Here is a 72,089-nt window from a genome sequence, read left to right on the forward strand (position 1 = left end):
ATGGCTGCATCTAACCTTTGTGTTAGACTGCCTACGTACCCTAAATAGGGGTTAAGCCATTCGTAGTTCACCTGTTGTTAAACTCTAAACGTTTCTGAATATACTTCCTAGCAGAACACATAGAGTACCACATTATATAACAACTATATACTAACCGAGATTTGTCATATCGGCATTCACTTATATCACATGCTTTTCCAACACCAATCCACAAACATGTCCATTAATCAATTCATGAATCAAAGATGCACGATGTTATCATTTAACTATGTTAATCAATCAATGAGATATCATATCATTTCAAGAGTTTAATAAAGGAACTCCACATAATTTGCTACTTGGATTATAAGAAATAACATGGTAAATCTAATTCATACTCACAATGTCTACTATTGGTAATTCCCATTCACTCGAATCTAGGGTTCTGTACTAACCTTATGGCAATAAGCAAGAGTAGGGATTCCGGACCACTCAACGGAATCCAACTAAAATACGATCACCAATCGTAATGTACCAAGTACAACTAATTCTCATAACCCTAAGTAGGCAGTGATAGCATAATCACCCCTATAATGCGTATGGTCCCCCATTGTAGATATACCAAGCAAAACCATATGCATACTCTAAGCGTGCAGGCAGTGATCACCCATCGCAGATAGACCATGATCACCCCTGAAATATGCATGGTCCCCCATCGCGGATATACCAAGCAGGACCACATCCTAACTCTAGGTAATGATCATCTATCGTGAATATACCAAGCATGATCACTCCTAGTCCTAGAATGCGTATGGTCCCCCAGTGCAGATAAACCAAGCAGAACCATATGCATAGTTTAATAATGTAGGCAGTGATTACCCATCACAGATATACCAAGCATGACCACTCCTAACATATGTACAATCCTTCATCACGGATATACCAAGTAGGACTGTATCCTATAGCTCTAGGTAGTGATCACCTATCGTGGATATACTAAGCATGATCACTCCTAAAATGCGCATGGTCTCCCATTGCAGATATATCAAGCAGAACCATATGCATAGTCTAATCGTGCAGGCGATGATCACCCATCGTGAATATACCAAGCATGATCACCCCTGTAATACGCATGGCCCCTTATCGCGTATATACCAAGTAGGACCATCCATGTACCACGGTTACATGGTGCAATTTGTTCAACACGCAACCTACCCCTACCTCAACCCCTATGATTTACAACGTAAGCACCTACACTATCAACTTCTCATGGTCACTAACTATATTGTCATACAAGCATATAAGTTCTACATAATACTTATAATAAGATTTCAGGCTCGCATTTCTACATTAGCAATCATATATTTCATTCATATTATCTAAAAGTTCAATAAACATGTATAACACAATAAGGTGCCACTTGCACGTAAATCAAGGTGCACATCACCTGGGATAACTCGCTAGGCTCCATTAGGTCTATAGTAATGCTACTTTTAGTACTGAAGAACGCTTCAGAACATCTTGACCAAAGTCAACCCTTGTAATCCAATCAGGAATATCCGTCTACCGGATTTCCAATTCATAAGTTCCTAAAGTTCTTAAATATTACATACAAGAACATACTAAAGTTTGGTGACAATCCAATGGCCGGATCATCATTCGCTACAATGGTCAGGTGGTCTTCCTTACTAAAACTAGGTTCAAATGACAGAATTTCACTAATCGGGTGTCAAATATGGAACTGAGGTATCAAATGTAGCCTAGAAGGATCAAGTGGCTCCTCGAGCCATGTGCCGCCGCACGCGGCAGCAGGCTGCCCCGACTCGTCGGAAAATTCACCAAACTCCAAAAATTCCCAAATTATACCAAAATGAAGATCACGAAGAGATGAGTAAGTTTTATACATGCGCTGAGTTCCAACTCAACCTGGAAGTGCCCTGAAATTCCCACGAACCGTCGGAAACCCTAAAATTGGTGAACCTCGATTCATCCTCTCTGGTGCTCCGCCACCCTTAAACTTGTTTAGGGTTTGTTCCTGGCCTCAAGAGGAGTGGTTTAATGGTGATGGTGGTCGACTTAGCTTTCAAGATCGGCAGATCTCTGCTGGGGCACCCTCGGAACCGACGGGTTTTTTCTTCGCGAATTCAGGGTTAAACCTAGTGAAATTTGGTTGGAAATGGAAGATGGGAAGACGATGGTTAGTTTGTAGGTGGTGGCGAAGTTTGGGTCATTGGAAAATTGACAGAAAAACGTCGAAAAAGTAGCGCAACAGGTTGGGTCGTGCGGGTTCAATGGAGGAAAACGAATCAGCCGATTCCCCTCTCTCATCCTCTCTCCTTTCCCATCCTTTCCCTATTTCTAATTGGTCACTCTTTCTCCCTCATTTTTCTCATTTTCTCCCTCTCTCCCACTGCCATTTGGCAAATTCTAGTATTTCTCTATTTTATTTTTATTTTAATTTTTTAAATGCCTATAATTTCTTCATTTCAACTTCGATTCGAGAACGGTTTTCGCCTACGCTCTCGTAGGATCGAACTTTGTACAATTGTACTTAGTGTGACCTTGTAAGGTTTACGGATTTTTAACGATTACTGACCTAAATTCAAACTTCATAATTAGTGTAATTAAAATCTAAATTTAATAAAACTCACATAAATTCCTAAAAATGATATAAAATCTCGCTAATACATAATACAAAATTTACAATAGTGAAATCCAGGAGCAGGATTTTACATCAAGTGTCCAATTGCAGAAATTTATAAAAAAAAAATTATATAATGTACATGTGGTGTGCATGGCTACATCTTAATATGAGAAGTGATAATGCTCACTAGTTATGATGCATGTATGTTGTGCCCCATAATTTAACGAGTATGACCATAACCTAGTTGGCATCGGAGAAAAACAAAATTATAAAAAACAAAAAAACTCGAAAGACGTTAAGGGTCATGAATGTCCATGAAATAACAACGAGTATCATGTTTTCCACGTGCACGGTTAAGTAGTGGTTAATATAAGTAATAAGACTTTTCAAACTATCATTGTAACCTTATATACGTAACAATTATGTTTTAATCGTATCCATTATACCAATATGTTGTCGTTAAAGTTTCTCCCGCTCTATGCATATCATGTGCAAGTACTTTACATATTATGTGCATGTGGTGTGCATATAGTGTATATGGTGCATATTTACATCTTTGATACTCTTCGTATTGACGTAGTTTACTATTTTTTCCTTTGATTCAGAGGCAGACCCTGCAAATACGAAAAAAATGAACAAGTTCGTGAAATAATTTCCTTTGATTCAGTTGGGTTCTTTCATGCCTATTCAAACTGCAATTTTCAAATCCTTGAAATATTTGAACTCACTCAAATTTGATACCAAATTCAAATTAATGAATCTTCGATTCTTCATATAAAGTTTAGGGTCATATCTGATTGCGTCATTTTTCTGATTTTAAACAGAGAGCTGTGAGTTCTGGGTTTTTGGGTTGAGCTCAAATTTGTGAGCATAACATGTGCATGTTGTGTACATACAATGTATAAGCGAGCTTAATATGAAGAGAGTGAACAAGTATGTGAACCAATTTCGTCCATATCATTCTCTCTTCCTTCTTTCCATTTTGATTTCTCTTTTTTTCCTCAAATTTATCTCTTCTCCAAAAGGCAACTGACCTTTAATACGTTTTTTCATTTAATTGCAGCAAAAGTCAAACCCTATTTTAGTGCTTGTAAATTTGGATCGAGAGAAGAACATGAGGGATGGAGAAGACAGAAGAAATGAAAACGCACATATAAATAAGAGAAATGATAAAAAAATAAAAAATAAAAAATGAAGGATTTGAGTCTCCTCCAAGAAACACCAAACCAATTACTTTAACTCCAAAAATCCATCAATCAAAAGCAAAATTAAGCAAACCCAGTTCACAAAACCTACAAATGGAAATGTAAAAATCGAAGAAGATGGGTGGGTTAGAGAGAGAGCTCTTGTGCATATTCGAAATGTAGAGAGAGGAGAGAGGGGGAGAAAGAAAGAAAGAAAGAAAGCTTGGATGAAGAAGATGGGTGGTTAGAGAGAGAGAGCTCTTGGATGAAGAAAATGGGTGGGTTAGGGTTCTTCGAATTGGAATTGGGTGAGAGATTTTTCTCTCTCTCTCTCTCCTATTTGTTTCTCACTCTACAAAATGAGAAATGAAGACTGGAATTTCTAGATAACCCATTAATATGGGAGGATAATTTGGTCATTTTAAGGTGTAGAAAAAAATCCTATTTATGTCTGATTGTTGTGCATGCCGTGTGCATATTCGCAATGTCATATTTCTATCCTAAGATTAAGAAATTGTCCCATTTTGGGGTATTTCCTAATTTCAATATGTTATAATACTTTAATCTATATTTCATTTTATTTTACAAATTGTATCCCAATTCACACTAAAGTTGTCAATTTTAACATAGTAACCCATTCTTAAAAAAAAAAAAAAATTCATAAAAAAAATTCGAGTGCGTCGGACACTGAAACACGCCGAACTCAAGGTGTTAGTTTTATGGCCCGCTACTATTCACCTACTACTATTTGCACACTACTACTCACACGCTCCTAAACCCTAAACCTCATGGGCATCCACTGCTGCTGCTGCAGCTCGAGCCTGAGCTCGATGGGCTTGGGCTGTTGCTGCTTCTTCTTCCGCCTAAGACTTTAAACCATCAATTTTATTTATTTTATGTTATTTTTATTTTTGTCAACATTTTCTTATAATCCATGTCAAAACACTTGAAAACAAGGATCTAAATCTAACGGTATATGAATCTAAACAAAGTAACGTTGGAAGAAAAAAAATACAATGGAAAAAAAAAAGAAAATAATAAATAAAATAGAAATGGATACGATTGGTAATTTGTTACCGATTGTCCACAAAAGGTGTCGCTAGCGAGGTAGCGACTCTGGCCAACAACAATCGTTGTGGTGGTAGCGACAGAGCCTTGTATCAATAGCTAGCTTTAAACTGGTCCCCCATTTTCAAATATTATTTTTTAAGGTTTTTCTAATTTATTTTTGTTAATTTTTCTTTATTTCTCACATGCTACTATTCATACACCCCTAAACCCTAAACTCTAAACCTCATGGGCCTCCATTACTTCTATTGTGGCTAGAGCTTGAGCTCGATGGGCTTAGACTGTTGCTGCTTCTCCTTCCGCCTAACACAAGAAGTCTATCATGTGCATATTTGAAACTAACAACAAAAAACATAATATCAAAATTGAGCTTGCATTCATATCACGGCCTTGATGTTCAACATAAAGAGTGTTCGGATAGGAACAATCACCATCAGTACCTTTCAAAGAGTAGTTGATGGTTTACCCCTGATTTGCAACTAAAAAGCTTGCAATTGTGATATGTCTCAGCTTAGTTAACCCAAAACTTGAAGACATTGAAGAACCACATCCATGAAACACATCCAGAGGTATTTATACGAGGAAAACACCCACACCATTAACAGATTTTCCCTTTTTTCCAAGATTCTCAGTCATAATTCCAAATTCGGCATCCAGTAACACCCATACAGATTTTGGTGTAGTACCCTCAGGTGCTTCTTGTTTAGCTTTTCCTTAACCTCATCCTTCTTTTCTTCATCTTATTCTTTCGTAATTGTTGCAACCAAATTTTTGCACCCTATGAATAGAAAATTATGCAAGAACGACCAACTACACAAAAGAATAAACAACCATGATTAACCTAATGTATTGGTGTGGTACCCGCAAAGTCTCTTCGATGGTCAAGTTCTTATAAAAACCTTATAAGTCAAGCATTAGGCAAGATAGCGAAGTATGCATTATGAAAGCATTACCCTAAATGAACCCTTGATGGGTTATTTATACTAATCGGGAGAGGGTCCTTTTAGGATATAAAATCCATATTAAACTGGGAGAAACTCAAAGGATATGTAAATAAAATATTGCTTCTTTTAGGATTGTGATTACTTGCGGTGTATGCTAATCCCTAGATTGTAGGAATCTCCAAAAATATAGGAAACCAATCCGAACCCTAGTTGGATCAGGTTTCCATGTTTTGCATAACAAGCATGGTCGATCTCAGCTTACCCTTTCGGAGCCCAACAGGGTGTGGTGGCACAATTTTTCCATTTAGATGGCTTAGTTCGATTCGGAGCCGTTAATCCATAATTAGATTTTTGCGGCATGGGCATTCCGATCCGCCTCACTCCGACTTAGAAAATTTCATGAGCCCCTCGAATTCCCCTAAATATGCTTCAGAAAGGGTGTTTCCGTTGATGATGAATAGTTGAAGATGTCTTTAAGTGTAAATTAGAATTGCCGTTTCGAATTCTTTTACATTTGTCAATTCTATTATGTTACCAATGTAAGGTAGTGGAGACGTTATGGATTCAAGTGTGTGACCTTGAAAGTCATGTCATTAAGACAATGGTGATGATGGGCCGATGGAAATCCTTCAGCCAACACCACACCGGTGATTAGGAATTCACGGTTGTTAGTTCTTCTTTGCAAGTGGCCGATCAAGCACTCGTCTTATGACGGTGGTGCTTGAATTTGGTTCCAACACTATATGTATATAGGCAGCCTGAGTTTGATACCTATAACACTACTGCTACACTAATGTGAGTTTAATAACTGTGAGAGTCATACTTTAGAACCTACTAAATATAAGTATCACACTCATGAGTTTTATATATTGATATTACACTTAAATTTTTCCGCCTAGTGTAGGACTGTGATTCCTTTATAGCTCAATATATATATTTTTGCAATATAAGCTCAACATATTAGTATCACACCCATCTTTCTCTGTCTACTACGATATTGTCCTTCTTTTATCATTTGCTTAAACAAAACGGGTGAAGTTGCTATTCAAATTGTACATGAAAAAGCTCTGTAGCGGCATACCCAACCAAATTATTATTATTATTATTATTATTATTATTATTTTATGTTATAGCATTAATTAAGAAAAACAAAAGTAAAGATAAGGAGAAATTAGGTTTTCATCATTCGTTTTGCTACATTATTGATTAAAATCCTATTTCTTGTCAATTTTTTATCAAAGTCCTTGGGTATTAATAACATCATTAATTATTTCAATAATAAAATATTTTTTTTATTTCTAAATATATTCATTTAATGTTAAAAATGTTACAATTAGTATATTTATATTTATGACTAAATTTATTATCATATATTTTTAGTTTTAGTTTGTACCCATTTTTAATTTGTATCAATTTTCTTTTCAGTTTAATTTGTACCCATATATTAATTTCTTTTTGTGCCCATATTTTTTAAAGTTTATTTGTATTTGTACCCATATATTTTTTTTATTTGTACTTTATAGTTTGTACCCACTTTTAATTTGCAACATTTTTTTTTAAATTTGTAGTTTTTTCTTTTTAGTTTTATTTTGTACTCATGTATTAATTTCTTTTAGCACCTATATTTTTTTAAAATTCATTTATACTCATAATTTTTTAATCTTTTATTTGTACCCTAATTTATTTACAAGGTACCCATTCTTCTTTTATTAATGTACCACTTTGTTATATGTGAAATGTACCAATAATTTTAACACTATTGATACATTCTTTTGCCATTTATTATTTCTTATTTTTACATAGTTTTTATCAATTTATTCAATCAAAATGTTTGAATTTTTTTATTGTAATCGTCTCTAATAGTATTATAATGAAGGATTTTAAATTTATAGGATTATAAATCTCATAAAATATCAAACAATTAATGTCAAAACTATAAAAATATAAATATTAATTGTAATATAATGAGGTGTACAAAAGTCAAGGGACTTTGATCAAACTTTGAATACCATTAAGGTTTTAGTCAAAGAATGTTAAAGATTAGGGACCGCATCCAAAATATCTCTAAAGATAAAGGAGAAAAAAATAAATTGAGAAAAAGCTTAGGGTGTTTGTGGAAATAAATAAATGAAAGGAATTGCAGAGAGGATAATAACCGATTCACCCTCCAGCATTCACAATTCCGAGACGATCGAGTCGAGCAAGAGCAACTGAACAGAACCCAAACGTCGTCGTATCCTGGAGCTGGATAAAGCTTAGCAGCAAAATCGCAAGGGCAGCGACAAAATTCGAACAGTCGATAGAAAGAAGAAGGAAGGAAGGAAGAAGAAGATGATGACGCCAGTGTGCCCATTCGCGAAAGCCGGTCGGCCATCAGAGCCAAGCAAGAAAGAGACCTCAGCTGACACCGCTACAATTCCCCCAAAATGCCCCTTGGGTTACGATTCTCAGACCTTCAAGCTTGGCCCTCTCAGCTGTATGATTTGCCACGCCCTTATGTTCGACTCTGCCAAATGCGTCCCTTGTTCTCACTCCTTCTGCCAGTAAGTCGGATGATTTTCTTTGAAATTTTTGTCGTGTTTTGTATTGGGTTTCTTTTATTTTTCAATTTAATCACTTGTTTCCATCGAATTGGGTTGGTTCCTTTGAATTTTGAATCATGCTTTTTGTATTGGGTTTCTTTTGTTTTTCAATTTAATTACTTGTTTCATCGAATTGGATCGGTTCCCTTGAACATTTCAACATACTTTTGTCTTGGGTTCCTTTTGTTTTTCAATTTAATTACTTGTTTTATTGGATTGGGTTTGGTTCCTATTAATTGTGTAGATTTTGTTTTAATTTATTCTATTTTAATTTCCTGTTTTGTTTCAATTGCGTTGTTGTTTTAGAGCTTGTATATCAAGGTTCAAGGATTGTCCTTTGTGTGGAGCTGACATTGAGAAGATTGAAGCCGACTCGAATCTTCAGGGTTTGGTGGATCGCTTCATTGAAGGCCATGCCCGAATCAAGAGGTCTCATAATGCAGAGGATAATCAGGATTCAACAAATGACAGTAACAAGAATGAGGATAAGAATAACAAGAGAGTTATATACGAAGACGTGTCTTTGGAGAGAGGGGCTTTCTTGGTGCAACAGGCCATGAGGGTGAGTTTGTTTCGCCTGTGGTTTGATTTCTTGGTGTTGCATTCTCTTTCTTGCTTTGCCGTGTTCAATTTTGGTGCTGTTATATCTTGTCTAATGTGCAGGCATTCCGAGCCCAGAATATAGAAAGTGCCAAATCTAGACTTAGTCTTTGTGCAGAAGACATCAGAGGTCAGTTAGAAACGATGGGTAACACATCAGAGTTGTGTTCTCAGCTTGGAGCGGTTCTCGGGATGCTTGGCGACTGCTGGTTTGTCCTCTCTCTCCACACTCTTTATGTATCCACACAATGAATGTTTGTAAGCAACTAAGCATGTACTATGTGTATGATAGCATTTTTTAGCTTGACATGTTTTATGTTTGTTGGATAAAAGTATGGCAAGAGAACATTGTTATAGGGTCATTTTATGAATCAGACTTATTTACCTAATGGTATGCATTTAGATAGTTAACACAATCATGTTAGTGAAAGATGGTGTATGTTAGCCTATACATGAATAGTTCAACTGTAATGTTGTTGGTACATGATCGTAGAATGAATAGCAGATATGTCCAGTGGTTACTAGCACTAGCTAAGCACATTACCTTTATCCAATCTATTGGTTTTGAAGCATACCAAAGTGATGGGGAAAGCCTTACAGGATTAGAATTTGAACCTAGAGTGCTTATGGACTGTGAGTTTTCATAGTTTTACTTTTCAAACTGTTTCTCTAGGTCAAAAATTTTCTGATTTCTCTCTTCGCCTCACCACCAAAAAACTTCGGTGTTCATATATCTGTCTAGGTTGTAATGAAACAGTAAAACTGTGATTTGATTACACAGAGACCACAAATATTGGTTTCATCAAATTTGGCCATCCAACACTTGTATAAAGTTTTGTTCATGGAATATAGATACTAGCTACCTCATATCACCAATATTGGATGGAATATAAACTTTATACGTCTAGTTGTATAATTTGATTTATAGAACACAAGTGGTCATTCGTTTTACTGATTACATGTCACATAAAGATGAAGACACAATGCGATTCATTCTCTTATAGGAGATTTTGAAAATTCAATGCAAGATAATATTTAGATTATCTGAGTCTTCTCAAGAAATTCACGTATCTGAGAGATCACCTTATAAAATTCTCATCTTCCCGTCCCACATGCTTTTTTTTTTCCTCTTAACTTGATTTTTTAGGATTGATCCTTAGATAATACATAGTGAAAGACCATTGAACCCTCTTTTCCGCGACTCTAGTTGCTGTAATGGGTGGCTTGGATTTTTTATTTTTTTTAAATATATAGTTTATTGAAAAAGGAAGAATACAAGTTAAGTAAAGGTGGAAACTATGCTAACAATACAATGTTAAAGAAAACTCAACACATCATGAAAGAACTTGGTCCTAAACAACACTCCTTCAATTGATGATGAGGCGAAATACCAGAATAGAGGAAACATTTATTTTTTTATTTTTGAATTCTTCTTTGGTTGGGTAGGAAAAAAGTGGAAGAACTAAATTTAAAAACTTGTCTTGGTTTGGATAGTAGTGTATGCATGCAACTAAAGATGGTGGTGTATGCATACTAAAGATGGTGGTCGGTGGTTGACGGTGTCAGCTTTTTGAGAGCAAGTTTAGTGGCTGGAATTTGGCAAGTTAATGACATCTGATAGATTGCAGTGCGAAAATGTGTAATGGATCCAAAGGTTTGTTGGTGGTTCGCTTCTATGGAATGGTGATGATTTAATGGTATGGTGATGGCAGACCAAAATAGGTTAAGGATGCTAATACTCAATGAGACAAAAACAAGAGAAAAAGAGATATGAAGTGTTAGGGTTGACGTCAGTGTCTAAATTCTTAATGGATATGCCAAAGGCTCAAACGTTACTACAGCGAGCCTGTGTAAAATCCCATAATAATAAAATTTGTGGATACCCTGGTAAAATATATAACATATAATTAAACCCCTACATTATTATGAGTACATGTAGAGAATAATCAATCTCTCTACTTGTTATTAATGAAACAACCTAATATATAAGTTTGCACCTATGCATAAACTACATATAACTGCTTTTTTTTTTTTTTTCTCCCATCAGTTCGGAAAAAAATGAATTTATTGTTGGAATACCATGCATGGTTGTCATTAAAGTGAAGCTATGGACTGATGGCATTGTGGATGTTCAACTCTGCATGCACTGTAAGAAATGATCAGACTGTCAATTAAGATTTGCCGCCTATTTGAGGATAACTAGATTGTTCGTAAGAAGTCAGAGATGAGTTTTGATTCATACCATCTGTGTTTTAAGAATATCTTTAACATTGAGAAAACTGCTTAATGTATTTTCTGCATATGTAGACTCTAGACTGTTACTATATTCATGGCGTAATTCGACAATGATCCCTGATTTTTTTTTACTTGAGTGGATCTCTAATTCATCTTTTTTTTTTTTTTTTTTTGCAGTCGGGCTACAGGAGATGCTGGTTCTGCAGTCAGTTACTTTGAAGAGAGTGTTGAGTTTCTTTCAAAACTGCCAAGAAATGATCGGGAGGTTATTACATCCAAACCCTTACTGTAATATCACGTTATGTCCTACCAGTGCTTTTCCCTGATATGGTTATTTTTCCTTTTTTAATTTTGTAGATAATGCATACACTCTCTATTTCACTTAATAAAATTGGAGATCTCAAATATTATGACGGAGACCTCAAATCTGCACGATCTTACTACTTCCAGTCGTTGAATGTTCGACGTGATGCTGTCAAGCATGATCCAAATGTTCCATCCCAGGTCAGCAACTATCTTTTGCTTGTCGTCATTAGGTTTCTTTTGTGACTTACAGTATCAATACAAATGCTATACACTTTTTATTAATGTCATTTAAATGTGCTTGGGAATGTATTGATACTACTTTAGCTCATTGGATGTGTATCTGTTTGGTTGATATTATCTGGAATACTAGTATATGTCACTTGATTATCATAATGGATTGATTTGCTGGGTCTGGTCAATTCAGTTGGTTGTATATTCATATTTAAGCACAATAATTGTTTGGGAAGACTTTTATATCTAGCTTGTGAGGGTGAATTATTTGATGTAGTAGAGTCTTTTTGAGCAAATATTTTTGCTTCAATACTATAATGGCCCTTAACCTAAAATGAAACTTTTGTTGGTAGGAACACCTGTTTATGCAAAATATTTGCATCTATATAAATAAATTCGGTTGGAGCATTATGGGATTTCCTTACTATGTTGAAATTACGCAAATTTCAGCCATCCATGTAGATGGGGTGGGGGTAGAAACCATACACACAGGATGTAAATATTCCTGTGTTGCAAAGGTGTCTTGATTAATATGGTCCATTAGTTAATGTGGTCCTGCTGGGTGAGTAATAAGTGAGACCAACGTGTGTAGGAATTTTTTTTCTGTTTTGCGGCTTTTGCCTGCTCGGTTTATGTATATATGATAATAGTACAAAGGTGCATTGGTTAGTGGTAGAAAATTTGTGTTTTCACATCATAGTTGGAAATTACCAATTTGTTAAGTCTAAGGGAGAGCAGGGATAAGAGAAAGATAAGATCATTTTTATTTCTTCTTGTTGATTTGTTTAGTTTTATGGAAAAAGAAAGGTGTTAAGATTAGAGTCCGATATCTGATTTTCTAAGTTCTGCATCACAATGTATTAAGTTCAAAGCCTTTTTACCCATTAAACTATTGCAGTTGGTTCTGACTGAGTTGAATGCTGTAACTTTAACTTAAATTTCATTGATTTTTGGCAAATTTGACCTCCTATAGTCTTATGTCATCCAATATGAATACATGTTTGGCTGAATTTGGCCACAATACAAAAGAAGATGTTGAGAATAGCAAGTCATACACCGGACATTCTAAGCTTTGTATTACCTCTATCTTTTTGCCCATTGGCAATTGGTTTCGAGTTGAATACTCGTAAGTTTAACAAAAGGCCAATGGAAGAACTTCAACAAGCTGACTTTTATTTCAAATGTCGTTGTTAGACCTTCCCAAATGTCAACCTCTAACTCTTTCTTCTCTAACTTTCTTAACCCTCTTGTTTCTAATGAAGGAAAAAACAAAGATACCAACGATGGAACCTTGTGTAGTTATAAATTAAGTCCCTTCGTCAATTACTGAAATACATTTACCATTAAGAATGGTTTAATGTTTTTATTTAATACCAAATGCACTGTGGTTCCTGACTTTGGCTTTGCATATTTATTCTTGCAATTACAGATTCTGGATCTAGCCGTTTCATTTGCAAAAGTTGCAGACGTTGACAGGAATCTAGGGGACGAGGATGTGGCAGTTGATGAATTTGAAGAAGGCATAAAATTGTTGGAATCTTTGACATTAAAATCCGAAGAGAGTGCCCTTGAGCAACGGGTAAGATTTTCCCCTGCTTGACTCCATTGAGTAAATAGTTTGGATCCTGAAGAATTGATTTAACATTTTGTTTCCACTGCAGCGGCTTTCAGTGATGGAGTTCCTTAAAAGTCAAATTGCGGAGAAGCAAACATCTGACGTCGGTTCTGCCCCTGAAGAAAGAACCGCAGAGATCTAGTAAAATAAGTTAGCTTTGCTTCAATATCCTAATGAGCTTCGGTTAGGTAAGCAATAAAGTTCCGTTAGCACAGTCAATCTGAGGGAGATTGATTGCTGCGGTGGCATTCAAGAACGAAATGTTTGGCGCTATTGTTCCGCTCAGTTGTATTGTATATAAAAGAGTCATCCACCATATGATGAGCCAGAGCATTGTCTTTCCGATACTTCTCATTCCGCCCTTCACTTTATCTGCATTATTGTTGCTTTGTCTTCCTAAAACCCACTTTGGCAATACATTGTGTTCATGTTTAGACTTCACCTCTGTACTTACCTAATACGATTTCCGAAGATTTTCTGATGGCTTCAGTACTGTATTGTTGTAACTCTGTATAAATTCAATACGTTCTACAAATAAAGAGAATCTCCATGTATTGTGTATGATGTTTAATAGCGAGGCAGGATTCGAACTTTGGTCCCTCTTTCTCTAGTCCAAGAGCTAGTTGGTTATAGATTTGTTAAGTCAACCCATGACACATAATAGTTTATGCGTGCAAACCTTATTATGGTCATCGTGATCGGTCCTCCCTCATTTCATTTGTATAATGTTCGAATCCTTATATTCGTGATTGGTCCTCCCTCAAATGGTGGGTAATTGCATTCCGCTAAGAAACTTCGATTTCATTTGTATAATGTTGATTAACGCTTCCTAAAGTCATAAGATTGGTTTACAAAGTTGATGCAGTAAAAGCCGGTAATGGTGCTTGCACTTGCAAGGCTCTTCTGCACTTTTTCTTGGTGGCTAAAATCGTTCATCAAATAACAAACACAAAAAATAGAATACCAAGAAAGAAAGAAAAAAAATGGGATATATACAAAGATTTTAATTGAGATACTTAAAGGTGGAAAATTGGAAATAATGGGAAAAAGAGAGAGAATAAAGGAAACAAGAAAAAGAACAGAAAATGGTGCACATGAAAAGAGTCATTGTTTACTTGCAATACAAGTTTACTAGAAAAAAAAATCTGGAAAAAAAAAATACCCAAATAGAAAAACAAAAGAAGTTGGAATCTGCAGTTGAAATGATATTTTTGTATGGCTTCTCCTTTATGGGAAGAAGTAATACAAAATATAAGGGTAACTGGCTAAATGTTCTAAGAATAAATTTTTTATTGGTTAGTTCAGCACTTGAATGTAATAGAATCATTAGAATAATCAATTTTCTTAAATACAATACTCATGTTCCTGTTGACTAAATGATTGCATCCTGAGGAATTCACATTCTATCAAGGAAGAGTAGAGAAATGTGCCAAAAAATCTAAGTTAGAAATGTGCCAATCGGCTGAAGTGAAACAAGTCGGTCGGTGACCCAATTTTAATGAAATTAGATCTCAAGTTTAAACTTACTAGACAGAGATAATTAAGTTAAAAATACACTAGGTTTGAGTTTGGATGGTCCAACTTTAACATGATGATAACTTACCCAAACAAAAACACACACATATGTTTATATGTATATAAAGTACAAATAGAGTCTTGGACAAGAACATCGACATACATCAGGCGGATTTAATGTTGTTTTAATAACCTAATAATTGAGAAGTAAATTATGGATGTTTGCATTTCACTGAAAATAATGAATGCTTATGATGCATATGTATTAAGAACCACAAAAGCATCAAAGATGCTTTGCTCATGGCTCAAGCTTCTTGATGAGTCCATTAAAAAGCTTTCCCTTCACACTGAGCCTACAAAATGTATAACTTCATATATAAGCAAAACTTTCAAAACAATACAAAATTACAATATTGGTCTCTAAATTTTGCTAAACCAATTCACTTAACTGATCAGGAGAAGAAGCACTCTCAGTCACAGACTCAGCTGCTTCCATGGCTAATGCCTTAATTCTACTCCTCCTCCCTTTTCTCTCTCTACCTTGCTTCCTCCTCTCTCTCTCTGGCGCCACTACTACTTCAACTCAGATTCCCAAGGTAACTTTGAATTATGGGTTTGTGTCCAAACTCTCTTCTGGTTAATCTTGTTCTCTGTTTGGTTGCTGAGAAAATGGATACGGATGGTGTTATGATTGAATATTCAAAATTAAATTCTTTTACATGTCATTGGTAATTTGGCAGCATCATGTCGTCTATATGGGAAGTTCATTCTCAAATGGAAATGGAAGAGATAATGGAGCTGATGAATCAGCTTACTTGCAAATGTTGTCATCCATTATTCCAAGGTTATGATCACCATAATCATCATGAACATCATAATCACCAGCATAAACTCGATGAATTTTGGGATTAATTCTTCACCAATTAATCTAATTTTTCTGCACAATTAGTCATTAATTAATACATTATATCATGTTTCTGTTTCTGCCAGCCATGAGATTGAGAGAATTTCTGTAATACACAAGTATAATCATGCTTTTAGAGGATTCTCTGCCATGCTTACAGAAACTGAAGCTTCCACTTTATCAGGTATTTAGTTCCTTTTGTAATTCTCTACTATTTCATTAGATAATATAGATATATATATATATATATATATATATATATATATATATCTATGTATGTATGTATGTATGTATGTATATTTACTTTGTACACCTTCAAATTAGGATCCCAGATCCCTCTTTGGTTGTTTATTTATATTATTGGTTTACTAATGAATCCATCAAGGAAGAGAGAGAGAGAGAGAGGATGCATGGTTAAGTAGGTAATTTCAGGCATGTAGATGTAGTCACCCTCCCTCCCTCTTCCCTCACTACCACAATATATATAGAGCAACTCGTCGCTGGTTCTGGTATCAACTATAAAGAATGATTATATCATGGGCCCGTACTAATTAATTAAAACCAACTACCAACCATGCATTATAACAAAGAAAATAAAAAGGAATAATAGAAAAACAGAAGAAGAAGCTGTTGCAGAAATACAGCTAGTTTTTTTATTAAAAAAATTATAAAAAGCTTTGATTTATCTCACTGAATTTTATATAGAACAAATACAATAGACGGATCCAAGATCTCTAGAACACATGTTGGATGAATTGTGCTTCTAGTAACATATTATTAAAATTATTATTATTGTTCAATTCTCATTATTATGTGTTGTATACAGTCATGTATATATTATCTATATATATATATATATATATACACACACACACACACACACACACCACTATAGCAATTTAACATGAGATACGTACAATCGATGATAAAAATGTTTACTTGGTCACTTATTGATATATGATTACTCACTTTTAGATTTGATATCAAGTTGAAGAATAGATGAATGTTCTTCTAATGTTTTAATCAAGACCTTTGATATCAAATTTAAAAATCAATAACTATATATCCATAAATCAATAGGTGAACAAAAGAGCCGGATTTGTTAATGAAATTCTACCCCATTGTAAGGCTTATTCACCCCTCCCTGGTAATATTGTTTGTTAAAAAAAATATTTTTTTTTTCCGAAATATTTGAAGATGGGGTTGTTTGATTTGGGCTTGATTATGTTGGAGCTCCCTCAGGAGTAGCGTGTTCATAGGTGTTGCTGCCCAAGAACAACCTAGACTAGTTTTTCTTTCTTTTGGGCCTATGCCCTTCTTGTATTGGAGGTTGAGGAAACGAGATGAGTGAAAAAATTTCTTCACATATTTCTTTTATTTGGATTTAACTAATTGAAAATTTTAGTTAAATTTCAACTGTTTCATATGAACAATTGTGCGGGTGAGCAAAATATTGAGATGAGACCTTAAAATCTCTACATCGTCATCGTTTACGTGTTACTAAAAGCTTCTATTTCTTTTATAACTCGAATAAAACTCATTGTCAAATTAGCTTTGAAAACATTTCACTAGCTATCTAAAAAGTTATTTGAGGAATAATACTTGGCTATTGAAGAATAAGTAGGAATTCTCGATAAAAAATCTTTGTGGTTGATTCACAAAACTCACTGCTTATTATCGGAATAGGTTATATAACATATCAAAATAAAAAATCAATTAAACCTAGGTCATTTAGTCAATTAACTGCAATAAACATATAGACAACCCATTTAGTCAATCAACTATATTATTATGGGATGGAGATGTTTTAACATTGCAACATTCGCTGTAGTTTAGTACGCTTCCATTTGTAAGTGGAATATCTTAAGTTTAACTCCAGTAAATGTACATATTGAAAATCTGAAAAAAAGAGTAAGCCATTCTGCAACATGCAGGCAATGATGGTATTGTTTCCATCTTCCCCGACTCAATACTCCAACTACATACAACACGTTCTTGGGATTTCTTGGATCCGAAATCTGTCAGGGCATGGAAGAATGAGTATCTGCGACCATCAAGTGATGTTATAATTGGGATGATAGACACAGGTAATTCCTCATCCTTCTGCTCTAGTTTCTTTGCCACTGATAATTTTTATCTTGTTTCTCTTTCTATGGTATAATGTGTATATGAAGGTCCAAATAAAAAGGTAAAGCAAAAAAACAGAGAACATGTAAACAGAAATAGGATCCTCTGCTGATCTTTGTTCGTATGCGTTTAAAGATTAATTAATTCAGGTTTGGTTTAGTATTTAGGATTTGTATTGGAAAAATGAAATAAAACGACGTTGTTTGTGGAGAAGAACTTGGGAACAACTGATGTTCTTGTTTTCCATAAACTAACAAAAAAGTTAAAACAATGGCTACTTCACAGACTACATGGTCAAATTCCAAATTCCTATATGTTATGATGATAATCCTATTTGTGTATCGCGTACTTTATAAGATAAGTTTTTCCATAGCAATTCCATTTCTGTAGACTAATTTTGAAAGTTTAATGTGTTGATTAAGGTATATGGCCTGAGTCTCCGAGTTTCAGTGACAAGGGAATCAGTGCAGTTCCTTCAAGATGGAAAGGAGTCTGTATGGAAGGCTCTGACTTTAAGAAATCTAATTGTAATAGGTGATTATACTGTCTCACATTCTATCTAAACACTGCATTTATGGTGTTAATCGCTATTTCACCTGGCTTATAATGAGAAAACTAAAGAGAGAAAGAGAGGGATTCAAATGAATGTTTCGGAGATTATTTAACAGTTGATGTGTAAGATACAACATCTTGATTTCATTACATTTTTTTGTCACAGAAAGTTGATAGGTGCAAGATACTATAATGTTTCGCTGACAACAAACGGTAACCAGAGCCATTTAGCCAGTACAAATGGCTCACCAAGAGATTCTTTTGGCCATGGAACTCACACTACATCCATAGCAGCCGGTGTGCAAGTTCCCAATGCAAGTTATTATGGCTTAGCACAAGGTATAGCAAGGGGAGGCTCACCGTCAGCTAGGATTGCGTGTTACAAGGCATGCTCGGATGTTGGTTGCTCTGGTGCCACCATATTGAAGGCTATTGATGATGCAGTTAGAGATGGAGTAGACGTAATATCTATTTCCATTGGGATGAGCTCACTGTTTCAGCCTGACTACTTAAATGACCCCATAGCCATCGGAGCATTTCATGCTGAGCAAATGGGAGTGATGGTAATTTGCTCTGCAGGAAATGATGGTCCTGATCCTTACACAATTGTAAACACAGCACCGTGGATCTTCACCGTTGCAGCTTCTAACATTGATAGGGATTTCCAATCTAATATCGTTCTTGGAAATGGAAGAACATTCACAGTAAGATGTTTAATGAAGTCCTGCAGTTAGTATTTCGGTATCTTGCTTATACAAAAGTTTCTCATATCTACGTTCTAATAGGGTTCAGCCATCAATTTCTCCAATCTCACTCACTCGAAGACATATCCTCTTGTATTTGGAAAAGATGCCGCTGGCATTTACACGCCTGTATCAGAAGCAAGGTTATCATAATTCATCATCCTCCTGTCTCTTTTCTTTTTGGAAATTCATGTTCATGTGATAATTCTTTTAGCATTTAGATAATATCTTTGGTTTTGCAATTAACTGCAGAAATTGCTATCCAGGATCATTGGATCAAAAGAAAGTTGTTGGCAAAATAGTTGTTTGTGTTGATGATGACCCGGCTGTTTCACGGAGAATCAAGAAATTAGTTGTTGCTGATACTAAAGCCAAAGGGTTGATTTTGATTGATGAAGCTGAGAAAGGTGTACCTTTCGATTCGGGCATTTTCCCATTTACAGAAGTTGGCAATACTGCAGGGTTTCAGATTCTCGAGTACATAAATTCTACCAAGTAAGCATTTATGTAAACTATTTATGCTGAGAAATTTATGTGTTTTTGTTGTCCATAATACTCGATCTATATAATTCCTTGCATTGTTGAATACATGGGATCATTTTTACGAACTCTCAGTATTTCGGTTATTACATGTTCTTGTCGTGTGCTACATTGTTCGATATTATATGCTGCTGAATATCTGATATATTCCGGTCAGACCTATGTGATAAGGTGATTCCTTGCTAAAGGATGTGGCCATTGAATCTGAGCTTCTATTACGACAATTTTCATACGCATCAGTTATGATTACTATTTTTATGTTGGCCGCAATGAATTTTCTATGCCTGAACAACAGAAACCCAACAGCAACGATTCTTCCAACAGTTGTAGTTCCACAGTATAGACCTGCACCGGCTGTTGCATTTTTTTCATCGAGGGGTCCTGCAGAGCTTACAGAAAACATTCTGAAGGTTATTTTCTTTAGCTTGCACCTCTTTGTTTTTTTTGAATTTCACCTGCATCTTAACATTAGATATGTCCGTATGTATTTAATTTGATGTGCATTCCCAATTTTACATTTCTCCAAACATTTATAAAGTTGGAAACCATGATTTAGTTGGATTCGCACTAAACCTTCCAACTCTGAGGCAAGTGTACAGACCTGATGAAATCGGATAATAAAGGCTTTACATGCCAGGGCGATCTCATTGTCACAAATCAGTTAGCACCCACAAAAAATGTGCTTACCCGTACATTTACCAAGTTTCGGTAATGTACCAGTTGTTTGCAAAACTAACTGTATTTACTTTTCGTGTTTCTTTATGTGCTATTCAGCCTGATATAATGGCTCCAGGAGTGGCCATTTTAGCTGCCATAGCTCCCAGGAATGAAAAAGGGACAGTCCCAAATGGGAAGAAGCCATCAAAATTTTCCATAAAATCCGGGACATCAATGGCTTGTCCACACGTAACGGGGGCTGCTGCATTCATCAAGTCAGTGCATCATCGATGGACTACTTCAATGATCAAATCAGCCCTTATGACAACAGGTATTCTATGGACATTTCGACTTCTTGTGCAGCCATTCTATGTTAACGATTTTGTGTTCATCAATCCTTTCATTTGACTTCAATGCAAAATATTTAGGAAGATACTTACAGCATGAGAATTACACGATTTCCTTACCTGGATTATACTTGTTTGAGTTTATTTTCACTTGAAAGTACCGGCACATAGGAGATACTTATATCGACATCTTTTCATGTTTCAGCAACCGTTTACAACAACATGAAAAAGCCTTTGACAAACAGCTCTAACCACTTTGCAAATCCACACGAGGTGGGGGTCGGAGAAATAAACCCACTTAAAGCTCTTAACCCGGGACTAGTCTTCGAAACCACAACGGAAAACTATCTCGAATTCCTTTGCTATTACGGCTACCCAGAGAAGAACATAAGATTTATGTCAAACACAAAGTTCAACTGCCCTAAAATCTCCACTGAAGAACTCATCTCTAACATCAACTACCCCTCCATCTCCATTAGTAAGCTCAGCTGGCGCCAACCTGCAAAGGCTATTGAAAGAACTGTGACCAATGTTGGAGCCCGGAATTCTACGTACATTGCAAAGGTGCAGGCTCCAGTAGGATTAAAAGTCAAGGTACTTCCGGAGAAGTTGGTTTTTTCTGAGGGTGTGAGGAGAGTGTCTTTCCAAGTGTCATTTTACGGCAAGAAGGCTACCAGCGGCTACAATTTTGGGTCCATAATATGGTTTGATGGTCAACATTCAGTTCGTACTGTGTTTAGTGTGAATGTTGAATAACGTCGGAAGGTGAAAGTGTTAACTGCTTGGAGTGATATAAAAGATAGAAGAGATCTTTCATGTGAGGATGGGAAAATGTGAAAGAAAAGGAAGACAAAAGTGCGATTGACATCTTTATATTATCACAAACCCGTCCTCAATATGCATAGAGAAAAAAAGCTGGTACAAGGTGAAGGCTAAGGCTCGTCAGTGTTGCATAACACGAATGGACAAAGGCAATTCAGCCATTTTGATCTAATTTACGAATCCCCTAAACCTTTCGCCATCTCCTTGTCTCTGTCTCTTATCAACTGTGCCATCCGGCCGCTATTTGACAAATGTATTTTTTACTGTGATTGTATTTCCTTCTCTATTTGGGCAATGAATACTACCTAATTGTTAATATGTTATAATTAAATTTGGTAATGACAAGGTTTCGTAGCCTTGATTGTTGTTTCAAGTAATCCACAGCCCGAAAGAGAATGTGTAATTTGTCATTTTTGAGCGGCAAGGCCAGCCTTTAGCTTCTTAACGGTCTCATTTATTCCGGCGGTAAACACAGACACCAGCACAGAAACTGTTGTGTATATTTGCATTTCCGAATGCTAAAATAGCGTAGGCTGGTAAATTAGCTACTGGGTTAAACTGATAATGGACTAGTCCCTTGGGGAAACACACATACACATGCCTCCAACTCCAAGCTTTTGTGTATATAGAACGTTCTTCGTGTTTAAAGGAAGCGATAGCAGAGAACCAATAACAGGGAACAAAAGTTCAGCAGAGCAAGGGTGGGTGTGAGGTGGGTTTACTCCACCGTTAGGAGGACATTTAAGCATGGCGTGTGACACACTCTGTTCGTTAAGCGCAGGCAATTCAGTCAAAGCAATTTTTGTTACGTTCAAGGTTTTAGGAACATCGTCGAATACTCAGCAGAATCAATAGAAATTTAGGGCTTAAATTTTCATGTATTCCATATTTTGAATATATATACATAATACAATTCTTGTTTTCCAAGGAAACAATAAAGGACATAATATCCTTCCTAAAACATGACTCTAATAATTACAAAATATTTTTCTCCTAAATATTGACTTATTCCAATACTCTCCCTCAAGTTGGAGCATATATATTACTCATACCCAACTTGACAAGTGAATCACCAAATCTTCTACGACACATAGCATGGGTAAGGATATCTGCAAGTTGTTCTTCTGAGTTCACAAACGGTATTGACACAATCTTCTTCTCCAGCTTTTCTTTGATAAAATGTCTATCAACCTCAACATACTTAGTCATGTCATGCTGTATTGGATTCTCGACTATTTCTCTAGCGGACTTATTATCACAATACAACTTCATTGCCTTCTTCTATTTGAAACCAAGACTCCAAAGTAACTTTTGTAGCCAAAGAATCTCACACACCATGTGCCATACCCCTACATTCAGCCTCAACAGAAGACCGTGATACCACATTCTGCTTCTTGCTTCGCCACGTAACCAAATTACCTCCAACGAATGTGAAATACCTAGATGTAGACCTCATATCAGTCACATCACCAGCCCAATCAGCATTAGTAAATCCCTCAATCCTTATATGTCCATGACATTCATACAAAATTCCTTTACCCGGGGCAGACTTCAAATACACCAAGATTCTCATTACTGCCGCCTTATGATCCACACTTGGTGAGTGCATAAATTGACTAATCACACTTACAACATGGGCAATATCCGGACGAGTGTGAGATAGATAAATTAGCCTCCCCACTAGTCTTTGATATCTACCTCTGTCAATCAGTTCTTGATTTGGATAAATTCCCAGATAATGTTTTCTACGATAGGAGTGTCTGAAGGCTTACATCCCAGCATGCCTATTTCTTTTAATAAATCTAGAACATATTTACATTGAGACAAGAAAATGCCTCTAGATGACCGAGCTACTTCTACGCCAAGAAAATATTTCAAATCTCCCAAATTCTTCATCTCGAACTAGGCGGCAAGATTTTGTTCTAGCTTCATCATCTATTCTGAATCATCACATGTTATTATCATGTCATCCACATAAATAATTAAGGCTATCACTCTACCATTTCTCTATTTCACGAATAATGTATCATCTGAGTGACTTTGATAATACCCAATCCTCCTCATAACTTGGAGTAAATCTACCAAACCATGCACGAGGTGATTGCTTAAGTCTGTAAAGTGACTTTCGCAACCTACATACTCTGGTTTTCTCTCTGGCTTTTACCCCGGAGGAAAATCCATATATACCTCTTCTTCCAAATGCCTAAAAAGAAAAGCGTTTTTCACATCAAATTGCTTCAATGGCCAATTCAAATTTACAGCTAAAGAAATCAAAACTCGTACTGTATTCATCTTCGCTACTGGAGAAAAAAGTCTCCTGATAATCAACACCATAAGTTTGAGTATAACCCTTTGCTACAAACCTTGCTTTATACCTGTCTGCTGATTTGTCTGCCTTGTATTTGATCATAAAGACTCATCTACACCCAACCGATTTCTTTTCTTTAGGTAGCTTCGTTACCTCCCATTTATCATTCTTATGTAGTGCCATCATTTCCTTATCCATTGCAGTAGCCCATTTAGGATCCTTCAAGGCCTCCTTAACTCGGGTTGGTGCTTGGATTACTTTTATATTATTTACCCAGGCTTTACGTTCTGGTGCAAGGTTTGAGCATGGCACATAATTAGCTATTGGATACTTCATTTTTCCTTCAGGAGAAAACCTGTCAGGAGGAACACCACGATTTTACCTTGGCGGCAACTTATATGTACTCATAATATTATCTGGATTAGTTACATAAGCATCAGTAGTACTTACCTCAGGGATATTCAGAGAATACACATTGGGTGGCATTAACAAGCTCAATAGAGAGGGGGTGTTGGTTCGGTAGCTAATGGTTGTTGGAGCGGTGTAACTGGTTCGACAACTCATTGCTAACACTCTGCATCACACTCGGCAATCTGTTGCCAAGAAGACCCAGCTGGTTTAGTGCTCGACAGCTGCATGATATTCCAATTATCGGCAGTGTCTTGCCGAGAGCCACTATTTCCATTTTCAACAGTGCCTTGCCGAGAACTTTCATAGCTTTCTTTTTCAACAAATGCTCCCCATGAGTTACATATTTCCAACCACCCAAGATCACCACTAGCATTCTCCCCTTGATGATTGGAAGGTGATGGAATTGAAGCATAAAAGAACTCAGATTCAGACAAAGTAACATCCATGGTCACATACATATGGCGAGTTTCAGGGTGGTAACACTTATACCCTTTTTGTTAAGGAGCAAATTCTAGAAAAACACACTGGTGAGCACATGGATATAACTTACTACGATGAATCTTGTGAATATGAATATAGGCTACACACCCAAATACACGAGGAGTAAGAGTATTGGTTAATACTACGGGAACAAATTATGTCAACACTTGGAGAGGTGTACGAAAGTCCACAACCCAGGATGGCATATGGTTAATCATATACACGGCATAGGTGACAAATTCAGGCCAGAACCGTTTAGGTACGGACTAACCAATGAGCAAGGCACGGACAATTTCCAAGATATTATAGTTCTTTCACTCAGCAACCCCATTTTGTTATGGGGTATAAGGACATGAAGTTTCATGTAGAATTCTTTGATTTCGAAGTAAGCCAGATAACTTGGAACCAATATACTCACCTCCATTATCAGAGCGGAGAACGTTAATAACAGAGGAATATTGTGTTGCAACCATTTGAGAGAAAGACCGAAACACCATACTAACATCACTTTTATTCTTCATCACATAAATCCAAGTCATACGAGTGCAATCATCAACGAAGGTAACAAACCATTTAATTCCAGACAAAGTAATAACAGGAGATGGACCCCAAACATCAGAGTGCACAAGATCAAAAGGAAATAATCTTTTATTCATACTAGGAGGAAACGAAGCGCGATAACTCTTTTGCGAGAATACACACTTCACAATGTAAGTCTGATTATTTTATTTCATGAAATAAACTAGGCAACATACGCCTTAAATAACCAACCGAAGCATGTCCTAACCGACGATGCAATAACCAAACTTCTTGCAAATTACTGGTACGGGATGCTCGAACTGCATTACCTCTGCCATGAACGACGTCATCCACATAATATAACCCCTCTCTCTTAGTGCCACGCCCAATTATCTCCTTGGTCTAAATATCATGTATGATGTTCCTGAAGGATTTATTTTGAAAAACATGTTCATTTGAGCAACATCATATGACATGCAATTAACAATTAAAGGCGGAATCATGCTTGCATGTACTCAAAAACAAAACATTACCATGAAATTCAAAGCCTAGTAGATTGGTGAACCATTAATCAACTCAAAACAAAGTGAGTTGAAATTATTACCTTTGTAGATTCCTCCTTGCATAAGCAAAGGCTAATCACCCAAAGAGAGGGCCTTCATTCCTTGCATCTAAAATCTATGGATTTGGTTGGAAGAATAGGTTTCTCCAAGTTCCCAAAATTGAGAACCTCTAAGTCTCTTCACCAAGGTTAGATTGTAGAAGAAATGAGCGACTTTGGAGTTGTTAGGATTGCTATATTCTTACTCCAAAGGGCCGGCCTCTTTAGAGAGAAATGGAGAGACAATTCTCTCCAATTTTTCCCCAAAAACTAACCCTTAATGAATTTTGGTTATAAAGTCCTTTATATAGTCCCTTCAAATAAGTGACCTAAAGAACCAAAACCCTAATTCATCTACTATGGCCGGCCATATTGGGATTTTTGGGCTTTTGGGCCTTTGTGAATCTTTATTCATTAAGTTGTCATACAACTTAAGTCAATGGGCTTGACGTTCGAAGCCCATTGGACCTTAAGGTCCATAACTATCCCGAGGTCTTTAACGAACTTATTCGTTTGATTAATTAACATATCAATTAATCCTTGCCATAAATAAATGATTAAACCATTTAATCATTCTTACTCATCTCCGTTTAATCTTCAATCTCCACCTTTTATGGTGTGCGATCCATTAGGTTCATTTTAGAGAGGTAATGGGCGATTAAAACCATTTTACATCGATTGTGAATTGAAACTATTTTCAATTCTCCCTTTAGTGATTACACACGTTTAGGGCTTCCACAAACCATGAGTGACACCTAGCAGCATATCATGGTTACCCAAGCTAATCAGAAGAGGATAGAGAACCTATTCAGTTCGGGATTACAAATGCAATACGGTCTTTCTCTAATCTAATACTCTTGACCACATTGTTTGGTATGATAGTTTATTTACTCACGTCTACTATCCAATGTAAATCGTTTGCTTATATGATTTCCTTGAATGTGATTTGGAACGCATTCCCTAATCTCATTCATACTCTGGCCAGAGATTCCAAATCATATCATAGAGTATTCTCCCTCAACTGTTTGAAGGTTAGAGATCCCTTGTTGCGCATTCACTTGTCTCCATAGCTAAGTGGCTTAACCCCAACGATGCCGTGGACACCCCGATGGGGTGACTTTGACATAATCAAAGATCAAGGACTTAACCACAAGACAAATGTGATGCCTCAGGTCAAAGGACTACTTTGCATTATCCCAACCATGAGTTCTTATGTGACATGGAATATGAGAACTCTTCGTTGATCACGTTCAGTGTACTCATTCTCTATTGAGCACCTACGTACTTGTCTTGATGTCACACACACCAATGACTCGAGACTAATCACTCTCCCTGAGAGAAGACATAGTACGTACCGATCTTTACGGACTGTCAATGCCCAATTGACAATCCTATGATCAGGAACATTTAGGATGTGTCTACGACAGAATGGTCTCATGAATCTAACTTCATTAGATTACATTCTCCCAATCACATATTCCTTGGACTTTATCGTTTAAGCATATAACATTTATATGAGACGACTCAAACAATAATCTTTGCCCTTTATATGTAAAACTAGATTAGTTTAACATGTGAAATGTCCGTAAAGTATCATCATATGATTGGCTTTAGGGCACATTTCCAACAGTTCCATATCAGAAGCTAAAAGAACACGCCCCATACTACTTGGAGTGGCCGAGGATTCACTAGGAGTGGTCCTAGTCAACAAGCTTTGACTTGGATCATTAGAGGGGGGCACGTCAGGTACAACATCCTTAGTGGCAATGGCAACGGATGCACGGCTTCCACTTACTCCATTAGCGGCTCGTTCCTTGGCACGTAACTTTTTCTTAAATTTAGGGAACCATTCAGGTACTTCATGTTTATGAAAACATGTATCTTATGTATGACGAGTTTGCCCACAAAAAGTGCACTTCAAATCATCCTTGTTTTCTCGAGTGAATGGCCGAGAATTGGCCAATGGTGATGAATTAAAAGACCGGCTACCCAAAGGTGGCCGTGACACCATAGCCACGGGAGGAGCTCCTCTTTGCTTCCCAACACCTGCTTCCCATCATAGTTGCATGGCGTTGTGCTTCCCGCCTAACAATGGAGAACACCTCATCTACAAATGGTAAAGGTTGAGTTCTCAAAATATCACTACGCACTTTGTAAAAAATATCATCAAGCCATGCTAGGAAGGCATACACACGATCCAGTTGAATCTCTTCTCAAAGTGTCTTCAAGTCAATAACACACTCCATCTTGATTTGTTTTCTTTGATCCAACTCTTGCCAGATAGCTTTGAGATCGACATAGTATACACCGATAGGTCTTCTTTCTTGGCGAAGTTGGAATGACCTCACCTTCAACTCATAAATCTGAGAAATATCAGACCCATCATAATAGGTTCAAACAATTTCTTCCCAGACTTCTTTAGCAGTACGAAGATGAATGAAAAATCCCATGACGGTAGGATCCATGGAATTAATCAGCCACCCTTTCACAATTGCATTCCCTGTCTCCCAAACTTCATACTCGACATTGTCTTCCTTGGGCTATTTGGTGCTCCTTGTCACGAATCCTTTCTTACCACGCCTAGTGATATGCATCTCCAACACCTTGGACCAAAGAGGATATGTCACATCCCGGCCGGGGGCGAATCACATCCCGGGCCCGTTCTACCACCGTAGCACGATATTATCCGCTTTGGGCTTACCATTCCCTCACGGTTTTGTTTTTGGGAACTCACGAGCAACTTCCCAGTGGGTCACCCATTCTGGGAGTGCTTTGGCCTCATTCTCGCTTAACTTCGGAGTTCCTACGGAATCCAAAGCCAGTGAGCTCCCAAATACATTTAAGGATCACTCCCCGATGTGGGATGTTATAGGATAATTTGATCCATTAAATTTTACAGTACTTGGTACTGCCGAAGCATCCTCTGAATAACAACCGGATTCACGACTAAACCGTGGGTAGAGCCATGCGCCCCACCCTCCAACTTCAGCCCCAACTCACTTTTGTCGCTTGCTATTGGTCACGGCTCAACACAACACACACACATACATGCAGCAGACGATTTTTTTCCTGCAGAGGAAATCGCAGCAAACACAAGGCGGCACAATTTGAAATACTTACAATAGAAGCAGAAAAAATACTCCACGTCTGTAGCTCTTACACGGGCATATATCACAGCAATTATGAGCCGCAATTACAAGCAACAACAATTGTTAAAACACACATGACATAATTGCAAAGCACCACAGCACTTGTAAAGCACACACGGCACAATTGCAAAGCAGTAGCAATTGTGAAACACACACGGCACAATAACAAACCAACACAGCAATTGTACGCGATGCACGAACAATAAGGAAACAATAAAGGACATAATATCCTTCCTAAAACATGACTAATAATTACAAAATATTCCTAAATATTGACTTATCCAGTGTAAGTGAAAATGGAGGAATAATCGTTATGTTATTTGGCTGGACTATGAAGTCGGAGAGGTTGTCAAGATGATCACATGCTAGAACCCTTTTGGAGGTTGCCAAGGTCAATACAAATATGATCAGCGACTGAACAAATCTCGATTGGCTCAAAACGTTCCTAAAAACAGCTACGATTCTCCATAGCAGCAAACGCAGCCACCGCGTGCTCTGCCATGTAGCAGAATCTTGGTACAAAACGAAAAACACAAGCGGGATTCGGATCCAACTTAATGGAACCGAATCAGAACAAAAACTGAAATGGCAGGGCATTCCCGCTCCATTGTTAAGAAACATGATCACATTCATCCTTCACATGCAAGGGAGTTTGACCTGTAATACATAGATTGCATGTGTTTTTTCATATAAAAGAGAGAATTCTCCAAGGACAGCTAATGCCACCCGCCATAACCGAGCTCACTATCCATATTTATTGCAACAAAGCTTTGTTCTGCCTCTCCCATGTCTGTTTTCGCACCCACAAATTCTACCTCCGCAACAGTTAGCCAAGCCTTCAACCTCTTGATCTCAATATCCAAAGCATCCACATTATTTCTCAGCTCCATTACATGTCGTTCTCTTTCCACAAACTTCTTCATACCCAAAGCAGACTGAACATGAGGCTCCAACCAAGCCAAGTCAAATTTGAAGGTTCCGAGCTCCTCCCATAAAAGTTGAAGGTGCTCCTCACAGGGATCCTCGATCATATCCTTACCCTTTGTAGTCTTCAAAAAGTGCAGGAGTCTACCCAAAGCTGTGAATGCCCATTCAGTAAACACACGACTTCTCTTCCTTTGGCACTCGATCAATGAAGGATGCAACAAACAGACTTCCTCTAGAAATGGAACATAATCTTTGTCTATATTCCCTAAACCCCGGAAATCCATGAGCTCACCAAGTGGGGTGGACCGTGCTAGCTCATGTTCCTTGACTATGGGAGATTCAACAGGGCTATCGTTAGGCTCAGGGCAATATTGTTCAGAGCTTGGTTCTTCCTGGAAAGCAAGCACTTGATAAGAACTGGATGTCGTAAGTGCTTTTGAAGAGATTGGAGCTTGCAACGAATCAGCATTTGTTTGCTTTTGTTCAGAACTTGGTGAATCCAGAAAAGCAAGCACCTGTGGAAATTGCACCGCGTCCACATTTGAATGTCCTTGCCTTTCATTTTCGTTCTCTGAGGGTTTTATAGGTGTAAAAAACCACGTTTCATGGACTTCAGAAGCACTCGTGTAGTCAACCTGACTTACAGCAACCTCGGCTTCCAGAACACATGCATCATTCACAAGAAATCCTTCGGTGCAATCAGAAAGCTCACTTAGAGGCATGAATGATGTGAAGCCCCAATCACTTTTACTTGCGCTGAAGACATGTTTAGTTTCTGTACAATCAAACAACGGCGGATTACAAAACATTTCTGTCATAGAAAAATTGCTACCGCAACCGACGTCATAACCTAAGACAATTGTTTGGTACGGAGTCTTGTGAAAAATGAAAAGTAAAAACTGCATAGAATGCAATCAAGGATTGAGTGACAGAAACACCAACAAGTGCACAAACGTGAAATAGACAAGATGAAGAGTGTGGAGTGTAAATAAATTACCAACTGTTATGGACTTATCACTGTCAAGTTGATTGACAACGGTCAAGGTGAATTGGGCATATCTGCTCCACCCAGATGATAATGTAGTAGCATCTGCGACATTCAAATATATGGACAGGTCGTGCTTTCCGGGATTTCCACTGCTTCCCTTTGGATATACAACGATCTGCCTGAGATAAACAATCGATAAAAAAATAAAAAATAAAAAAAAATAAAAAATAAGACATTTAGGCTAAATGATTTAGCATCTTCTCAAGTAAAATTTTCATATTATTATTACATGCATCTATCTGAAAGCGAACATGATGGCTTTGCTACTTTTGGTTATCATATCTGGTTTAGTAATTCTTGTTGTTCAGTAATTTCTAGATTAAACTTTGACATGTGGTTGATCTTCGTTGTATTTATTTTATTTTTTATTTTTGGTCAAATAGAAAAATAGGGGAATAAGAAACTGAAGAATATCATTGATTCATTCGGAGGAGAAACTAAAACATACGTACCATTTAAAATCACCGACCGCGAAACCCTCAGAGTAATGCTTCTGGGGTCTCAACCTTGAAAATTTTTCAATCCTCCATGTGAAGGTTACAGATACAAGCTCCCCAACTTGCTTTTTCTCCATTTTATTATGCAACTCAAAAGCAACAAACTAAACAAGAAAACACCAATTATCATACAGCCGAAACTTGTTCTTTATATTATCTATATATACTAAAACCGGTACCCCTCTTTTTTTGCTGTTATTTCAACTTTGCCACGGTTGCTTTGCTGTCAAACGGAGAGCAGAATGGTGACGCGTGGATCTTCACCGCTTCTTCCCCTCTGCCTCCTCGCCTCATCTGGCAAAACATCGTCCACTTTAGCTCTGTTGCTCACAGTAACAGAACAAATATTCGAAACCTCAAACCCATAAATCGGAGAAAACCTAAGACCCTCAAATCAACAAAGCGAATTCCCACACTTAATCGAACTTCGAAATCGTCTTCAAATTTCAGTCTCAGAAGAGAAACACAGAGAGACGGAGGAGAGAGAGCGCTTTCCGACGGCGATCGATCGGCGATGAGCTGCTCTGTTGATAAGTTGTTCTAAGTTAGAGGCAAACATTGATACATTGAGGAATATTGATCAAGGAGGAGGAGGAGGAGGAGGAACAAAAAGTTTGATTATTTTAACTCTTTAAATGTTTAATCAAATTACAATTGAGGAAAGTAGTTTAATTTTTTCAATTTTCAGATTGAAAATCTGAAGGTTGTATGTAATCTTTGAATTTCGCAGGACTCCGTTTGAAGCATCACCAGGAGCTAGAAAATTTAACACTTGCAACACAGCCGTTAAAGACATTTAAAGTGTTTCAATTTGGCTATTGGCCAATATGTTCGGCGTTTTATGGCGAGAGGTGGTTGGTTTCTGCTTCTAATTATGTTAGCAGAAGGTATAGGAGTGATCACTGCGACAGTTGGTGGACCTCAACAAGAGGTATTTACTCGCAGGGCGACATTTTTGTTCATTTGCATTTAGATTTTTAGTTAGAGTAACCGTTATTTGATTAATATAGTTTACTTAATATTGTTTGTACGAGTTGCTGGGATAAAGATTTCCCATGAATGTTGCATTATATAAAGCATTATCGGGCATGTTTCTTGCATAATGTTGATGTACTTTTGGACTTTGCTTTATTGATTTTTTAATTAATCAAAGTGCAGCATATCCAGGAGCTTATTCGTTGTCTGCAATTTGGACTCTGGTGGCTGGCTCTTGGTGTAGCTTTGGCATGTGCTCGGGATCTAATGCTTTTCATTTTTTTTTTTTCAAGAATGCTACTTGATGAATGGCAGATTTATCATGTGAGTGTCATTGAAGTTTTATCTTGAATCTGAACCGGTTTTTGTCAATTGTTATTTTTAAAGGTTGTGAAAGTTTGTGCTGAAAATTTTTGTGATCATAAAACTGTCATGTCATATTAGTATATTACTTTTGTCAATGTTATGCAAGGACTAAAGTTTGTAGAAGGTTTGTTGATCTACCTATGCTGCCACCAAAATAATGTATGTAAAAAGTTGCTGATTAACGATAATAGGTAGCTTGCAAATTTTTTTTTAATGTATCCTATTAAATGGATTTGAGAGCTTTGAGTTCACTTTGTAACCGAGAAGCATGTATATCATAAAAAGTAAAAGAAATTTTGAAGTGACGATCGAAGAATTTAAAAGTGCTGATTAGTGTATGTGTGCAAATATAACTGTAAACAAGAATACGAATCCATAATTCAACCCCTAATTTGGTTGTACATGTGCATAAAACGTTTTGCATATTTTATACGCTTTAAAAACCCACTGCACTACGCGGGTAATTATACTAGTATATATAATATGAACTTGTGGCATGGCTGTCAAGATATTCAAAGTATTATATTCAAATGGGTAGGATGCTCTCCTCAGCTTTTAGTAAAAAAAAATTAAATAAAATGTAAACATCATGTTGAGATGGACTTTATTGGACAAGATCATCTTTGGATCCTCTTTGTGGGGATTCAAGGATTAATAAATTATGTTCGTTTATCATCTTTGTGGGGATTCAAAGATTAATAAATTATGTTCGTTTGTCGTAAATCATGCGGTCATCTTTTGTTAGATACTATTTATATTTAATTTTAAATTTTAAATTTAAAATGATTTCTAACCGTACAATATAAGATAAATAGACACAATTGATTGATCTTTCGAATTTTCACAAAAAGGATATGGAGGCCTGGTGCTATTAATTGGTTAAACTCAATTTTTAAATGGAGCGAAAAGTTATGGCGTGCTGTTCTGGAATTGCATACCCTACCACCCAGCTAAGATCCCAATGATTGCTGTGCCTTGGTGGGTAAGGACTATTTCAATGCTAACAGGATGACCAATGTGAGACCTATACAAAATCATATCCCTATCATCAAATGGATACCTCCGGCGATACAGATGCTCATACTAAACTTAGATGGAGACAAGGCTGATCCTGGTTTTGTTAGTCGAGATGCAACTGGTTTATCTACTATTGCTTGAGCGTTAACTGGTTAGTAATATGGCGTTGATCATTAATTTGGGTGTGCTGCACAAATTAATCTCATAACCTTAACTATTCATTTTTCATGTCATTATTCATAGATTATCTTTGAAAAATGTACTCAAATCGGAAATGATTTAGAATTATTGTGAAGATTTTATTTGTTTGTACCATACTTGACCAATCCCGAAACTACTGAGTACCGGTCAACGTTATACCGTCAAGGACCCAGAAGAGTTTCCCTCCAACCAAGAGGCCAATTACAGCGCGACACGTGTCGACATCAGAAGCCAATCATAGCGCGACACGTGTCAACATCAGAAGCCAATCACAACACGACATGTGTCAATATCAGAATGAAACTAGAAACTCTCTTCTATAAATAGATATCATTCTCTCACAATATTTTCTAATGTCATTTATACTAAATCATTCACTAGTACTCACTAAAGGAGAGCTTGAACCTATGTAGTTGTGTAAACACTTCACAATTAATGAGAACTCCTCTACTCCGTGGATGTAGCCAATCTAGGTGAACCACGTACATCTTGTGTTTGCTTCCCTGTCCCTATCCATTTACATACTTATCCACACTAGTGACCGGAGCAATCTAGCGAAGGTCACAAACTTAACACTTTCTGTTGTACCAAAGTCCTCACTGATTTTGTGCATCAACATTTGGCGCCGTTTGTGGGAACGACACTTATTCCCACTCTCTTCAGCTTTGTCAAACTGGTTTCCACCATTCGTACACTCTCTTTTGACCAGGTATCCCTCTCCAACATGGGGAGCGAAGGAAGACACAGCACACAGAATGACACCCCTCTTGCACCTAGTGCGAAGCAATGAAAGAAGGAAGGAAAAAGGGTTGCTCTTCGAGCTAAAGTCCATAAGCTAGAAGCTCAGAACAACAAGATAGTAATGAAGAATGAGGTCCTCCAAGAGCAGTATGAGAAGCCCTTTGAGACACTCCACAAAACTAGGCGTACACAAACATGCGAGCTCGTTACCCCTATGGACATCAATCATCACCTGGGTGCCCCCCAACACGGAGGGTCACCTTCATTCGACATGGACATCCCTGATGAGGAGCAAGTTAATCATCAAAACATTGATCAACATGAGACTTCTCTTAACCTAGCTGCTTCGACCCGAAGCAGGAGAAGTGGAGGAAGACACCTCCTTGCAGAAGGGTTGGAAGGATCGAAAGCCGTTTATCGTGACTGCCAAGACTTCCTAAAGCAATGTCGAGAGAATCCCCTCCACATATGCTCGAAGATCAATGACCTAAGGGTTTCTAAAAGACTCGGTCCCCTCCCACGACCCAGGCTAACTGCTAATCTAGGGAAGGAACGACAGGTCCCAGAGAAACATGAAGGTACATGGGACTCTAAGGTATTCCGACAGACTCGCCCTAGAAGTCAGTACGGCGAGTCCAAGGAAAAGTCACACTCCCTTGCTCAAACTTTCTTACTTCTAAAAGGCGATGGAGACTTACGAAAGAAAATCCCAGTGGTACATGACTCCACTCAAGACCCCCTTGTCCTACAACTCCTTGAGGAAGTAAACAAGTTGAAGGCCGAACGTCAGGCCGAGTTACCTGACTGGAACCAACCCAGGCCTGGCCCTCTCACAAGGAGGATCCTCGACACCCCCCTTCAAGCGAAGACAAAACAAAAGCTTGGTTTACAACTCTATATTGGAAGGGAGGACCCAATTGAACACCTTAACCTCTTTGAGTCCACCATGGCATATCAGATGCACACCGACGAAGAGCGACGTCTTCTCTTCCTCTCCACCCTCTCTGGCGGAGCTCTAAACTGGTATTGCCGTCTTCTGCCTGAGACAGTAGACTCATTTGAGGAGCTGAGGAAACTGTTTGTCTCTCAACACATCTTCCAGACTGATCGCTTGCATTTTTCAGATGACTTGTACACTATTCGCCAGAAGTTGGACGAGTCACTACGAGAGTATGTTGGTCGTTTCAGCCATGAATATTCTCGCTGCGCTGAGGCAGATGACAAGACCGCCCTCAAAGCCTTCACGGCAGGTCTACGTGATTGTTTCTTCAAGTACATGATCAATGCCAACACTTGGAAGACTTACTCTGAGGTGATGGCACATGTTTACAACCATGCCTCCGCCGAGGCAAAGACATATCAAGGGAAACCCCCCACAACCACCCTTTATCAGCAAGTAGGGAGTGGAAGCCAGATCCAACCAAATGAGAAGACCTCGACCTTCCAAACGGCAACGGTGCCTCCCCCTGCCTTACTTAATACTTTGCCAAGTCAACAGACATATCAATTTCAGGGTAAAAGGAAAGATTTACATCCTCACCAGTCTCATTTTAGTAAAAAGAGTAAGGGACACTACCGTGATAACCAAGGGTATCGCCATGATAATCCCCGACCCCAGGCAGTCAACATAGTGGGTCAAGCACGTGTCAGGATAGCCCTTACCCCGAGGTATGAGGCATACACAACTTTGAACGCCACATGCGTGGCCATTTGCCCCAGAATAGCACACCTGGTACCGAAGCCAAAGCTGAGGCACTCGGATTACAAGCCCACGAAGAACACGGGCACGTTTTGCTGCTACCACGAACATAACGGCCATGACGGCGAGAAGTGTATCACCCTTCGTGATCATATTGAAACTTTAGCACGTGGAGGAAAAATTGATCAATTCCTCCTTCACCCTCCAATGGGTAACCGTAACCAACGCCAGGTGAATGTGATATATTCCATAAGTGGTGGCACACCCATATCTAAATCTTCCAACATGGCCATGAAAAATAGTGAACGAGCTTTAAAGTCTGGCCACCAAATGTTTCACGTGGAAGACATCAGGGGAGGTAAGTATCAAAAGCCTAACTGGGATCCAATATGTTTCTACCCTGAGGAAGAAAGAGGTATCATCTACCCTCACAACGACCCACTGATTGTGGAAGCTCACATAGCCAACTTTGAAGTACGACAAATCCTGGTAGACACGGGGGCTTCAGTCAATATCATGTTTGCTGAAGCTTTCAGGGCACTTAATGTAGCTGAACACTTGCTTGATCGCTCGATTTCCCCTCTAATAAGCTTCTCCGGTGATATCGTGCAACCTTTGGGGAGTATACACTTACCTTTCACCATTGGTACAGGCCCTTACACAGCTACCATTACCATTAACTTCCTGGTGGTTAATTGCCCAACGGCATACAATGTCATCTTCGGACGTATAGGCATCAATGATCTCAAGGCCATGGTATCCACACATATGTTGTTGATGAAATTTCCAACCCCCTATGGCAATGGTTACATCAGAGGAGATCAACTTAGTGCACGATCATGTTACAACACTTCGGTCAAGCAACAACACCTGCCTGTACCTAAGGAAACCCTTTGTATACATGACCAAGTCATAAATACCAGCCCAGACGAAGCCAACTTGGATCTTCACGATGGCAGTAGTCAACCCGACGATCCTCGAGATGACTCTTTCACCCAGCAAGCATAACCCGTTGAAGAGTTGGAGAAAGTCTCTATCTCAAAAGATTATCCGGATCGCATGGTGAAGATTGGCACCACCTTGTCACCACCCATTCGGTTGGCATTGATCTCGTTTTTGCAAGAGAACACTGAGGTCTTTGCCTGGTCATACGAGGACATGCCAGGCATCTCTCTCGATATAATCTGTCATCGTTTAAGTATTAACCCCAAGACCAAGCCAGTGAGACAAAAGCGAAGATCTTATGATGCTGAACGGTACGAGGCAATGAAAGCAAAAGTTGAAAAACTCAAAGGCATAGGCTTCGTCCGCGAAGTCAATTATCCAACGTGGGTAGCAAATGTTGTTCTTGTTAAAAAGAATTCGACCAAGGAAAGTCTCTTGCTCCAAAAGGTCTTGTGGAGAATGTGTGTCGATTACACTGACCTAAACAAAGGATGACCGAAGGATAGCTTTCCTCTTCCTCTTATAGACAGACTTATAGACTCTACGGCAGGGTGTGAACTCCTGAGCTTCATGGATGCTTACTCAGGATACAACCAAATCCTCATGAACCCTTCGGACCAAGAACACACAGCCTTCACTACTGACAGGGGACTATATTGCTATAAAATCATGCCCTTCAGCCTAAAGAATGCAGGAGTGACTTATCAGAGACTGGTCAATTCAATGTTCGCCGAACAGATTGGGAAGAGCATGGAAGTTTACGTTGATGATATGCTAGTCAAGAGCAAACATGCTGACCAACACATCACCAACCTATCTGAAACTTTCACCATTCTGAAGACGTATCGAATGAGGTTGAACCCCAATAAATGTGCCTTCGGCGTAGGCTCTGGAAAATTCTTAGTCTTCATGATAAGCCAACGAGGCATTGAGGCTAATCCCGAGAAGATCAAACAATCATCGACATGAAGGAACCAGTAACTTTAAAAGACATCCAGAGCCTTACTGGCAAGGTGGCAGCCTTAACTAGGTTCATCTCTAAGGCCACAGACAAATGTGCTCCTTTCTTCAAAGCACTTAAGGGAAGTAAGAAGTACATTACATGAACTGATGAATGTGCTGAGGCATTCAAGAACCTCAAAGACTACATGAGTAAAGCCCATCTGCTCTCCAAACCTGAAGTTGGTGACACTCTCATTATTTATCTGTCGGTATCGGCTTCAGCAGTAAGTTCCGTTCTCATTAGAAATGATGGTAATGTCGAACGATCTGTCTACTACACTAGCAAGGCCTTACAAGATGCGGAGACACGATACTCCAACATTGAGAAATTGGCTCTAGCATTGGTCATGTCTGCTAAAAAACTTCACCCTTACTTCCAAGCACACTCCATCATCATGCTTACTAATCATCCTTTTCGACAGATACTCCAAACTCCTAACACTTCCGAGCGAATGATCAAATGAGCGATAGCATTGGGTGAGTTTGACATCTCCTACCAACCAAAGCCAGCTGAGAAGGGCCAAGCAATGGCAGACTTCATCGCCGACTTCATATATCCTGTTGACATTGTTTCTACGCCTAAAGAAGTGGTTTCATTACCCTCGGAAGCTCAGAAAATATAACCAACAGCCCCAACATGGAGTCTATATGTTGATGGCTCATCCAACCAACAGGGTTGTGGAGCAGGACTAGTCTTTACGACCCCTGACAAAGTGACGATGGAGTATGCTCTTCGTTTCAAATTCAAGGCATCGAACAATGAGGCCAAATATGAAGCCCTCCTAGTAGGCTTACGTTTGGCCAAACACCTTGGGGTTAAACGAATTGATATCTTCAGTGACTCCCAATTGGTGGTTAACCAGGTCACCAACAACTTTGACGTTAAGGATAGCTCCATGGCAGCCTATCTGGCACAAACACAATTGTTGCTCAAGCACTTCCACTACCAGATCATCCAAATTCCTCGAGCGGCAAACAGTCATGCAGATGCTTTGGCTCGCCTCGCCTCAGCGATGGAAGACAAGATTGGGAGAAAAATTCAGGTCGAATTGTTGGCAGCCCCAAGCACCATGGCTGCAGAAGTGTGCAACTTACAACAGGGGGATAGTTAGATTACCCTGATTTATAGATTCCTTACTCATAGCACCCTTCCAAATGACAAAGTCCAAGCTAAGCAGATTCGATAAAAGGCTACCCGTTACTTGATCATTAATGACCAACTCTACAAGCGGGGTTTTAACCTACTATACCTAAGATGTCTTACACCCGCAAAGGCAGAAACTGTCCTTCGGGAAATACATGAAGGAGTCTGCGGAGATCATTTTGTATCTCCATCCCTAGCACACAAGGCTTTTCGCCAAGGATATTACTGGCCAACACTCCCATCAGAATATCCCGCTCATGTGATAACTGTCAATGCTACGCAATTATTCTTCACTCCCTTCCCGAGCCACTCACTCCTATGATCAGCCCTTGGCTCTTCGCCCAATAGAGACTTGATTTGATCGGCCCAATGCCTGCAGGGAAGGGCAAGGTTCGCTATGCAATCGTTGCAGTTGACTACTTCACAAAGTGGGCCGAAGTATAACCCTTTGCAACCATTACTGAGGAAAAAATAGAAGACTTCGTATGGAAGAACATCCTTTGCAGATTCGACATTCCCAATGCGATAGTCATTGACAACGGGCGACAGTTCGACAACAATAAGTTTAGGATGTTCTGCTCTAAGTTCAACATCAACTTATGTTTTGCCTCCCCAGCTTATCCCCAGTCTAATGGACAAGTTGAAGCCATCAACAAAATAATCAAGTGAACTTTGAAAACCAGCTTGGACAAGGCTAAAGGTTGTTGGCCAGAATTTGTACCCCAAGTTCTTTGGTCATAACGCATTTCATATCGGACATCAACAGGAGAAACCCCATTTCACTTACCTTTGGTACAGAGGCAGTTGTCCCGGTTGAGCTTGAGCAAGCAACGTTCCGAGTCCAGAACTACGTGCAAAGCAAAAATGACAAACAACTTACCCTTAACTTAGATCTAGTCGAGGAACACAGAAATCAGGCTCACTTGAGGAATGTCGCCTACAAGCAGCGCATCTCCAACTACTATGACTCAAGGGTCAAACCTCATTTTTTCAAAGTGGGGGACTGGGTATTGAAGAAAAGATTACTCTACGACAAAGTCCCGAGTGAAGGAACACTTAGTCCAAACTGGGATGGACCGTTTGAAGTTGTTGGCATCAGTCGCCCTGGCTCCTACAAGCTTAGAAGCTTCGATGGTAAGACCCTTGGCCATCCATGGAACGCTGATCACTTGAAGTACTATTACAAGTAAACTCACATTGTACAAGTGTTAAGCTTCAGCCGTTCGGCATCCTATGTAACGAAGACTATTTGGCATGAATTCAATAAAGAGGTGATTTAGACAACTCGATCCTAATCCTCTTACATTCCTAGCAATGAAACACTCGGGTTCAAAGCTTCAACATGAATGCTTCCAACATGAAACAAAGTCTAAGTATATGTCAACAAGACTATACAAATAAACGAACAGCTTCACAGTATATTCGTTCAATCATTCATTCCAACACATTCATACATAAGCCAACTGTGCTTTGAAATGGTTCAACATATTTTGTGTCATTCGACACTTGCTACAATGTGCCTAGACACATTGCCCTTATTCTCACCAACCAGGTGATGACATGTGAATAAGGAACTCATCTTCATGCCACCAACCAGGTGATGAAATGTACAACCCGTACTCTCCTTCATGCAACAAATCAGGTGATGACATGTACAACCCGTACTCTAATATCATTTGGCAACTTGCCATTCATGCCACCAACCAGGGGAAGAAAGAACTCACCTTCGTACCACCAAGCAAGTGATGAAAGCAACTCACAACACATGTAAAAGTTGCATCTGCTTCGAACATTTTCCCTCTGTAACAATGCAAACATTACAACTCGTAGAAAGCTTCACACACTCTTGACCAAGACAATGTCAAGCAAAACCAAATTATGGTGCCAACAGGAGCTTCATCAAAGGAGTTTAACCACAATTCTCAAAAGCTTCACACACTCTTGATCAAGACAGTGTGAAGCAAAACCAATTTATGGTGCCAACAAGAGTTTCATCAAAGGAGTTCAACCACAATTCTCAAAAGCTTCACACACTCTTGATCAAGACAGTGTGAAGCAAAACCAATTTATGGTGCCAATAAGAGCTTCATCAATGGAGGGCAACCATAATTCTCAAAAGCTTCACACACTCTTGATCAAGACAGTGTGAAGCAAAACCAATTTATGGTGCCAACAAAAGCTTCATCAAATGAGTTCAACCACAATTCTCAAAAGCTTCACACACTCTTGATCAAGACAGTGTGAAGCAAAACTAATTTATGGTGTCAACAAAAGCTTCATCAATGGAGGGCAACTACAATTCTCAAACCTTCGAAGCAAATTCAAGACTGTTCGAAGCAAATTCAATTTATATGGTTCATCCAAAACTTCGACTACTACAAGGTGTAGCTTGCATCACAATCTCTTGCTCAACAGTGTGGAAGCAAAATTTGTATATGTTGTCTCTCCCACATTTCAAATTTCTAGTTTCCCCCCCCCCCCAAAAAGAAAAAAAAAAGGGAAATTCAACAAAGCTTCATCAATGGAGGACAACTACAAATTCTCAAAAGCTTCCCACTATCTTGATCAAGATAGTGTGAAGAAAAATCAATTCATGGTACCCAACAAAAGCTTCAACTCCAAAGCTTCACCTACAAAGCTTCAACACAAAAGCTTCACCAACAAAAGTTTCATTAATGGAGGACAACTACAAATTCTCAAAAGCTTCACACTATCTTGATCAAGATAGTGTGAAGCAAAATCAATTCATGGTACCCAACAAAAGCTTCAACTCCAAAGCTTCACCTACAAAGCTTCAAATCCAAAGCTTGACCCACAAAAGCTTGACCCATAAAAGCTTGACCTACAAAAGCTTCACCCACAAAAGCTTGACCCACAAAAGCTTGACCTACAAAAGCTTGACCCACAAAACTTCAACACCAAAGCTTCACCTACAAAGCTTCAAAATATATATATATATATATATATTTCATTTTTTTTTTCGGAAATTCGAAAATTCAAAAATTCGGAAATTTAAAAATTCTTAAAATCGAAAAAAAAAAATTTAAAAAAAAATTGCCTAGACCTCCTCTTCTTTGGGCCTAACAACTTTCATAACAAATATATATGAAGAAGGAGTTTTGGGCTACCACTTAGAAAGGAAATGCCTCATTCGTCAACTCCTTCGACCAAAGACTTGGGGGACTTCTACCATATGCTACTGCACCTTAATACTCGGAAGTCTCACGACCACTCAGTGACTTGGATTTTTCAAGTCTCCAAACGAGAAGTTTTCCTCACTCGGGAAATTAAGGGAGTACTACCTCAACCTACATGCTTCACTCACAAAGCTTCAACATACAAGCTTCAACAAAAGGAAAAATTCAAAGAACTTAGTGAAGAAGGCATTGGTGTATTTAACACAATATGTTGAAATGAAGCAAAACTTGTTTATTGATATCTCCGATAAGTTACAAATATGTACATATACATGAATCAAAATAAACAAACAAGAGGGAGTGTTCACAAAGGTTGCTCAAGAGAAGTCTTAGCAGTCGGCAGAGCCCCAAAAAGAGGAGGCACCAGAGGGTGATTATTTGGAGCCTCAGTGCTAGGCAGAACCCCAGAAGGAGGAGGCACCAAAGGTTGATCATTTGGAGCTTCATTACGCGGTATAGTCCTAGAAGACGAAGGCAATAAATGCCTTTGAAACAAACCCACAAACCTCTGATGATCAAGTAAAATCTGACCATCAGATTCCTGCAGCTGGTCGAGCTTCTTCTTCATGTTTGTAGCATAGTCATGTGCGAGCCTGTGCAACTGTTTATTCTCATGCTTGAGCCCTCTAATCTCTTGTTTGAGACTTATCATTTCAACCGCCAATGATTCAACTTGGCGGGTTCGAGCAAATAGGCATTGGGCCATATTAGACACTGAACCTGCACACTGAACACTGAGAGCCAGAGAATCCTTAACAGCCAACTCATCAGACCGTTTGGAAAGTAGTTTGTTATCTTTGGGAGTGAGAAGGTTCCTGCCCACCACCACAGTGGTCATATCATTCTTCATCACAGAGTCCCCAACGGTAAGAGGACCAGTAGGGGATAAAAATGATGGGCGCCATATGTTGTCTTAAGAAGGCATGGCTGCCTCTTAACCAAAGTTCAAGTCAAAATGACGGTCGGATGGGCCAGACATTCTCAGAAATGATGAATGAGAAATGAGGTGCAATAAATCTCTGAAGTAAAGGGAAAATTCCTACAAGCAATAACTCTCTGAATGTACTCCTTGCACATAATTGGTGCCCTTATAAAAGAAAGGGCAACAGGGCCGTTGGTTCAAAAATCGAAGAGGCACCACTCTCCGGATTCCGAAGAGGCACCACTATCCGGATTTCGAAGAGGCACCACTTTCCACACGCAACATCAGCTCCTCGGGTACCACAGATAATTTGCCAAAGATATCTGACAAAGTTTAGACACATAAATTTTGAAGGTCCAACTACCCTACTATTACCCACAAGAGTAAAGGAACAGCACCACTGCTTGATAACTAGAAAGTCCCAATGTGTGTCAACCTCCTCCGTGCTCCGTGGCAAGGCAGACTGGCAAAAATGCCCAACCTTTACTCACATTCAAGAAAACACTCCCAACAAGATTGCTTGCTAAAAAATCGAAGAAGAACCACTCTCCGAATCTCGATAGCCAGACTCTCAACAGGATTACTTTCTCAAAAATCGAAGAGACACTGCTCTCCGAATCTCAAGAGTCAGACTCCCAACAGGATTGCTTTCTCAAAAATCGAAAAGGCACCATTCTCTGAATCTCGAGAGCCACATCCCCAACAGGATTGCGTGTTCGAAAACCGAAGAGACACCGCTCTCCGAACTTCGAGAGCCAGATTTCCTTGGATAAAGCTTGTCTGCAATCTTCACACACAACATCAGCTTTCCAGATACCACATACCACTTTTTCAAAGCGCTCTGACAAAGTTAAAACATGTGAAGCTTGCAGCTCCCACTACATTGCTATGACCAAGAAGGTAAAGGAATAACACTATTACTTGTTGTTAGGGAGACTCCTATATATGTCGACCTCCATCCTCCACAGCCAGGCAAACCTGCAAATAAAAAAAAAATGCTCAACTTTTCTTCACATCCGAGAGGGCACTCTCAGCAGAGTCTCTCAAAATACTCAGCATTTTTTCCTCCCGATAATACCTCTGCAAACAAGCCACACCAGAGCAAGAGTATCTCATATCATCAGGGTTAAAAACAAGAGTATCTCATATCATGCTTTTTCCCTGTCTTTTCCTTTGGCCTTGTTCTTACCTGCAAGATAAAGAGAAAGAGAGCAATCAGTCAGCACTTGAAATCAAGCTTCTAGTCAGGAACTGACTGCCTGGAACCCTTTGCCTGATTACTTACCTGGCATTGCTCTCGAGTACTCATCTTCAACATCTTATGCTTCCAGAGAAGATATCACATCTGCCTGAGGAACAGATAGGGCAAGTGAGAAGGATACAATGAAGCATGTGGAGACAAGCGTAACAGAACACGTGCCGATACATCCACTACTTTGTCAACAGCAAAAGTATCCCATATTATCAAGGTCGAACGTACTCTAGATTTGATGAACTTGTTTTGACCCTCAAATTCTTGAGTCGGCCTTATACTCTGGAAGGAACCAGAAAACCCTCCAGCCCAGTTTAAGAATATGCCTGTGGAAAGTTACTTCTTCAAAAGCAAAAGTATCTCATATCATCTCTTCTCCATTTGCTTCTCCTTATCCTTGGTGCTATTTACGACACAAAGAGAAGGAAAACAATCAACCGGAAGCCGAAGTCGAACCTCCGATCCAGGTTGCTTGCTTGGAAGTCTGATTGCTTACCTTGTCTGTTACCTTATTCGGCAAATCTCCTAGCTCGGCGACTTGGGGGACTCCTACTATAGGGTTTGTATCGCACTTGACCAAGCCCGAAACTACAAGTAAGTTTCAAGTGAAATTGATACATTACCTTGTGCATCTTCATCGGTTAAAGATCCCACCCCTGGATGGAGGAAAAGTACTTCTAGAGAAGATGTCACATCTACATATGAGACAGATAAGGCAAGTGAAAATGATACCACACTTCGGTACTTAGAAGTTTCGTGATTACTCAGTGGCTTGGATCTTGCAAGTCCCCAACCAAGCAGCTTCTTTCACTCAGGAACTTAGGGGAGCACTGTTTGTACCATACTTGACCAATCCCGAAACTACTGAGCACCAATTAACCTTATACCGTCAAGGACCCAAAAGAGTTTCCCTCTAACCAGGAGGTCAATTACAGCGCGACACGTGTCGACATCAGAAGCCAATCATAGCGCGACATGTGTCAGCATCAGAAGCCAATCACAACACAACACATGTCAATGTCAGAATGAAACTAGAAACTCTCTTCTATAAATAGAGATCATTCTCTCACAATATTTCCTAATGTCATTTGTACTAAATCATTCACTAGTACTCACTAAAGGAGAGCTTGAACCTATGTAGTTGTGTAAACACTTCACAATTAATGAGAACTCCTCTACTCCGTGGACGTAGCCAATCTGGGTGAACCACGTACATCTTGTGTTTGCTTCCCTGTCCCTATCCATTTACATACTTATCCACACTAGTGATCGAAGCAATCTAGCGAAGGTCACAAACTTAACACTTTCTGTTGTACCAAAGTCCTCACTGATTTTGTGCATCAACATTATTGTTTACTAACAACACCTTGTTCGTCTATTTATCAGGTCACATGTCGATAACTAAACGACTTTTGATTTAGTGAAATTTTTTTAGAGATGATAACCATAACTTAAAAAATGATCCGTTTAGATTATGAAAAATATTGTCAAGTGGACTTATACGAATGATTAGTGTCATTTTAAAAGTATCTCCAAATAAGATGTTGAAAAGTCAAAGCAGATTTTCAACGAATTTAACGATCCTAAATCATCAAAATTAAACCCACATAAGCAAAATACTCAACGTCAAATTAAGGTGAAAATTCTGATACCGGTTGATAGGTGGTTGGTCGATAGTATTGGAGTTCTCCACAACAGGGATTTTGATAGTGTTCAGATGGATGGGGTTTGGTTCATAACAAATATTGCAACGGAGGGGGTATCCCTCACCGTGGCTTACAAACAGGATCACCCTTAACAAGGGAGTTTTTGCCTGTAATACATATATACGTTGCATATGGTTTTCGAATGGAAGGGAGAAGTAGTACGGCTAATGCATCCCACCATAACCGAGCTCGCTATCCATATTTATTTCTACAAAGCTTTCTTTGGCCTCTCACATGTCTCTTGTTGCATCCTCAAAATCTAACTCTTGCCAAATTTAGCCTAGCCTTCAACCTCTTGACTTCAACACACATGCAAAACAATCAACACATTTGATGAAAAACTTAAGCCTCATGCTCTCACAAGGTGGGGTGGGAGTTAGGCCAATGGATCTCCGATGCTAAGTCAGTTTCTTGGACAATACTTAAGTCCTCAATTGTGAGTATCCAATTTACTGACCCTTTTAGTTGGCCCAATAATACCATGACACATGTTATTTTAAAACAAATTAAATATACCCACTATTCTTGTAACCAAACGTTCCGAAACACCCACACTCCCTCCCGTGACTGTTCATATTCGAACCCAACGTCGCCGTCGAAGAGCATGAGAGAGTGGGGTTGGCTGGGGTCGACGGAAAAGAGAAATATTGGTAATGGCTCACCGGAGAAGAGATGGATTGAAAAGGAAACACGTTGGTAATGAGGGAGGCGATTGGGTGGAGAGGGGACGGGGTGGGTCTGATGGCAGCCATGGTAGATTGCCATGGCAGCACCAAATCAAGGGAGGAAGGAAGGATATGGATCAATGTGTTTAAAGGATGGTGGATTGGGTGACTCTGGTTGGTGGTGGTGGGAAAAGATGGTGGATTGGGATGGACGGCTGCGTAGTGTTTCACTGAGGAAGAAGACATGTGTTTGGATAGCAGAATAACACATGTTTGGATAGAAGATCAAAGGCTGATTGGTTATATGTTAAGAGGGCGTTTGTTGCACTGGACTAAGCTCAGGGACTAAGTTAGACTGGCTTAGACTAGACTAAGCTGGATTAATTTAGTGAAGTGTTTGTTCCAGTGTCGAACTAACAAGTAAAATAATATTTTTTTTCTTTTTCCTTTACCATTTTCCAGAACACTTTCTCTGTCCGACAAAGTTCTCCCTTTTCTCCATTTTTTTCTTGAAATGTTATCCTCACAACCCAGAATCATCGTCTGCTTGATTGGGTTCTTCTGATAATCCCCATGTGGAGCCTCTGCAACCACAGCTTCATCTCAATATTTTGCACATCTTCACAAATTTGCTCAAATAAAAAAACCCATATTCGCTGGAATTGCACAAACCTATATTCAAATCACAAAACCCAAATTCAATCCCAAATTCACTTGAATCACAAAACCCAACTTCGTTGGAAGTGCAAATCCCATATTTGAATCACGAAACCCAGACGAAGCAAGCGGGGAGAGGAGAGTTCGAGAGTGTAGGCAGGCAACGACGAAGCGAGCAGACGAAGCAAGCAGGGAGAGGAGAGTTCGCGAGTGTAGGCAACAGCGAAGCGAGCAGATGAGAGGAGAGAGGACGCGACGCAGAGAGAGAACGGGACGCAGCATGGTCTTAGCAATCCCATGGTTTTTGGGGGGGGGGGATTGGCTAAGAGCTCCTAGTGAAGGAGATAGTCCGTCCGAGTGCCCTTTAGTCCCACTTAACTTAGTCCCAGCACTTATCAAACATGGGACTGTAATCCAGTCCAGTCCAGTCCCATTTAATGAGGCCAAACAAACGAGCCCTAAATGGACATGTGTCGTTATTTAGTTGTTCCACGTAATAAAATCAGTATATTGGGTACTCTCCAGTGAGTACCCAAGTCTTCTCCTAGTTTTTTTTTTTAGAGAGTAAAGTGTTTAGGAATTTTTTAGGATCACAAAAGCTTCTGAAATTTGGTAGAATATGGGGTATATATAGAGGAGAGGGCCAGCCATAGTATTAGGGTTTTACCCTATCCATAACGGCATCTTATTGGCCAATGTTTATGGAGAAATATTATCAAGATATTAAATAAGAAATAATTTTTTGAGATAATGAAGTAATTATCGCTAATTGAATTGAATTTAGATTACTTACTTGATTAGAGTCAATCTTCAAATAGAAAGGTATTAAATATAGGATTTGGGTAATTAATATCTTTAATGCTTTGACTTTTCCTTGCCAATGATAGGTGAACTGTGAGCAGTCATATTCAGTTGCTGAGACCTTCAGCGATGTGAGCTACTTGTAGAAATATTTAAAGAGTCTGCCCATTTATTGAGGGCAATCTTATTTTTCTTGAGCAAAATTCCACATTCGTCTCTAGAATTTTTGATATTATTTTAGGCTCCACAATTATTACAAGTATTGACATACGTAAATATTTTTTATTGATGACACGTCAATGATTTGCAAATTTGATCTATCCAACATTACTCTTTGTTGATGGTTAGACTTTGTAACCTACATAACTACTAGCTAGTAATCACAATCGAACATGAGGTAAAACAACCAAACAGAAATTTGTAAAAATTGAAAAAAAACCTTGAATTGCATTTTGAATCCAAAACTTTCTCATTGATTTTAAATGGTAGAAACCACAACTTTTGATTAAACTTCTTGATCATTGGACCAAATTTCGTAAATTTATACTCATGAAAAATAAATCATAAAAATTAGAAAATAAAGAAACACTCGTATGGTTTTCAACCCATAACACGTATGGTTTTCAACCCAAAACCTTCTCCTTAATTTTAAGGAGCAGAAACCATCTCTTGTTAAACTTCTTAATCATTTTATCAAATTTAAAAATTTATACTCTTATCAAAACATATATGAATATACCGCCCTTAACCTTGTATACTCTTATGAAAACATGTATGAATATACCACCCTAACATTTTTTGTGCCCACGATTGTTTGGGGCGCCAGACGATCTCCCTGCTCGCACTTGCCAAGGCTGACCCAATCTACAGTACAGGATATAATAGTAGGTTAAGTCTCACAACAAAGTGGAGTGTTAACGCCTAGGCGTTAGGCATCTGCCCTTACTCGCCTCCTGACTAGCGCCTTTAAAACCTTGCTTCTGCATAAACATGAATATTAAAAAATTTTGCATAAAAACACTGCGAGTAAAGCTAACGTTGTGATACAATTATTTACAATGTTCCCTTCCTCCAAAGCTCTTCCCCAGTCACTTCAACTTTAGACACTAATGAATTCCAGTCTGCTCAGTTCAGCGATCAGCGTTGTTTACGCCCCGAATCTGGCCGTCCGACATAAAAAGCATTATGATGCCTGCATATTTTAAAGCAGAGTAAACATGACCAAATTTGTCATACCATGCAGTTTTCAGGGCTCTCGATAAAAGTCCAGAAATATAATACAGAAGGCCCTTGTGCCTCAAGAATTAAGTCGAAACGATAAAGAATGCGAATAGAAACAATCAGCAAGAACAGAAGGAAGACCAAGCAGAATTTCAACGAAATTAACGAGCCTAAATCATCAAAATTAAACCCACACAAGCAAAATACTCAACGTCAAATTAAGGTGAAAATTCTCATACCGGTTGACAAGTGGTTGCTCGATAGTATTGGAGCTCTCAACAACAGGGATTTTGATAGTGTTCAGATAGAGGGGGCTTGGTTCATAACAAATATTGCAACGGAGGGGGTCTCCCTCACCGTGGCTTACAAACAGGATCACCCTTAACAAGGGAGTTTTTGCCTGCATATATACATTGCATATGGCTTTCACATTGAAGGGAGAAGCAGTGCGGCTACTAATGCATCCCACCATAACCGAGCTCACTATCCATATTTATTTCTACAAAGCTTTGTTCGGCCTCTCCCATGTCTCTTTTCGCATCCTCAAAATCTAACTCTGCCAAATTTAGCCTAGCCTTCAACCTCTTGACTTCAATCTTCAAAGCATCCATATTATTTCTCAGCTCTTTTACCTCTAGTTCCCTTTCCACAAACTTCTTCATTCCCAATGCGGACTGAATATGAGGCTCCAACCAAGCCAAGTCAAATCTGAAGGACTCAAGCTCCTCCCATAAAAGTCGAAGGTGCTCACAAGCATCCTCGTTCATATCCGTACCCTTGTTAGTCTTTAGAAAATGCAGGAGTCTGCCCAAAGCTGTGAATGCCCATTCAGTAAACATAGGACTCCTCTTCCTTTGGCACTCGATCAATGAGGGATGCAACAAACAGACTTCCTCCAGGAATGGAACAAAAGCTTTGTCTATTTTCCCTAGACCCCTGAAATCCATGAGCTCGCCAACTGGGGCAGAGATTTTTTGCTCATGTTCCTTGCCTATCGGAGATCCAACAGGGCTATCGTCACCCCCGGTCCAAACTTGTCCATCACTTGGTCCGTCCCACAAGGCCAGCACTTGAGCAGAACTAGGTGTCGTAACTGCTACTGAAGAGATTAGAACTTGGTCGAAATCAGCATTTGTTTGCTTTTGTTTAAAACTTGGTGCATCCTGAAAAGCAAGAACCTGTTCAGAAATAGGCGCTGTAAGTTGTACAGCTTCCACATCTGAATACCCTTGCCTTTCATCTTCATGGTGTGAGGGCTTTATAGGAGGACAAAACCAAGTTTCCTGGACTTCGGCCATATAGTCAACCTGACTGACAGCAACCTCAGCTTCAAGAACACATGTATCATTCACAATAAACCCTTGGGCGACATCACAAAGCTCACTTAGAGGCATGAATGATGTGAAGCCCCAATCTCTTTTACTTGCGCAGAACACATGTTTAGTTTCTGTAAATCAAAATAAGAAAAACATAGCTCATAGGTAATTAAAGAAATATAACAATGGAAACTCAACATTACTATCATGTACACAGTAATTCTCTTCTCTGGTGGTCTAGTATGTCTGGACAACACAAGTAGACATGCTTTCTGAAGAACTAAATAAATCTCCCTTCTATGGGAAAGTAAAAGTTACCACTCTTCTTCCTCTTTAATTTTTTTTTTTTGAGAAGAAACCAAAATCTTATTACGAAAATTATCAAATTTATAGCAGCAAAACAATTACGTTAAATTAGAAGACCAGACATTCAAGCTTCAAACCACACTCAATCAACTGCTGCAACTTCCCAGTCCAGCAACCATGCTGGCGATTGGCATGCATGGATAACTCCCTGAACTCTACATTGACCGAAGCCCAAAGAGTTGACATAAAACTAACTCTACCACAAGCACACGTACCCCTGAACAATCCTGAAATATCCTCCTAGTTTCACCGTTTCTATCCCCAAAAAACGACCATCACCCTTCAACCTCAGAGTTTTGACTTTCATGCCGTTTCCCATGACATTGAGAACTGCATACTTAACAATTCATAAAACATAACAAGTGCAGACAAGGCAATCAAAGATTGAATTGCAATCTAAGGTAAAATAATAATATTCGAGCATGTGAGAGCCTGAATGAAAGTGAAACCAACAGAAATGCACCAACATAATTGTGAAATAAACAAGATGAAGGGAGGGCAGTGAGGGCATGTGACTTACCAACTGTTATGGACTTATCATATTTGACTTGGTTGACGACAGTCAAGGTGAATTGGGCATATTTACTCCACCCAGATGGCAATGCTGAAGCATCTGCAACTTTCAAATATATCGACAGATCTTGCGTTCCAGGGATTCCGCTGCTGCCCTTCGGATATACGACAATTTGCCTGACGGTTAAAACAACATATACATCTTATAAGGAAAGTGATTTTCGCACTCCTATTTTAATCTGGACGGGTCCAGAAAGAGAACAAAAACAAGGTTTGATATTTATATCAAGATTTCAGAAAGATGGGTCATCAGCCAACTACTAATCAAACGTATACTGTCCTGTCCTCTACTTGCATCTTACCACATATCAGCATAACAAGTAGGGTTTTATCACAAAAAACCTCAGTGTGCCGTTACAAGAATTGAACAACCAAAGTACATATATACAAGAATTAAACAACCAAAGTACATATACAAGAATCAAACAACCAAAGTACATATACAAGAATCAAACAACTAAAGTACATATATACAAGAATCAAAAACCAAAGTATATACACACATGAATCAAACAACCAAAGTACATATATATCAAACAACCAAAGTACATATATACAAGAATCAAACCACCAAAGTACATATATAGAAGAACCAAAACAACCAAAGTACATATATAAAAGAACCAAACAACCAAAGTACATATATAAACAAAAATCAAACCAAAAAATGAAATAAGAAAACGAAGAATGTCATCGAGTAATAATTTGAAGAAGAAAGTGAAACATACCATTCAAAGTCACCGACATTAAAACCATCGGAGTAATGTTTCTGGGATCTCAACCTAGAGAATTTCTCAATCTTCCATGTGAACGTCACCGATACAAGCTCCCCAACTTGTTTCTTCTCCATTTGTTTCTTCTGCAACTCAAATGCACCTAACAATCTATAAAACAAACAAGAAAAACACCAAAGTACATATTTATATACTAACATTTAACACCCAAAAAACCCAGAAATAAAAAAGATACAAAGAACACATACCTTCCTCAAATGAACGAATCAAACTTGGCACTTGCAGATTGAGTGAGAGAGAGTGGAAGAGGCAAGAGGATGAGGCAATGACTTATGTAGGTTTCTTCAGATATAATTCGTGGCTCCTGTTTTCCCAGGAGCAAGTGAGCATTACAAGATGCCGTGGCAAACAATAAGCCACACACCGCTCAGGTCTCACTGAACAGAAGGACAGTAGTGGACCCCCAGTCGCCAATCACGGGAGCTGCCATGTCTACAGTCTACAGTATCAGTGAAATTTATTGCCGACGTGATAGCTCGGAGGAGTAATTGTAGAGAGATCAATCTTTTTAAATTAAATTTATAAACTAAATAATATAGTTGTAGATAATTGAATTATTAATTAAGTATCAATTAACATACTTATTTTTTATCCTTAGCTTATCATTTAGTTTGCAATTTGGTTTAAAAAAATTGGTTTACTTAACATTTCTCTATTTTAAAGTGTAAGGGGATAATGTCAAACTTACGCTATAGGATGGGACTAATTATGGAGCCACCCCACAAGCCTTTACGTTGTTAAATACAAACCGTCGATATTTGGAGGTGCAACAAGATATTTCCCCCCCCCCCCCAAAAAAAAAGTTGATGTACCCTACAAATGAGCACCACACACCTGGCCTATATTTGTCATCTTTTTGACACGTTGCATAATATATATATATATATATATATATATATATATATATATATATATATATATATATATATATTATATATATTTTAGTTAACTACTGCCTTATCTTTTAAACTGATAAATATTTCACTTTTAACATGTTGCAAATAATCTTCCCTGTTAATCTCATATTCTCCTCATTGTCAAGCGCTGGTGTAGTTATTGCCATCAATGGAGGTGGAGGTAAATATCTTGCTATGAATTCATGGCAGCGTATTGTGGGAGTCAATCTTGGCACTTGCAGAAAGAGTGAGAAAACAGAAGAGGGAAGAGGATGAGGCAATGACTTATGTTTTGTGGATTTTCTCTACATTTCATGGCTTCTGTTTCCTTAGGAGCAAGAGGGAATTACAAGATGATGTGGAAAACCATAAACCACACACTGCTCAGGTCCCACTGGATAGAAGGAAAGTAGTGGACCCCATAATTGGAAACAAAGTAGGATCAGTTGCCACACAATAGATGTGAAAAATTGTGGTGCCACTCCACAAGCCTTTACTACATTTTATACGAATCGTCAATATTTTGAAGTGTAATTGGATACTGGATACCCAGATAGTTGATGTACCACACAAATGAGCACCTAACACCTGTCCCATTTTACATATGTTGCCATCTTTTTGACACGTTGCAATCAATCTCCCCTTTAATCCCTAACTTTTTAGAAGAAAAAAAAAACTAAAAAAAAGAAACAAAAGAAAAAGTTAACAGAAAGGTAATGCTATGAAGACTAAATTTGCAAACTAAATGATGTGTCACTAATAGGAATAAGTACGTTTATCAACATATAAATAATAAACCAATCATCAACTTCCATATCCTTTAGTTTTCAAAACTTTATTTGCAAATTTAATCTCCCTAACATTACTTTTAAAAGAAATGTTAAGGAGTCTCTCAAAGTGGGACGCTCCACGGACTCTCTGCCACCTCATCTTTTTTGCACAATATTTTATAATGTTGTCCTTGGAATTGTGCCAAGAAGATGAGTGGCAGAGAGTCTATGGAGAGTCACACTTTTGAGAGAATATTCTTAACATTTATCAAAAGTTAGGGTAAATTACATTTTACCGCCTCAGGTTTTGGTGCAATTACAACCTCATACAACATCTTTAAAACATTTCAATATCATAAATTTAGTATTATTTTGTTTACAATTTCATATAACCGTAAAAAAATATGTTAAAATAAATGTTAAGTGATGATGTGGCAAATATAGGGTCCCCTTTTATAAATTTATCTCGGATTTAATGAAAGACTATGTTGAAAAGGCTAAAAGAACACTCAAGAATTTAAGGGTCAAATCAAGTCCATTAAATCTAGAGTACAAAATAACTGGATTGAATGCGTAACTTTGATGCAAGTACATGTGTGAGTACCTAACTTGATTTTGTGGTGGCAAGTCGAGATGGTTGAGTGCGGACTCGACTCGATTGGTAGTCTAAGGTAATCTGATAGGCGGGAACTTAGAATTTTTCCCATTCCAATATTCACAACTTTTTACAACGATAACCTCAGGGATATTAAATCACCAGTGGTAATAATTCACTCGATAAGGTGTTAACAGGTGATTGAATAACTGATGGTCTCAGCTAAAACTTTCGGATCTGAGTGGTTTTCTTGAACAGTTTATCTGCTTTAGAAATGATACGAAGTGTTGTAGGGTAAACACGAACTCAAAGTTGACTAAAATGTCTTCCAGTACCAGGAGGTGAATCTGGGATTACGGTTGAAATCAATGTTAATCGAGACGTTAGTCTAACAAAGTCTAGAATGAAGGATTATGCCAAGTGGTTGAAAGTATAGTCCTCACGGACTGGTAGGTAATATGTTGATGAGTTGATGAACAAATACCAAAACATCATCATAGTCTCCACGTGTACAAGGTGGTTTGTACAGGAAGTCTATGGTGACATTCACCCATTTCTATTCGCATCCCCAATGGGTCCTCAAAAACCTAAAAAAGACAATCATGGAAATTTCTTCCCACCTCTAACCAGGAATAGAAGGAAATTGAGAGCTCGATGGCTTCCATCCCTCACTTTCCATCCCTCAGTTTCCATTTACTAGTAGATCAAGCATTTCCTCACATATTCAACGATATCCTATTCATACAATAACAGTAATAAAGTGGACAAAAAACAATGGTACAATTTAGTACTGCCAGCATGCATGGCATACGTTGAAATGTGAGCCTCATCAAGAATTTCCTTTTTCACAGCCTCATTACCCTTAAGCAAAAACAATTTGTTTCTTATCAACAGAGTTCCAACTCTTCAAACTTTCAAATCTTGTTTCATGTCATCTGACACTTACTCCTTCAAACTCACACATTACTGATCAAACTCTTGGGCTTTTTACACGAAATCTACCGATACATGTTTAACTTAGAAGTGAGCCGACAATACTCACCGTGGATCGTGCACTAAAGTAAAGCCAATTCCTCGAAGAGAAATAATGGGACATGAATAGCTCGGAGAGAGGTAAGCTGTCCATGTGATTTATGACTAAGAGCATTAGCTACAACATTTGCCTGACCAAAATGATACTCAAAGCGCAATCAAAATCATCGATGAGTTCCATCTAAGGGTGGGCAAACAGGTATAAGAATCGCGGGTCAGGGTGGGTAATCAAGGTTTGGGGAGGGTATGGGCTAGTTCCTAATTTTTAAAAAGAGAAATAGGGCGGGGCAGGGCGAGGCTTTGAAATTTTAGAGGCTAGCCAGGTCCAAATGTATAGAAAAACGGGTACTTGGACCGGCCTGTTTGTAATTCTAATGAACGGACGAGATTGACGAGTATAATATCATCCAATTTTAACCGTCAGTTTTTACCTTAGTCTCAATCAAACCCAACTCTCTCTTGCGTTTCCTCCATTCCACCCACACTCTTCGTCTTTGTCAATCATCTTCTCCACCAAAGCATCACCACCGTCGTGAGTCTGGCGACCACCACAACGACCTATCTTTTTAATTGTCCTCATCCTAGTTTCCCTCCCTTCATAGTCTTTCGTGTTCGTTTAGTGCCGGTTTGATGTGAGGGTCTTCTATGGGTAAATCCGATTCGGGAACGCCCAGTGGTACGAGTTCCGGGTCAGACTCGGGAAGATCCACGTTGACGTCTTGTACTCTGACGACGTTGCTTCCTTAAAGAAGTTTAGGAAACCCAGGACCTATCTAGGTTTTCATTAATCTGCAGGTATGGTTTGAGAAGATTTATAACTTTGTATTAATTACAAATTGATGGGTTTTCATTAATTTGCAAGTATTGTTGCCTTTTGATGTAATTTCTCTTCTCCTTGCTTTGTTTCAATGTTTTTCTTGAAAAATGTCTCTTTCATTGTTGACTAGGAACTTCAATTCCTTACTCTGGTTCTGTTTAATCAGTGGATAAAGGTGTGGCAATTATTAAACTTGGATCGAAGGAGTACATGCAGCAACCAGTTATTCCTACTAGCCTAGCCTATGGGTTTTCATTAATCTGCAGGTATGGTGGGAAATCTAAGATGAGGTTTTTTTTCTTTCTTTTTTCTGAATTTGTTGTGGAGTTTAGAAACAGAGATCTTGAATTTGTTGTGGAGTTTAGGGCATCTAGGTGGTGTTTGACAATATCGTCGTCGATCGGAGTCGAGAGACAGAGACCTTGATTTGGGATTGGGAGAGATGAGCAAGAGAGACGGGGACCCATAGACCTGGCTAGACACGCCTTATTTCAAATGAGACAGGTTAGGTTCGGTTTCTAACTCAGAAATTTCATTACCCGGCTCGACCCGCCCCGTTACTATTTACAACGAGTACAGTCCAGTTCTTGTAAATTTGAACCCGACCCAGCTCGTGCCCACCCCTAGTTCCATCCATGTCATCTGTCTCAAGCTTAACACCTTCTAGGTGAAAACACACTACCACTTCTTTGGTAAAAAATGATGCAACACTTATTGCTATAGAGAAAACGTCACCAGATTTTACAACAAGAGAAATTGTTACCAACTCTAGATCATGAATAAGATAATTCTTTCTGTGAGGTTTGAGATGTCAGGGAGCATAGGCGATGACCTTCCCATGCTACATTAGAAAACAACCTCAAATGTGACAAGGATGAAAAACAAGAGACTTAAAACTCACCACCAACATCAAGAAAAGCAAAGACGGGGGCATGGGTTTAAAAAGTTTCGTTCCCAACTTTCGTCCCACAAAATTTCTACAAAGAAAGGGTGTCATTAGGTTTTCAAGTAAGACAGTAACGATTGGCCCAAGGTTGTAGATAGGATGGTTCACTTTATGCAGTTCCAACTGTCAAGAGGCACATGTGTTACTTGATCATGTTGTGTCAGTGTGTAGCCAAACATTCAATAAAACATCACATAGAATTCAAAATTTATTGACGTCATCAAAGAGTGTAAGAACAATGATCAAGTAGACAATACTTACGTTGTTAAAAACTTTGTTCACCTTCAACAACTCAAACAAAATTGACTAGTTCCTTAGCCATAAAGGAATAAAGCTCTGCTTAAAGAATCATTAAGAACTGCCAATAGAAAGTGACAATACCAAGGATATTACATATTTCACGACACCTTGTGAGGATTGTCAATTTTCAACGGTCTCAACTATTTTGGAAATTGATGAGAATAACGTCTGCTGTAATAGAGTCTCCTGAGAAAAGCATCAAATCTAAACAAAATCAACGTTCAAAGAATTCGGTGTAAAGTTGACTGTTGATGTTTAGTGAACTTGACCTCGTTGTTGGAGTAAGCAAGAAGGTTATCGATAGAACAATCGCTGAGAATTGTTCTGAGGTCCACATGAATTTCCTCAGCGAGAATGAGTTCGAGAACATTGATTCGATCCTACCAACTAACACTTGTTAAACTATGCTTACAACTAATGCTTCCTCACTTTCTCAAGCACGAACTTCGATGTTTTGAGCAATTTCCATAAAGATATGACTCTGTCCGCCATTCCTAGGGAACATATGTCACAGAGTAACATCGTTTCATAACACTCCAGCTGGTCTGGCCCAAACCTTAACCCACTAAGATTTTTCTCTTTCCCAACACTCATATGTAGATCCGACTCTGCTCACCATTCCTAGGGAATGCATGTCGCAGAGTAACATCCTCATTTCGGATCTTCAGTTGGTCTTAACCAGACTTCCTCTCATTAAGATTTTCTATTTCACGTCACTTCAATGTAAATTCGACTTTGCCCGGCATTCCTAGGAACGCATGTCGCAGAGTATTGGTTCGTTGTTTGCTTGCTAAACCCAAGTGCAGGTGTCACGAAGCAGTATAAACTCGAAGTCCGAGTGTCGTATTCCTCAAAGAGCGTTGAAAAAGAATGCAGAATTATCAAGACTGAAACAAAGAATAATATTGAATAAGATGTAATTTTTTTGTTAAAAGAAAATCCAATCATATAAGAGTACTAAGACATTAGAGTTCCACCTTCAACATACATATGTAATTTCATTAATTTGATTCTTTTTATAACTCAATCAAGATGCAACATACAGTGCATCCAATCGGATGATATGGCAATTATAATTGTATTAAAACACACACAAAAATACAAACTCTAAATATGGTTGTTCCCAATAAACTCAGTAGAATTCCTTATAGGAAGAATTCCATGCATAACCTGTACCTCTAGCGCAAGCTATTAAGAAATACTTCCGTCGAAATTACTAGATATCTACTAATTTATCTCAATTCACAAAAGCCTGAATGCTGAAACTAAACCATAGGAAAAACATGATTGAACCTATGAATATTAACAAACATTCATCAATTGACAAATAGAGAAAAACTAGATATTAATTTGAACAAACCAATAACAAGAGTTTATTGTTGATACTGCAATTGGAATCAAACTAATAAAACCACATAGTAGTTGAAGGTTTTCCTCCTAGCCTTAGCTAGAGTGATTAGTTCTCCATATAACAATATAGAAAAATAATAAACTCTCAAAGTTACGGAAGAATAAAAACTGCCCACCCCCAAAACATAAAAATGGGAATGGTTATATTGAGATTGCCGTGGCCAACCCCCATAAACCTCTTGAATAATGGTCATTGATAAGCGCCTTAATGCCATATTGAAATGGTAATGGTTGGTTGTTTCTTTTTCTTCTTCTTTGCCTTTTCCTTTCTTCATTTCTTTTCGGTAACCGACATAGAGTTAATCACCAATTTATTGTCTTGTGCCTCACCCTTTAATTGCCTTGCAACATTCTCATAGTCTTGAACCTTAACATTAATATACCATCAGTCAAAAATTAAAACAAATTAGATATAAAACCTATTTGACCAATTATACATGATAAAGCACAAATTTGATAAATTACTAGAGAAAAACATGTAATGGGTATAATCAAAGTGCATTAGTCATGCACTTTTGAGCGATTATGATTGTTGAAAGTCGTCCATCAATCTGTTACATCACTGATAAGGCACATTCCCAACACGAATTTGTACTTCAAATAGAATGTGATAAGTCAGACAGAAAAAGGTTTGCACAACTACGCCGAAATGCACCAAATCCGGAAGCCATGACATCCAAATGATATCAAGGTTGACACACTACTAGAGTAAAAAGAAGATCCTAAGTATGCTCTAAACGAACCATACTCTGATACCAATCTGACTCACCCCGATCTCGATGTCCGAATGACAACGGGATGACCACATGCTGGTCAACACCCGAGGGTGACATAATCCATTTAATGAATGCATATGCCGAGAACATGTGAAACATGCATACAATTTTTGCCCGTAACCACACAATATAATATTCAAGTACAAACCTTAATAAAATATAATATTCAACTGCTAACAATTTAAAAGTGATAACGCATGACATGTTCAAAGCATACTATTAATTAAGATTACAAAGAAAGGGGTCCTACACCAAGAAGACTCGAAGATACTGATGCGGGAATGCCTCGACGCCGGGATTGTACGCCTCGATTCTAAGTCCTGAAGGGGTGCAAAACAAAACATGAGTGGACCAAGTGTATATATAAGTAGTACTAAAACAATTATTTTTCAACGTACTAACCCCTAGTTTAGAAAACTCATATAGCATAATAAGTAATAAGTTTTCCGAAAACCCTAGCATACCATAAAACCTTTCATAAAACATATATCATATATAATGTGCTTAGTAGTGGTATCACAATCGCCCGAAGACCCTATCTCGCTCGACCGAAGCCATATATAAATATCTTCCAATCGAAGTCACTACATCATAGGACTGAAGCTATATATAAATACTTTCCGACCAAAGCCATATATAAATATCATTCGCCCGTAGGCACATAGTACGAATGTCACATCCCAGCTCGGGCCCCCCATCATATCCTGGGCTTAACTCCGCCGTAGCATGATATTGTCCGCTCTGGGCCCCGACCACGCCCTCACGATTTTGTTTCTGGGAACTCACGTGAGCAGAACTTCCTAGTGGGTCACCCATCCTGAGAATACTCTCGCGCGAACTCGCTTAACTTCGGAGTTCTAATGGAACCCGAAGCCAGTGAACTCCTAAAAAGCCTTGTGCTAGGTAGAGATGGGAATATACATATAAAGCTTACAAGATCCACTCCTCTAGGCGATGTAGGATGTTACAATCCACCCACTTAGGGGCTCGACGTCCTCGTCAACACACTTCTGGCCAGGGATTGGCTCTGATACCAAATTGTCACATCCTGGCCCGGGCCCTCACCACATCCCGTGCTTGACTCTGCCGTAACATGATATTATATGCTTTGGGCCCCAACCACGCCCTCACGGTTTTGTTTCTGGGAACTTACGTGAGCAGGACTTCCCAGTGGGTCGCCCATCCTAGGGATGCTCTCGTGCGAACTCGCTTAACTTCGGAGTTTTGATGGAACCCGAAGCCAGTGAGCTCCCAAAAAGCCTTGTGCTAGGTAGAGATGAGAATATACAGATAAGGCTTACAAGATCCACTCCCCTGGGCGATGTGGGATGTTACAACGAATAACCACTAAGCACATAAAATCATGAACATTATCTTTCCAAAATATTTCTCATCGGAGCTCAATAGCTCAAATATCATATCATAAATATCTTAGTAAAGCATGATATTTCATAAAGCGTATAAAATCATTCTTTTCATGTATGCATTTCTAGTAGTAAAATAATGCATTTTGGAAGGAGTTCACTCACCTTATTCCGTTATCGAAGAGTCATGCAAACTATAGAAGACGGAAATGCCACTGAAAAACGCATATAAGCACATAAAATGACCAATTAATAAAACTCTACTTAAATGATCGAATTTGGGAAAATGGAGCGTGGATTTGGAATCAGGACGTCGAAATTAGTTTAGGAAGGATCCGGGTCGAAACTCAAAATAGTCAACCTAAAAGTCAATGTTGACCTGTCAATGGTCATAAAGTCATGGGATCAGGTCAACGGTCAATGGGTAAGGTCAACTGTCAACGGGTCGGGGCAACTGGGTCGGGATAAAGGTAAATGGGTCGGGACAACCCGGTCACTGGAAATCCCATCCGAAACTGGGTTTTTGGCCGGAAGTTTGGGCAATTTTCAAAGCTTCGTATCAAACTCATTTCTTAACCAAATTCGACCCATAATATATCAAAATGAAGCTAGGAAAGTGTAGAACAAGATTGTACCTATTTGGAATCCCAATGGTTACTGAAGATGGTTGGAAAATGGCCTGAAAAGTGACTAGTCCGTGGGAAGACTGAAAAACTCGCCGAATATAGGTAAACTTTAAACGTTCATAACTTCTTCAATATTCAACGAAATCAAGTGATTCAAAAACAAAAATCATACTTCACGATGAGACAAAGAGAATGGTACTTTGCACGATGGCTATCTCATCGTGGTTTGGCCGTAAAACGCCTCGAAAGTGGTGGTGCTTGTCGAAAAACTGGGGAAGCTTTCACCGTGAGATTCCTACATCCAAACATCACCAAAACTTCTCAAAACTACTGCCAAACCTATACCAAGACACGATCTACAACTTTTGGATGAGGTTTGAGGCTTACCTTCGCCGGAGAATGTGAAAACTCATCGGAAAACTCGGTGAACAATGAATGCATTGTGCAGCGAGTTTGGAAGGGTTTAGAGGGTTCTCCTTCTATTTTGAGTTCACCAAGGTGATGGTGGGGATGTTGTTTTCGTTGTTGTGTTGTTTGTTTGTGTGAAAAAACCCTTGAAGAGGGTGGTTCTAGAGAGGGTCGGAAGTGTAGAGAGTTTGAGAAAGAGAAAATGATAGAGAGAGAGTGAGGTTGACAGAAAGAAAAAGGGGAGAGGGACTTACGGGTAAAGGGGAAAGAAAAAGGGAACAAAAATCCCAAGTGGGTTCCATGGGCTCACAAATTAAAACCACTAAAGATGAAACGCAAAATATCCGAAAAACGTTCGAAGTTTCGTAACGTAAAATCTTCATTATAATTCCAAATTTGAATCCATTCACGACCACGCGTTCGTGGCGATGCATACAATAAGAATAAATTACTAAAATTAGAAATACGTGTTTCGACAAGACGGTCAATGAAAGTCAACTCAAGGGTAATTGGTAGTTTCATTAGTCTCGATAATACAAAAAATACGATAAATCAGGGGCCTAGAAACAACCAAAAAAGTTGCTTTCATTTTACAGGAGTGAAAGATTTGATTTTTCATGCACTTATCTTTTAATTTTATTTGTTTATTTAGTTTTCCCAATATTATGGGTGAAATTCTACCCCATGCATTTGGGTTTTAGTCTTTTCTAGGCCAGTTGCTTGAAAAAAAAGGCATTTTAGAGAGTGAGAGAAGACGGCTTGAAAAATTTAGTATCATGAAGTGATAAAGCAAAGAGATTTCCAAAGCTAATCAAATTGTTATCGTCAGCTTGCTTGCTTTGGATTAATTGATTTTGTAATGCATTTTGAAGCTTAAATTATAGATTTTTTTTTTCTATAGCAAACCTTGAATTATCAGTGTATAGAAAAAAATATCAATTCATTTCAGTTTAAATATTTCTGAAAAGTTAGAGATGGTCTTATTAGTTTCAATTTATATACTACTGAAGAGTTAAACATCTGCTGAGCACGTTAAGCGTTTGTAAATTAGCCAAATTATAGGGTCATCTGCAGGTGTTGTGTTTAAAACTTTTTTTTCTTCAGAGTTTTTATTAAGCTTTGTGATTTTTTTTTTGTATCGGTTGTTTTCTAAATTACTATAATTAAGAACAAGATTAATAATTTATAATTTGCTGCTTAGCTTAACACGATCCTTCAATAAAATTTGGGTCTTAGTTAAAGTTAGGTCCTATTTTTAAGAATGGTAAAAATTAAGGAAATTTTCTGCGTATGTCCTGTTCAACTTTTGTTGGCAAATTGGTCTTTGTTAATCAAAGTTATTTTTGGGTGCTAACTGTTTTGGTCTTTATAAATTCTGGTAGCGATGATTTCTTCTACACTTATGATGTGACAACGTTGTGTAATGATTGTAGGTTTCCGAAAAATTTGAGCTCCACAAACTATGGAAAAAGAAACAAGTTTTGCTGAAATCAATTTAAAGACACAATAACAAAGGTATAAAAAAAATTCTCTTGGATGATGTAATTTGGTTTGGATTTATAATGTATGCTTTTCAATGTGGATTAATTGTTTAAATAATTTTACATTATGCTGATTGTCCCTCACCCTCTGTTGTCATTGGACCATGGGGTGGAGCTGGCGGCGATCATCCCTCAGAAACCTCACAATGTTCCGTAGTCCACCACCATGGATTATGTCGCTGGTAAATTTGTAATTTTTGTTACTGTTGTTTGTTAATGAGTGCTACTAGACTCACCCCATTGTCTTATTTCTTCACCCCATTATAATCTCACCCAATATAAAAATTAAAAAAAAATTAAAATCTTATTTTCCCACCCTTTATTATTCCAAAAATAACCTTTATCGCAGCACCATCACCACACCATCGTTATCTTGTTTACACCTCCAGTCTCTCCCAGAACTTCCTTTGGCAGCAAAATGCATCAATTAACCAACCCAAAACCCCAGATTCCAATACCATTTTCTCAATCTTGTCCACAAGCAATGTATCTCTAGATTTTGTACTACTGCAACAAGTCACTTGCACTTGTAGGAACTATCAAGCAATGAAGTTTGAGGTAATAAAAAAAAAATTAAAATGTTAATTACCGCTGTAATGACGCTCTCAGTCTCCATAACCATTCAAATTCAATGGAAATTGAAATTTAAGCCCCAAACGAGAAGTGACTTGCCCCAGAAGAGAGGAGCACTCCTCTTGCCCTTCCTCCACCACCACAACTTTGCTGCGTTTTCCGGCCATGGTGGTCGGTGCAGAAGCCGAGAAGAGAGAGATGAAACGGAACAGAGAAACGGGGATGGAGAGAGACGATGGGGGAGAAATGGGATAGGGGTTTAAAAGTCTTTTTATAAAATTATAAACACGTTATTAATACTTTTGAGATTTTTATTAAAATATGGGTGGGAAAATAGGACAATGGGGTGAGATTATTAGCATTAACCATTTTTTTTAAAGGTAAGTTAATTAATCAGTTAATAGTGTTGCTGTTAATGATTTAATTTAATTAATCAGTTAATAATGCCACTGCTAATGATTTAGTTTTAATATAATGTTGCTATTACTGATTTGATTAAGTTTAAATTTGATTAGCAAAAATCGGATGGTGTAAGGTTATGCACTTGCTTTGGATATGACTACCAGAGAAATTCAAGCTTCTGGTAAGGTAATTATGGATAATTAGATTGTCTAATGTGATCAAACACGGTCATGAAATGTTCAACTTTATGGCCACAAGTTTCTAATTAGAATGCTAATGCTGCAATTCATGATAATCATTTGTTCTGATTTAAATAGTTACTGTAAATGTATTGTTGCTTTGTGATGAATGAGTTATCTTTTGCATATAAGACTTTTTGTTTCTCAATACTAAGTCTAAAATAGAGATTTCAAAGCGAAACATTGATCCAGTATAAGCGAGTTGTGATTTTGTAGTTTTTATGTGTTTCCAGATAAAAGTTAGGGTCTGCAGAGTCAAGTTCGAGAGGAGTGTTAATCAAGTATCATGTTGTAATATTATTTTGTTTGCCTAAAAAAAACATACATGCACCTCTTTGTTGTTGACGTCTTCATGTGTTCTTTCCAGATGACACCACCTTTTCGGATTTCATATTTATGTTCTGCCTCGATGCTGGACTCTTGAAGGAGGGATTATAGTTGTCATTTGCCTCGAGGGTCTCCACTTAAAAATTTCGGTAACCACGGTAATTGTTCGATTTAAACCGTGGTTTTGCAATTTGTTTTTTTCTCGAAGCAACTGTTATTACCTCTCTTTTCAGGTGAATTGGCTGCTGCCAATATGCAAATGGACCATCTTCTTTTCGCCTGCTTAGAAGTTAGAACGCACAGCCAATAGCTTGCCTGCTCACCCAAGGGTTAAGTGGAACATCTGAAAGTATGAGGTGGGATGCCCCCCACCGACTATCGACCGTCTCCACATACTTTAATGGAGCAAAAAACACTCTGACAATGTAGGGATTGTTAGATCTATCCTCGGATCGTTCGCATCGATTGTTGGATACATTTAACAATTCCCCTACCGCCAACGTGTGCTTTGGTTCCGTTAATGCATGTGGAAAAGGTATATCTCTGGTGAGCACACCTCGATTTAGGCTTTTGGTGTTCTGCTTGGACCCTTGGGCGGGTGGGCAGGTGGTAAGCCATGTTTGAAATGGTACCAGGCATGTTGGTTGAGGTTGATAAAGATTGAAACTTTTAATAAAAGGTTTGAAGAAATCTGTGTTTTTCTAGAGAGAAAAGGAAGAGCAAGAGTCTGTGTATTTTTCATATATGAAGAAGAAAAGAAAAATTACAAGGACTATATTTATCACAGCTGGTCTAAAAACAGATCCTACATATAGGGACCTAGAACTCCTCTCCGGCCATTAATGGTCATCGGAGGATATCATCCATCCACTTGGAAGAAGATGGGAAAGCTTAGTACAATTAAAAAGACAAAAACACCAGCTGTAATCTTTCTAAAACTAGAAAAAGAAACTAGCCGTTGAATTTTAATGGCTCCTTCTAATTTAGTAAGGTCTTCATTTCTTCACATTTCTCAGCTCCCTTTCGATTTCATCTGCAGGTTTAGCTTCTGCAGGATAACTCTAAAGCTAGGAGGCAGCTTAATTCTCAACAGCCTCTCCTAAGCTGCTTACTGGCTTCACTCCTAACTTCATCCTCAAGTAATTGAATCGATCTTTAGGCAAAGCTTTTGTAAATATATCTGCCAACTGTTCTTCACTCCTGCAATATTCCACATTAATGGATCCTTGCTGCAATGCTTCCCGAATAAAATGATATTTCCTGTTTATATGTCTGGTTCTCTGATGAAAGACTGGATTTTTGACCATTGATATTGCTGACATGTTGTCACAAAACAATGGTGTTGCTTAAGTTTGCATTTCACCAAAATCATCCAACACAAATCTTAGCCAGATAGCTTGAGCTGTTGCCTCAGCTGCTGAGACATACTCTGCTTCTGCAGTTGACAATGCAACTGTGTTTTGCTTGACTGAGGCCCATGAAAATGTACCACTACCAAAACTGAATGCATACCCAGATGTGCTCCTACTGTCATCTTCACTGCCAGCCCAATCTGAGTCACAAAATCCAATCAAAACAGCATCCTTGTCCCTTGTAAATTCAATGCCATAGCCGAGAGTACCTTGAATGCATCTGAGAACTCTTTTAGCTATTCCCATGTAGGGGTGGGTTCGGTACGGTTACCGTACCAAAACCCTTGTACCAATTACCGTACCAAACTTTCGGTTTGGTAAAATCTATTACCATTACCATACCAAACTTTCAGTATACCGAAGTTCGGTATTGCCAAAAGTTCGGTTGGCATGGTATGGCAATGGTAATTGCCATTTTGTTTTGGGACAAAATATGTTTTTTTTTTTGTACCTTTATCTCATACATTATAGATTAAATTCATCATTCACAATTCACACACATAATAATTCAAATGATGCATCAAGATTCATCATGAAAATTAAGCTTAAAATCCAAATAAAAGTTACGAACCAAAACAAATAGAAGTTAACAATCCAAATAGAAATTAAAGTTTCAAACCAAATGAAAATTGGAAGTAAACTTCAAAAAGAAGAATTCATTGATCAGTTATTCAAGCTTGAGATGTCGAAGCTTTTGGAGGAGGCATTGAACTTGTAGAAGATTGAGTTTGTGTCAAGCCTACATTACAAACAAAGAAAACATATTAATTAGTAGTAAGAAGAATTAAAGTTGAAAACCATTTAATAACAAATTTACTGAAAAAATTAAAGCATATCTTTCTTGTTTTCTCGTCTTCCATTTCCTTGTAAAATTGAAGCATATCTTCCGTTGGTTCCTTGTAGAAGTTTACTTCATCTGCCCTAAGCCAACCACTAGTATACAAACTAGTGCCTCCATTATTTTAGGAGTCAAGGATACCCTAAAGGGTCCACAACCCTCCTCCCTAGGCTAAATGCATTTTCAATAGCAACAATAGAAGTGGGGGTTACAAAGATATTTTGGCTATTTGTGAAAGAAGCAGGAACTCTTTTGTGTTTGATTTCCACAATTTCAAGATATCAAAGTCACCAACAACAATGCTAATATAAGTAGGGTTTTATTTTCAAATTATTGGAATATTATAAATATGTGTTATATAATTATCCATTATATAATTTATAAATGATATATTATATTGTATTTTCGGTATGGTACGGTAATATCGTGGTAATGGTATCCATTACCAATACCGTACCATGAAATTTCGATATGGTACAATACCGTACCATTACCGATTGGTACAAAAAATTTGGCACAAAATCGGTATGGCACGGTTGGTAATTCGGTTGGCACGACAATTTGGCAAAAAAATCCACCCCTATTCCCATGTGCTTCTTCGTGGGACCATGCATGAATCTTGATAGCAAACTGGCTGCATACATTATGTCAGGCCTAGTTGCAGTTAAATATAACAGACTGCCAACTATTTTCCTGAACAAACCTTCATCAGCCAACTCACTTCCATCAACTTTCTTCAGTTTCTCACCCGTGGGTAGAGGAATTGTCACTGACTTACAATCCTCCAGACCAAACTTTACAAGTAAGGACTTTGCATATTTGCTTTGATGAATAAATACCCCTTTATCAGTTTGTAGAACTCACATTCCCAAGAAATGATGTAAGAGTCCTAAATCAGTCATCTCATACTTCTGCATCATGTCTTTTTTAAACTCACTGAGCAATGTATTGCTGCTTCCAGTGTACACTATATCATCAACATATATAGAGACAATGATCAGTTTTCCTTCTTCATCAGTTCTGGTATATAAGGTAGCCTCACTGGTGCTTCTTTTGAAATTGCAACTAGTGAGATATGTGTCAATCTCACTGTACCAGGCTCTAGGAGTCTGCTTCAAACCATAGAGAGCATTCTTTAACTTATAAACCTTGTGACTTGCATTTTCAACTTCAAAACCCTTTGGTTGCTCAGTGTAAACCTCCTCCTCAAGTACTCCATTCAAGAAGGCTGACTTAACATCTAATTGGAACAACTTCCAACCCTTTTGTGCTGCAAGTGCAATCAAGGTTCTAATTGTATCTAACCTTGCTACTGGGGCAAAGGTTTCATTATAGTCAATACTAGCTTTCTGAGCATACCCTTTTGCCACAAGCCTAGCCTTGTGTTTTTGAACTGTTCCATCCAGATTCAACTTGGTTTTGAACACCCATTTGACTCCTATGACTGGTTTGTTTGCAGGTCTTTCCACCAGCTCCCAAGTTCCATTCTTTTCAATAGTTTCAATTTCAGCATTCATTGCTTCCTTCCATGCTTTGTCTTTAATAGCTTCATGATAGGTTTCAGGTTCAATAATGGTCATATGACATCTTGCATAGATGTCTTCCAAGCTTCTCACCTTTACTGGTGTATTGCTTGGTGTTGAACCTTGACTGGTAGTGACTATGTTGTTTCCAGGGACATGTTCATCATCTAAGACTAATTGAGTGAGATTTGGAGAGTCAATGCTGTGAGTTTCATGAGGGGATTCTTCAGTTTCGATTATCTCAGAATTTTCATTTCCAATGGTGAGAGGCATGTAGACAGTTTCATCTTGCTTGCTTTCCCAATTCCAGGACTTGTTCTCATCGAATACAACACTTCTTGAGAGTATGATCTTCTTAGTTTGAAGATTATAGATCCTGTAGCCTTTCTCACAACTGCCATACCCCATAAAGATTCCCTTGCTTGCTTTGTCATCAAATTTCTGTCTAAGATTTGATGGAATGTGACTGTAACAAATACTTCCAAACACTCTCAGATGTTTTACACCTGGTTTTCTCCTTGTGAAAGCTTCAAATGGTGTTTTGTCTGAGACTGCAGTGGTATAACACCTATTTTGCAGATACACTGCAGTGCCAACTGCTTCAGCCCAAAACTTGATAGGAATTTTCTTCTCAGACATCATTGATCTTGCCATTTCTCCAATGGTTATATTTCTTCTTTCAGCAACCCCATTTTGCTGAGGTGAGTAGGCAATAGTCAGCTGCCTCTCCATGCCAAGATCACTGCAATACTCAAGGAATTCATGTGAGGTGTATTCTCCACCTCTGTCACTTCTTAGTTTCTTCAATTTGAATCCACTTTGAAGTTCAACAAATGCTTTGAATTTTTTGAACACATTTATCACATCTGACTTGTTTCTGAGGAAATATACCCAACACATCCTTGAGAAATCATCAATGAATGTGATGAAGTATTTGTTCCCTCCAATGGACACATTTTGCATTGGACCACATACATCCGTGTGCACCAATTCAAGTGGATTGTTTGCTCTCCAAGGTTTCTCATTCTCAAATGGTTCTCTGTGACTTTTACCATACACACAGCTTTCACATACTCCTTCTTTTTCTGAGAAATCAGGTAAACCCAACACCATTTGTGTTGGCTGCATTTTCTTCATGCTAGTAAAGTTCAAATGGCCCAATCTTCTATGCCAAACCCATGGATCTTCTTGTATTGCTGCTTTCCTTGCCACTGAGTTGACAGATTCCATGGACAATGGGAAACATCTATTTCCAGTCATTGCAACTTTAGCAACAACATTATCAAGACTACTATCATCACATATTAATGCATAGTTTCCTCCAAATAGAATGTAGTACCCATGCTCCATCATTTGCCCTATGCTCAGCAGATTTTCATCTAATCCAGGAACTAACAACACTTCATTTATGTACCTTCTCCCTTTCCGTGTCTCAACTACAAGTGTCCCTTTTCCTGTGGCTTGAACAAGGTCTCCAGTGCCCATTTTTACTTTGCAGGTCACTGACTTATCAAGATTAATCAATAAAGACTCTTGAGAGGTCATGTGGTTGTTGCATGCACTATCCACAAACCACACAGACTTGCTTGATGCAATTTTACTTGCATGACAAGCATAGAACATGGTTGCTGTGACTGCATCTTCTTCCTTTGCACAGTTTGCAACTTGTTTACCATTGTCACAATCCTTAGTTAAGTGACCAAATCAATTGCACCTTCCACACTTGGGTTTTCCTTTATATCTGCATATACCAAAATGGTATTTGTCACATACTTGACATATCGGTTTCACATTTCCTTGGCTGCCACTTGGTTGTTTGTTGTGTGCAGTAAATTTGTTGTTCCAGCCACTACCACTGCCATTATTCCAGTTGTTATGAGACCAATTCTTACCCTTCTTATACTGACCCCATTTTGGATTTGTCTTATACTGAGACCCTTTAACACTTCCAGTGCCATTTCCATTTCCTCCAACTTTAGCTGAAAGCCCTCTCAGTACCTGTGTATTTCTCTCTTTCATCATGCAAGTCTTCTCTTTTATCATAGACTTTCACTGAAGCTAAGACTTCCTCAACTCTAATAGTGTCTAGATCTCTGGTTTTTTCAATGATTGACACTATGGACTTATATCTCCTACTTAGACTCATCAACAACTTTTGAACAATTCTTTTCTCTGTTACATCTTCTCCTAGAGATTTCA

General features: G+C 38.4%; 6 protein-coding genes and 1 long non-coding RNA gene across 7 annotated transcripts in view; 3 read left to right on the forward strand and 4 right to left on the reverse strand.

Moving 5' to 3' along the window:
- The first annotated feature begins 7,930 nt into the window (after positions 1–7,930).
- Positions 7,931–13,942, forward strand: LOC103438629 (protein NCA1). Its single transcript, XM_008377163.4, has 7 exons — positions 7,931–8,362; positions 8,708–8,963; positions 9,065–9,210; positions 11,414–11,501; positions 11,594–11,740; positions 13,203–13,352; positions 13,435–13,942. The coding sequence occupies exons 1-7, from the start codon at positions 8,151–8,153 to the stop codon at positions 13,528–13,530; spliced, it is 1,095 nt and encodes a 364-aa protein (XP_008375385.2). The 5' UTR covers positions 7,931–8,150; the 3' UTR covers positions 13,531–13,942.
- A 1,343-nt stretch (positions 13,943–15,285) lies between these two features.
- LOC103438630 (CO(2)-response secreted protease-like) lies at positions 15,286–21,972 on the forward strand. Its single transcript, XM_070825172.1, has 11 exons — positions 15,286–15,499; positions 15,644–15,747; positions 15,894–15,991; positions 17,742–17,894; positions 18,357–18,468; positions 18,653–19,190; positions 19,272–19,372; positions 19,482–19,724; positions 20,065–20,179; positions 20,544–20,757; positions 20,979–21,972. The coding sequence occupies exons 1-11, from the start codon at positions 15,398–15,400 to the stop codon at positions 21,527–21,529; spliced, it is 2,331 nt and encodes a 776-aa protein (XP_070681273.1). The 5' UTR covers positions 15,286–15,397; the 3' UTR covers positions 21,530–21,972.
- Positions 21,973–29,360: 7,388 nt separating this feature from the next.
- On the reverse strand, positions 29,361–31,668 carry LOC103438631 (uncharacterized). The gene is made up of 3 exons (XM_008377165.4): positions 31,491–31,668; positions 30,988–31,157; positions 29,361–30,765 (listed from the first exon to the last, which is right to left on the reverse strand). The coding sequence occupies exons 1-3, from the start codon at positions 31,610–31,612 to the stop codon at positions 29,780–29,782; spliced, it is 1,278 nt and encodes a 425-aa protein (XP_008375387.1). The 5' UTR covers positions 31,613–31,668; the 3' UTR covers positions 29,361–29,779.
- On the forward strand, positions 31,643–32,920 carry LOC103438632 (uncharacterized). Its single transcript, XR_529866.4, has 3 exons — positions 31,643–32,147; positions 32,266–32,466; positions 32,694–32,920. It is a non-coding gene; the product is annotated as an uncharacterized lncRNA (long non-coding RNA).
- A 17,368-nt stretch (positions 32,921–50,288) lies between these two features.
- LOC103438633 (MATH domain and coiled-coil domain-containing protein At3g58210-like) lies at positions 50,289–53,512 on the reverse strand. The gene is made up of 4 exons (XM_008377166.4): positions 53,284–53,512; positions 53,030–53,185; positions 52,249–52,418; positions 50,289–51,493 (listed from the first exon to the last, which is right to left on the reverse strand). Exons 2-4 carry the CDS (start codon positions 53,149–53,151, stop codon positions 50,502–50,504), a joined length of 1,284 nt encoding a protein of 427 aa, XP_008375388.3. The 5' UTR covers positions 53,152–53,185; positions 53,284–53,512; the 3' UTR covers positions 50,289–50,501.
- Positions 53,513–66,878: 13,366 nt separating this feature from the next.
- Positions 66,879–72,089, reverse strand: part of LOC114825992 (uncharacterized) — a 5,935-nt gene continuing 724 nt past the window's right edge. Inside the window, exon 2 of the mRNA XM_029105490.2 lies at positions 66,879–68,268. Within this exon, the coding sequence (XP_028961323.1) occupies positions 68,263–68,268 (6 nt within the window). The 3' untranslated portion in view covers positions 66,879–68,262. The remainder of the gene's footprint in view (positions 68,269–72,089) is intronic.
- Positions 67,464–67,775, reverse strand: LOC139197637 (secreted RxLR effector protein 161-like). The gene has a single exon (XM_070825572.1). The coding sequence runs from the start codon at positions 67,773–67,775 to the stop codon at positions 67,464–67,466; it is 312 nt and encodes a 103-aa protein (XP_070681673.1).

This window comes from Malus domestica, chromosome 07 (assembly GCF_042453785.1).
Source record: "Malus domestica chromosome 07, GDT2T_hap1".
NCBI classification, from domain to species: Eukaryota; Viridiplantae; Streptophyta; class Magnoliopsida; order Rosales; family Rosaceae; genus Malus; species Malus domestica.

Bases quoted from the DNA above. Each gene is read 5' to 3' on its own strand.
- LOC103438629 (XM_008377163.4), top strand. From the start codon at position 8,151: ATGATGACGCCAGTGTGCCCATTCGCGAAAGCCGGTCGGCCATCAGAG. The intron at 9,211-11,413 runs GTTTGTCCTCTC...TTTTTTTTGCAG, and splicing joins GGGATGCTTGGCGACTGCTG to TCGGGCTACAGGAGATGCTG. The intron at 11,741-13,202 runs GTCAGCAACTAT...TTGCAATTACAG, and splicing joins ATCCAAATGTTCCATCCCAG to ATTCTGGATCTAGCCGTTTC.
- LOC103438630 (XM_070825172.1), top strand. From the start codon at position 15,398: ATGGCTAATGCCTTAATTCTACTCCTCCTCCCTTTTCTCTCTCTACCT. The intron at 19,191-19,271 runs GTAAGATGTTTA...ACGTTCTAATAG, and splicing joins GAAATGGAAGAACATTCACA to GGTTCAGCCATCAATTTCTC. The intron at 19,373-19,481 runs GTTATCATAATT...AATTAACTGCAG, and splicing joins ACGCCTGTATCAGAAGCAAG to AAATTGCTATCCAGGATCAT.
- LOC103438631 (XM_008377165.4), bottom strand. From the start codon at position 31,612: ATGGAGAAAAAGCAAGTTGGGGAGCTTGTATCTGTAACCTTCACATGG. The intron at 31,158-31,490 runs GTACGTATGTTT...TGTTTATCTCAG, and splicing joins GCGGTCGGTGATTTTAAATG to GCAGATCGTTGTATATCCAA. The intron at 30,766-30,987 runs GTAATTTATTTA...TTGATTGTACAG, and splicing joins TGATAAGTCCATAACAGTTG to AAACTAAACATGTCTTCAGC.
- LOC103438633 (XM_008377166.4), bottom strand. From the start codon at position 53,151: ATGGAGAAGAAACAAGTTGGGGAGCTTGTATCGGTGACGTTCACATGG. The intron at 52,419-53,029 runs GTATGTTTCACT...TTTAACCGTCAG, and splicing joins AATGTCGGTGACTTTGAATG to GCAAATTGTCGTATATCCGA. The intron at 51,494-52,248 runs GTAAGTCACATG...TTTGATTTACAG, and splicing joins TGATAAGTCCATAACAGTTG to AAACTAAACATGTGTTCTGC.
- LOC139197637 (XM_070825572.1), bottom strand. From the start codon at position 67,775: ATGGGAATAGCTAAAAGAGTTCTCAGATGCATTCAAGGTACTCTCGGC.